General features: G+C 53.8%; 2 protein-coding genes across 2 annotated transcripts; one reads left to right on the top strand and one right to left on the bottom strand.

Annotated features, from left to right (window-relative positions):
- The first annotated feature begins 33354 nt into the window (after window positions 1–33354).
- LOC149119139 (heat shock transcription factor, Y-linked-like) lies at window positions 33355–44995 on the top strand. Its single transcript, XM_089325286.1, has 3 exons — window positions 33355–33867; window positions 34297–34795; window positions 44976–44995. The coding sequence occupies exons 1-3, from the start codon at window positions 33355–33357 to the stop codon at window positions 44993–44995; spliced, it is 1032 nt and encodes a 343-aa protein (XP_089181412.1).
- A 690-nt stretch (window positions 44996–45685) lies between these two features.
- Window positions 45686–51848, bottom strand: LOC149119140 (eukaryotic translation initiation factor 1A, X-chromosomal-like). The gene is made up of 6 exons (XM_089325288.1): window positions 51692–51848; window positions 51171–51254; window positions 49041–49144; window positions 48370–48420; window positions 47341–47422; window positions 45686–45789 (listed from the first exon to the last, which is right to left on the bottom strand). The coding sequence occupies exons 1-6, from the start codon at window positions 51705–51707 to the stop codon at window positions 45686–45688; spliced, it is 441 nt and encodes a 146-aa protein (XP_089181414.1). The 5' UTR covers window positions 51708–51848.
- Window positions 51849–70184: the final 18336 nt, after the last annotated feature.

The following is a 70184-nucleotide window of genomic DNA, read 5'->3' on the forward strand; positions in this document are numbered from 1 at the left end:
GGATGGAGCCCAGAGACCCGGATGGAGCCCAGAGATATGGATGGAGCCCAGAGACTCGAATGGTGTCCGGAGAGTGAGATAGAGCCTTATGGCTCGGATGGAGCCCAGAGACCCGGATGGAGCCCAGAGACCCGGATGGAGGCTTAGGGACTGGATGGAGCCTTAGGGACCCGGATGGAATCTTAGGGACTCGGATGGAACCCAGAGACTCGGATGGAGCCTTAGGGACCCCGATGGAGCATTAGGGACCCAGAAGGAGCCCAGAGACCAGGATGGAGCCCAGAGACCCGGATGGAGCCTTAGGGACCCTGATGGAGCCCAGAGACCTGGATGGAGCCCAGAGACCCGGATGGAGCCCAGAGACCCGGATGGAGCCCAGAGACCCGGATGGAGCCTTAGGGACCCCAATGGAGTCTTAGGGATCCGGATGGAGCCCAGAGACTCGGATGGAGCCCAGAGACCTGGATGGAGCCTTAGGAACCTGGATGGAGCCCAGAGATCCAGATGGAGCCCAGAGACTTGGATGGAGCCTTAGGAACCTGGATGGAGCCCAGAGACCCGGGTGGAGCCCAGAGACCTGGATGGAGCCCAGAGACCCAGATGGAGCCCAGAGACCTGGATGGAGCCCAGAGACCCGGATGGAGCCCAGAGACCTGGATGGAGCCTTAGGAACCTGGATGGAGCCCAGAGATCCAGATGGAGCCCAGAGACTTGGATGGAGCCCAGAGACCCGGATGGTGCCTAGAGACATGGATGGAGCCCAGAGAGTGAGATAGAGCCTTAGGGGCTTGGATGGAGCCCAGAGACCCGGATGGAGCCCAGAGATATGGATGGAGCCCAGAGACTCGAATGGTGTCCGGAGAGTGAGATAGAGCCTTATGGCTCGGATGGAGCCCAGAGACCCGGATGGAGCCCAGAGACCCGGATGGAGGCTTAGGGACTGGATGGAGCCTTAGGGACCCGGATGGAATCTTAGGGACTCGGATGGAACCCAGAGACTCGGATGGAGCCTTAGGGACCCCGATGGAGCATTAGGGACCCAGAAGGAGCCCAGAGACCAGGATGGAGCCCAGAGACCCGGATGGAGCCTTAGGGACCCTGATGGAGCCCAGAGACCTGGATGGAGCCCAGAGACCCGGATGGAGCCCAGAGACCCGGATGGAGCCCAGAGACCCGGATGGAGCCTTAGGGACCCCAATGGAGTCTTAGGGATCCGGATGGAGCCCAGAGACTCGGATGGAGCCCAGAGACCTGGATGGAGCCTTAGGAACCTGGATGGAGCCCAGAGATCCAGATGGAGCCCAGAGACTTGGATGGAGCCTTAGGAACCTGGATGGAGCCCAGAGACCCGGGTGGAGCCCAGAGACCTGGATGGAGCCCAGAGACCCAGATGGAGCCCAGAGACCTGGATGGAGCCCAGAGACCCGGATGGAGCCCAGAGACCTGGATGGAGCCTTAGGAACCTGGATGGAGCCCAGAGATCCAGATGGAGCCCAGAGACTTGGATGGAGCCCAGAGACCCGGATGGAGCCCAGAGACCCGGATGGAGCCTTAGGGACCCCGATGGAGTCTTAGGGATCCGGATGGAGCCCAGAGACTCGGATGGAGCCCAGAGACCTGGATGGAGCCTTAGGAACCTGGATGGAGCCCAGAGATCCAGATGGAGCCCAGAGACCTGGATGGAGCCCAGAGACTTGGATGGAGCCCAGAGACCCGGATGGAGCCGAGATATCTATGGAGTCCAGAGACTCGGATGGTGTCCAGAGAGTGAGATAGAGCCTTATGGCTCAGATGGAGCCCAGAGACTTGGATGGAGCCCAGAGACCCGGATGGAGCCTTAGGGACCCCGATGGAGTCTTAGGGATCCGGATGGAGCCCAGAGACTCGGATGGAGCCCAGAGACCTGGATGGAGCCTTAGGAACCTGGATGGAGCCCAGAGATCCAGATGGAGCCCAGAGACCTGGATGGAGCCCAGAGACTTGGATGGAGCCCAGAGACCCGGATGGAGCCGAGATATCTATGGAGCCCAGAGACCCGGATGGAGCCCAGAGACCCGGATGGAGGCTTAGGGACTGGATGGAGCCTTAGGGACCCGGATGGAATCTTAGGGACTCGGATGGAACCCAGAGACCCGGATGGAGCCTTAGGGACCCCGATGGAGCATTAGGGACCCGGATGGAGCACGGAGACCCGGATGGAGCCCAGAGACCCGGATGGAGCCTTAGGGACCTTGATGGAGTCTTAGGGACCTGGATGGAGCCCAGAGACTTGGATGGAGCCTTAGGAACCCGGATGGAGCCCAGAGACCTGATAGAGCCCAGATATCCGGATGGAGCCTTAGGGACCCAGATGGAGCTCAGAGACCTGATGGAGCCTTAGGAATCCGGATGGAGCCCAGAGACTTGGATGGAGCCCAGAGATTGAGATAGAGCATTAGGGGCTCGGATGGAGCCCAGAGACCTGGATGGAGTCTTAGGAACCTGGATGGAGCTCAGAGATACGGATGGAGCCCAGAGACTCTGATGGAACCCAGAGACTTGGATAAAGCCTTAGAGACCTGGATGGAGCCCTGGAGACCCGGATATGGCCCTAGGGACCTGGATGTGGCCCTGGGACCCGGGTGTGGACGTGGGGACCCGAATGTGGCCCTGGGAGAACTGGATGTGGCCCTGGGGACCTGATGTGGACCTGGATGGAGCCCTGGGAGACCCCGATGTGGCCTTGGCAACCCGGATGTGGACCTGGGGGACCCGGATGGAGCCCTGGGAGACCCAGATGTGGCCCTAGAGACCCGGGTGTGGCCCTGGAGACCCCCATGTGACTCTAAGGACCCGGATGTGGCCCTGGGAGCCCGTATGTGGCCCTGGAGATCCGGATGTGACCCCGGAGACCTGGATGGTGCCATAGAGAGCCGGATGTAGTGATGGAGACCTGGATGTGGCCCTGGAGAGAGCCCTAGAGACCCGGATGTGGCCCTGATCATGCTGATGTGGCCCTGGAGACCCAGATGTTCCTGGAGACCTGGATGGAGCCCTGGAGACCTGGATGTGGCCCTAGACCCGGATGTGGCCCTGGAGAACCGGTAATGGCCCGAGAAACCTGGATGTGGCCCTGGGGACCCCGATATGTCCCTTGGGGAACCGGATGTGGCCCTGGGTCCCGTATGTGGCCCTGGAGATCCGGATGTGACCCCGGAGACCTGGATGGTGCCATAGAGAGCCGGATGTAGTGATGGAGACCTGGATGTGGCCCTGGAGAGAGCCCTAGAGACCCGGATGTGGCCCTGATCATGCTGATGTGGCCCTGGAGACCCAGATGTTCCTGGAGACCTGGATGGAGCCCTGGAGACCTGGATGTGGCCCTAGACCCGGATGTGGCCCTGGAGAACCGGTAATGGCCCGAGAAACCTGGATGTGGCCCTGGGGACCCCGATATGTCCCTTGGGGAACCGGATGTGGCCCTGGGTCCCGTATGTGGAGCCCTGGGAGACCCGATGTGGCCCTGGAGACCCGGATGGAGCTCAGAGACCCGGATGGAGCCCAGAGACTCGGATTGAGCCAAGAGACCGGATAGAGCCTTAAGGACTCGGATGGAGCCCAGAGACCCGGATGGAGCCTTAGGGACCCCGATGGAGTCTTAGGGACCCGGATGGAGCCCAGAGATCCGGATGGAGCCATAGGAACCCAGATGGAGCCCAGAGACCCAGGTGGAGCCCAGAGACCCAGATGGAGCCCAGAGATCCGGATGGAGCCTTAGGGACCCGGATGGAGCCCAGAGACCCGGATGGAGCCCAGAGACCAGGATGGAGCCCTAGGGTCCCAGATGGAGCTCAGAGATATGAATGGAGCCCAGAGACCCGGATGGAGCCCAGAGACTCGCATTGAGCCCAAAGACCCGGATGGAGCCTTATGGACCCGGATGGAGCCTTATGGACCCAGATGGAGCCCAGAGTCTCGGAAGAGCCTTAGGGAACTGGATGGAGCCTTAGGGACCCGGATGGAGCCTTAGGAACCCGGATGGAGCCCAGAGACTTGGATGGAGCCCAGAGACCTGGATGGAGCCCAGAGACCCGGATGGATCCTTAGGGACTTGGATGGAGTCTTAGGGAATTGGATGGAGCCCAGAGACTCGGATGGAGCCAGGAGTCCCGGATGGATCCTTAGGGACCCAGATGGAGCCCAGAGATATGGATGGAGCCCAGAGACCTGGATGGAGCCCAGAGACCTGTATGGAGCCCAGAGACTTGGATGGAGCCAGGAGTCCCAGATCGATCCTTAGGGACCTGGATGGAGCCCAAAGACCCGGATGGAGCCCAGAGACTCTAATGGAGCCCAGAGACTCAGATGGAGCCTTAAGGACCTGGATGGAGCCCAGAGACCCGCATGGAGCCTTAGGGATGCGGATGGAGCCTTAGGGACCCAGATGGAGCCCAGAGACTCCGGCAGAGCCCCGAGACCAGGATGGAGCCCAGAGACCCGTATGGAGCCCAGAGACTCAGATGGAGCCAGGAGTCCCGGTTGGATCCTTAGGGACCTGGATGGAGCCCAAAGACCCGCATGGAGCCTTAGGGATGCGGATGGAGCCTTAGGGACCCGAATGGAGCCCAGAGACTCGGGCAGAGCCCCGAGACCAGGATGGAGCCCAGAGACCAGGATGGAGCCTTAGGGACCCGGATGTAGCTCAGAGACCTGGAGAGAGCCCAGAGACCCTGGGTGGAGCCCTGGGACCCAGATATGGCCCTGGAGGGAGCCCTGGAGATCCGGATGTGGCCCTGGAGACCCTGGTGTGGCCCTGGAGACCCTGGTGTGGCCCTGGAGACCCGGATGGAGCCCTGGGGAACCGGATGTGGCCCTGGAGACCCGGATGTGGCCCTGGGGACCTGGATGTGGCCCTGGAGATCGGGGTGGAGCCCAGAGACTCGGATGGAGCCCAGAGACTGGATGCAGCCTTAGGGACACGGTTGGAGCCCCGAAACCCGGATGGAGCCCAGAGACCCGGATGTGGTCCAGAGACCTGATGGAGCCCAGAGACCTGGATGGAGCCTTAAGGACTCGGAAGAAACCTTAAGGACCCGGATGTAGCCTTAGTGACCCTGAAGGAGCACAGAGACCCGGATGGAGCCTTAGGGACCAGGATGTTTCCTTAGGGACCCAGATGGAGCCCAGAGATACAGATGGAGACCAGAGACCCCGATGGAGCCCAGAGACCTGTATGGAGCCCAGAGACTCGGATGGAGCCAGGAGTCCCGGATGGAGCCCAGAGACCCGGATGGAGCCCTTAGGGACCCAGATGGAGCCCAGAGACCCGGATGGAGCACTTAGACCTGGATGTGGCCCTGGGGACCAGGATGTGCCCCTGGGGACCTGGATGTGTCACTGCGGACATGAGTGGAGCCCTGGGGAGCCGGATATTGCCCTGGAGACCCGGATGTGGCCATGGGGACCCAGATGTGGCCCTGGGATCCTGGTGGAGTGTGACTGGCTGCCAGTGGAGTCGGGGAGAACCCCCCCCAGTGTCACTCAGGGCTGATTGACAGCCACCAGATGACAGAGCCCACCCCCTTGTCAGTGAACGGTGACTGACAGTGCAGGGAGACCCGGAGGTAGCCCCTGGGTTCCTCCACCAGCTCGCTCTGTCTTTTGACGGAACAATAAAAATCGTTTAAAATAAACGACTGGGACTGTGCCTGGGATGAGTTTATTCCATGAACAGGAAGCAGAGAAAGCTGGGGACGGCCGATTCTAGAATGTTCCGAAGCTTTCTAGAAATTCTGGAACAATCCAGACCATCTTGGATCAATCCAGAATGCTCTAGAATGTTCCGGAGCATACTAGCGCGTTCGCAGGCGGGAGGAGATGGTGAGGCGATCAGGGGAGGAATCATTGTGCAGGAGGGGCGGTTCTGGAATGGTCTAGAACGTTCTGGCACCTTCTCCAAGGGAGGCGTCCTCAGGGTGGACAGGTGTCTGTTGGAGAGAGAGGAAAGCCGAGTCAGCGCCGAGTCAGCGCCGAGTCAGCCCAGAAGCCGCCGAAGCCTCACCTGTGTCGCCCACACGCCGGATGTACTTCCGCGGGATCCCATTCTGCTCCGTGAGCCTCGCGTAGTCCTCCAGCCGGTCGTCATTTATGACTCTCAATTTGACTGTGGCAAGAGTGGGTGCCGACTGAGTACGCTTGCTTTAGTGTGAGCCTACTGCATACACTCACTTTAGTGGCTGTATACACTCACCCCATCTAGCGAGCGCCAACTGTATATGCTAGCGTTAGTGGGCACCGACTGTATATGCCCACCATGTCTAGTGGGCACTGACTGTATACACTCGCTTTATCCAGTGGGCACCGACTGTATCCCCCCTTTCCCTGTATACAGTCGGGCTCAGACTCTCGGGTCGTGGTGCGTATCCCTAGCGGGCACCTGCAGTGTACATGTGTGTGTGAGGGGGGCTCACCCACAAGGAAGCTGAGGCGGCTGGTGGTGCCGCTGGACCCCATTTTATTGATGAAGACGAAGAGCCTAGCGGGATCCAATTCGTGGAACTGGAAGGAGGTCTGGCCCTCGACTGTAGGGAGAGAGGTGGGTGTTCTGGATGTGCCGGGGCATGCTGGGACATTCTAGCGCATTCTGGAACATTCTAGAACATTGAGGAACTGGAGCATTCTGGGACATTTGCAGCATCCTGGAACATTTCTGGGAACATTCTCGAACATTCTGGAACACACCGGACATTCCCTGGGGTCGTCTGGAATTGTCTGGAACTTTCCGAAATGCTCTGTACTCACAGTCAGTGGTGTAGATGCCGTCTGCGTTCTTCTGGGCCACAACCGTGTGCGGGGTGCATACCTCGTTCTTCCTGAAGGAGAGACCGGGAACATGGCCGCTCGCTGTGGGCTCAACTGCTCCTGTCTGCTCTCCCTCTGGGCTCGCCTGGTCCACCATGGCCTGCTCTTTGACTCTGGGATCGGCTGGTCCTGTCTGCTCACTCTTAGCTCCATTACTCCCCTCTAGCCCACCTGCTCTCTGACTCTGGGCTCAACTGCTCCTGTCTACTCTTTCTCTGGGCTCGGCTGGTCCACCATGGCCTGCTCTTTGACTCTGGGATCGGCTGGTCCTGTCTGCTCACTCTCAGCTCCATTACTCCCCTCTAGCCCACCTGCTCTCTGACTCTGGGCTCAACTACTCCTGTCTGCTCACTCTCCCTGGGCTCGGCTGGTCCCCCCTAGCTTGCTCTTTGTCTCTGGGCTCAACTACTCCTGTCTGCTCACTCTCAGCTCCATTACTCCCCTCTAGCCCACATGCTCTCTGACTCTGGGCTCAACTACTCCTGTCTGCTATCTCTCTCTCTGGGCTCGGCTGGTCGCCCAGGCCTGCTCTGTCTCTCTCTCTGGGATCGATTGGGCTTGGCGGCGCCTGTCTTCCCCGCTCTCTGGGCTCGATTGCTCCCCCCTGGCTCTCTGTCTCTGGCCTCGGCTTGTCTCCCCTGGCCCCGCCCCTCACTTGACATAGAAGAAGACGTTCAGGGCGTTGCAGTCCTCGTTGCACTCCATCTCGCGGAACAGCATCCGGAGTGGCCCATCCTCCAGGATCATTTCCAGGTTGTCGGAGGCCATGGCGGAGGTGCGCCAGGGCCCGGAGAGCTGGGGAGTGTAGGACCCCAAAAGCGGTGTCCTCTTGTGACGACCCCAGAAACACAGACTCCAGACCAGACGATGCAATAGAGCAGGAGGTAATTTTTATTTCATTTGCGCAAATGGGCCCCCTACTGCTGCAAGCAGCAAGCAAGCGAGAGGAGCCCCGAGCAGCTATCTCACACAGCTTTTAAGGGGCAAAACCACAAAATTAACATACCATAGGGTGGCGTAAGTTTATTGGGTAACTACAAGGGGAGGAGGTCGTCGAGGAGGAGGAGAGAACAGAAACCGGGGCTACGTGCCCTACGTGTCTAAGCTTGGACAAGGGGAGGGGGTCCTTGAAGAGCAGAAAGGGGTGGCTACGTGCCCTACGTGTCTCGCGGTTTCTTTGTTAAGCTTGAACAAGCACAGGGGAGGGGGCTTATGTGCATACCAGGATGTTCTGTCGCCCTTATCTCTGGCTAGTAGCCCTTATCTCTGGCTAGTAGCTATCTGCTTTCTCTGTGAACTTAGTTTACTCCCCATTTCCCAGGACTGTTTTATTAAGGCCATTTTATGGCGGCTCTCGGCCGCTCCTTTCAGGGAGGTGAAGAAATGACGCGCATTAATGATACGGCTGAAGAAACAACGCAAAGTAGTGATGCGAATTAGTGATGCGAAGTAATGATGTGAAGAAATGATATGAATTCATGACGAGAATTAATACTGGGAACTAATGATGCAAATTTATGATACCTGGGCAGGGTCGATGTCCGCACAGGCCACGCCCACCGTGAGGGCGAGGAGGAGAGCCTTCGTCACCGTCATCTTCATCACCATCGTCTTCGTTGTCGTCTGAGCCGGCGGGGACCCGGCGTCTATTTATTGCCAGGGCTGGGGGAGGAGTTGGCGGGGCCGAAGGTTGTGCAAACATCCTGGTGGACACCAGGGACGTTCCGGAACGGTCAGTGCTCCCAGGGAATTCTGGGAGAGTCTGTCGTGCGTTCTTGGGCCTTGGAATTTTCCAGAACCCCTGGTGGGTGTTTCCAGGATTCCAGAATGTTCTAGAATGCCCAGGGAATGTCCTTGGAATCGCGAGGAATTCTGTGGAATGTTCCAGAATGTTCCAGAACACGTCCAGAGAGCCCGGCGCACGTCCTCGGGGCCTTAGAGTATTCTAGAGCGCCTGGTCTTGGAGTGTTCCGGAATACTGGCGGATGACGTAGAATTTTCTAGAATGTTCGTAGGATGCCCTGGACCGCTTGGTGAGTGTCTTTGGGGTCTTGAAATGTTGTAGAATGTTCCAGTATGTTCCAGAGAACCCAGCGAGCGTCCTGGGGGGTCTGAGACCCTCTGCCGACGTGCTGGAAGTTTCCGCAGCCCCGGTGGGCGCGGGATGTCACGTCAATGTCCGCAGGGCCAGGCCGGCACCAGGACACCCATCACACCCAGCCGGGAAACTTCTACTCAGACCCGTATCCCAGAATCCCCCCAGACTCACTTGGTGATGTTCTGGTACATTCTAGAACACCTCGGAAAAATTCTAGGGATCCCGGAACATTCTAGAACGTCCTAGAATGTTCCAGAACCGGGATTTTTTTAGCTTTTTTCGTGCCCAGGCACCCAGACGTGACCTTGAGAGCTCCAGGGAGGTCACTCTAGTTTTTGTCTCTCGATGGGAAAAACCGACTTGACCGGTTCTGCGTTGTGTAATCCTTTAACCTGGTTTTCTGCTCCACTCACTCCATGGCTCAGGCTTGCTCTTCTCTCAGGGAGAGGAGGGTCATCAACGTGGCGTGTAGAGCACGTTGGACAAGGCAGATTCATAACTACAAAGTTTGCTCATCTTCTAATACCAAGACCCCCAATATCTCAGTTATTTTTTTTTTATTTTTTTTTTGACAGGCAGTCAGATCCATCGGAAATGCCTTGAAAACATGGTCGTGTATAGACACGTTTGCTTCTTGAAAGGGTTTGCAGCTTCGTCGTCAGTACTGTCTCCTCAGTGACTTTAGAGCAGGAGAGAACAGGACACAGCGGACACTCTGAACAGCAACTTCAGTGAGTGAGTGATGAAGTGCCCAGACGAGGGAGGCGCAGTGGGTGACACGTCGATTCAGAAACGAGAGCAACTAGCCTGGGATTACCATGAGTGTGTTGGCAGAAGAATTAAAACTTGAAATAAGACTCCCGAAACGTACGCGCGGTCTTCACCACCTTGAACGAGTCTTGGTTTTTGCTGATAGGCTCTTTTTTTTTTTTGACAGGCAGGACTGGACAGTGAGAGAGAGACAGAGAGAAAGGTCTTCCTTTGCCGTTGGTTCACCCTCCAATGGCCGCCGCGGCCGGCGCACCGCGCTGATGTAATGGCAGGGGCCAGGTACTTCTCCTGGTCTCCCATGGGGTGCAGGGACCAGGCACTTGGGCCATCCTCCACTGCACTCCCGGGCCACAGCAGAGAGCTGGCCTGGAAGAGGGGCAACCGGGACAGAATCCGGTGCCCTGACCGGGACTAAAACCCGGTGTGCTGGCGTCGCAGGTGGAGGATTAGCCTGGTGAGCCGCGGCGCCGGCTTGTATGATTATTTTCATAAACTGTGCTTTGAACAGGGACACAAGTGATTGAGCACAAGCCATGCAGTGTCCTCTGAGCCACTCAGTGATAGCTGAGGGTCTCCGTCCTTTATAGACTTCAAGTTGTGAGCCAGGTGTTAGTGTCTGAAGGCACGCTACATGAAGAGGTAGGGAGAGATCACCTGTTGTGGGCCACTTTGTAAACCATCTTGAATGTCACACACTTGCCATCTGACCAGATGTGTGCACTGTCTGTTCTTCCCTAGTTTCTGCACCCAGCTGGACTTTCACATTCAGATATGGCGGAGAAACCACTCCCTTAGGATCCACTGAGTGCCCCTGACTGGATCAGGAACTGTCACAGAGTGACAGGTTCTGGGTCAGTCAGGGGCAGGCAGGAGAGCTAAGGACTTGGGGTTCCTGCCGCAGACTGACAGGTTCCCGGTCCTGTCAGGGGCAGCCAGGGGAGCCAAAGACGGCGTTTCTGGCCCTAGACTGGCAAGCTACCAGTCCCATCAGCGGCAGGCAGGGGAGACAAGGAGGTGGGGTTCTGGCCCCAGACTGACAGGTTCCCAGTTCCATCAAGGGCCGGCAGGGGATCCAAGAGGTGGGGTTGTAGTCCTCGACTGTCAGGTTCTCAGGCCAGAAAGAGGCAGTCAGGGGAGCCAAGGAGGTGGGGTTCTGGCCGCAGAATGACAGGCTCTGGTTCCAGTCAGGGGCAGGCAGGGTAGTGTAAGAGGATGGTGTTCCTGCCACAGACATACAAGTTCCCTGTCTAGTCAGGGACAAGCCGGGGAGCTAAGCACGTGGGGTTCTGGCCACACATGGACAGGTTCCCGGTCCATATGGCCAGGCAGGGAAGCTAAGGCGTTCTGGCTAAGGTTCTGGCAGCAGCATGACAGGTTCCTGGTCCCATCGCGGGCAGTCAGGGGAGCAAAGGAGGTTGGTTCTGGCCACAGACTGACAGGTTCAGGTCTATCAGGGGCAGGCAGGGGAGCTGAGGACATGGGGATCTGGCCACAGGCTGACAGGTTCCCGTTGCTGTCAGGGCAGCCCAATGAGGTGGGGTTCTGGCTACAGAGTGACAGGTTCCTGGCCCCCTCAGGGAAAGTCAGGGGAGCCACGCAGGTTAGGCTCTGGTCGAGACTGACAGGTTCCGAGTCCCGTCACAGGTAGGCCGGGGAGCCTAAGGAAGCGGGGTTCTGGCCACTGGTGACAGTTGCAGGTCCATCAAGGGTAGGGAGGGGTGCTGATGGGGTGGGGTTCTGGCTGCAGACTCACAAGTTCCTGGTCCAGTCAGGGGCGGGCAGCGTAGCCTACGGAGGTGGGGTTCTGGCCACAAATGACGACAGGCCTCTGGTCCCATCAGGAGTAGGCAGGGAGCTAAGGACATGGGGTTCCTTCCGCAGACTGACTGACAGATTCCAGGTCCAGTCAGGGGCAGGCAGGGGAGCTAAGGGGTGGAGTTCTGGCCACAGACTGCCAGATTCCTGGTCCAGTCAGGGACAGTCAGAGGAGCCAAGGAGGTGGGGTTCTGGCCACAGACTGACAGGTTCCCAGTCCAGTCAGGGACAGTCAGAGGAGCCAAGGAGGTGGGGTTCTGGCCACAGAATGACAGGTTCCTGGTCTAGTCAGGGGCAGGCCTGGGAGCTAAGGGGTGGAGTTCTATCCGCAGACTGAAAGGATCCCAGTCCCATCAGGGGGACTCACTGGAGCCTCAAGGTTGGGGTTCTGGCTGCAGACTGACGGGTTCCCGGTCCCATCAGTGGCAGTCAGGGGAGCCAAGGAGGGTGGTTCTGGCCTCAGAGTGACACGTTTCGGTCCAGTGACGCCAGGAAGGGGAGTTAGCTACGTGTGGTTCTGGCCACAGACTGACAGATTCCTGGCCCGGTATGGTCAGGCAAGGGAGCTAAGGGGGTGGAGTTTTGGCCGCAGACTGACTGGTGCCCGGTCCTGTCAGGAGCACTCAGCAGAGACTAGAGGGTGGGGTTCTGGCTGCAGACTGACAGGTTCCTGCTCCAGTTAGGGGCAAGTCAGGGGAGCAAAGAAGTTAGGGTTCTAGTGGCAGACTGACACATTCCGGGTCCATCTGGGGCGGGAAATGAGCCCAGGAGCTGGGCTTCTAGCCGCAGACTTACAGGTACGGGGTCCAACAGAGGCAGGCAGTGGAGCTAAGGATGTGGGGTTCTGGCTGCACACTGACAGGTTCCCGGTCCAGTCAGGGGCAGGAAGGGCAGCTAGGGATATGGGGTTCTGGCCGCAACTGACAGGTTCCCAGTCCCGTCAAGGGCAGGCAGGGGAGCCAAAGTGGGTGGGGTTCTGGCCACAGACTCACGGGTTCCATTTCCAACAGGGGTAGGCAGTGGAGCTAAGGATGTGGGGTTTGGCTGCACACTGACAGGTTCCTGGTCCAGTCAGGGGCAATAAGGGGAGCGAAGGACATGAAGTCTGCATGCAGACTGACAGGCTCCTGGTCCCATCAGGGGCAGCCAAAGGAGCTAAGGATGTGGGGTTCTGGCGGCAGACTTTCAGGTTCCATGTCCGTGTGGAGTAGGACAGGGAGGCAGGGTGGTGGGGTTCTTTCTGCAGACTACAGGTTCCAGGTCTATCAAAGGCGGGCGGGCAGCTAAGGACGTGGGGTTCTGGCCACAGACTGACAGGTTCCCGGTCCTGTCAAGAGCACTCAGTGGAGCCAAGCTGGGTGGGGCTTTGGCTGCAGACTGACAGGTTCCTGGTCCAGTCAGGGGCAGGCAGGGGAGCCTAAGGAGGTGGGGGGACCGGGCCACAGACTGACAGGTTCCCAGTTCTGTTCGGGGAAGGCAGGGGAGCTAAGGACGTGGGATTCCTGCCGCAGACTGACAGGTTCCAGGTCGAGTCAGGGGCAGACAGGTGAGCCTCTGGTCGCAGACTGACATGACCCGGTGCTGTTAGGGGCAGGCAGGGGAGCCTAAGGAGTTTGGGTTCTGGAGTCAGACTGGCAGGTCCCGGTGCAGGATGTCCAGGAAGGGGAGCAGATGGAGTGGGGTTCTGCTCAGAGACTGAGAGGTTCCTGGTCCCATCAGGGAAAGGCAGGGGAGCTAAGGAGGCGGGGTTCTGGACGCAGGCTGACAGGGTTTCAGTTCTGTCAGTGGCAGTCAGGGAAGCCATGGAGGTGGGGTTCTGGTCGCAGACTGACAGGGTCCCAGTCCAGAACGGCCAGGCAGGGGAGCTAAGGGGTGGGGTTTTGGCGGCAGACTGACAGATTCCCGGTCCCATCAGGGGCAGGAAGGGGAGCCAAGGAGGTGGGGTCTGGCCAGAGGCTGAGAGGTTCTGGGTCCATTAGGGGGAAGTCAGTGGAACCGAGGATGTGGGGTTCTGGCCGCAGAGTGACGGATTCCACCTCCATCAGGGGCAGGCAGAGGAGCTAAAGCGGTTGGTTTCCGGTCACACACTGACAGGTTCCCATCCTGTCAGGGGCAGTCAGCAGAGCCAATGACGTGGGGTTCTGTCAGCAGGCCGACAGGTTCCCGGTCCCGTCAGGGCCACTCAGTGGAGACTAAGGGGGTGGGCTCTGGCTGCTGACCGACAGGTTCCTGGTCCCCTCAGGGGCAGGCAGGTGAGCCAAGGACGTGAGATTCCTGCCGCAGATGGAAAGGTTCCCAGGTTTGGCCACAGACGGAAAGGATACTGGACCAAAATGTCCAGGCATGAGAGCTAAGGGGGAGTGTCTGGTCGCAGGCTGACAGGTTCCCTGTGCACTATGGCAAGGGGTAAGGTGAAAAGGTCGTTAAGGTGAAGAGGTCCTGTCAAGATAGCCACTGAGGGAAAAAGGTCATGCCAAGATGGCCGCCGGGGAGAAAATGTCATGCCAAGATGGCCGCTGACCACAGAAATTGCCTGGCACCAGGCCGTGATTGGATGGCTTCTGAAACCACATGCCAACAGAGGAAACCAAACGACAACAGAGCCTGACTGACAGCCAGCCGGCCGTGATTGGATGCTTTCAGAAACCACATGACAACAGAGCCTGACTGATGGCGGGCCGTGACTGGATGGTTTCAGAACCTGCCTGGCACCAAGAGCCTGCCTGGCCACAGGCTGTGATTGGATGGCTTTGGAAACCGCCTGGCCACAGGCTGTGATTGGTCAGGGCCTAGACCGCCCCTTGACTGGATGGGCTGTCTTGGCCATAGAAGCAGCTGTAGCAACTGAAATAAACGAGTCAGTCTGCTGGCTGCCCGCCTCAGGACTGCTCTCACCTGCCTCCCGGCGTCCGTGCGGTGACTCCGCACCTCTTGCCCCCACCACGCTCCTCCTCTCAGAACGCATCCTCTCAGGAAGAAGTAAACGTCCACAGTTTCTTGGCTCACCCGAGTGCCCCTGACTCAACGAACGGGAACCTGTCAGTCTGTGGCCAGAACCCCACCTCCTTATCTGCTCTGCCTGCCCCTGATGGACGAGGAATCTTTCTTTCTGCAGCCTGGACCACACCTCGTCTCCTCTGCCTGCCCCGATGGGTCCCGGAACCTCCAAGTCTGCAGCCAGAACCCCACCTCCTCAGCTCCCCTCCCTACCCCAGTGGACCTGGAACCTGTCAGTCTGCCGCTCAAACCACAGCTCACTGGCTCCCCTGACTGCCACTGACGGGACCGGGAAGCTCTCAGTGTACAACCAGAAACCCACCACCTCAGCTCCTCTGCCTGCCCCTGAAGGACCCGCAACCTGTCAGTCTCCCGCCAGAACCCCACCTCCTTGGTTCCCCTTCCTGCCCCTGACCGGACCAGGAACCTGTCAGTCTGCGCCCAAACCCCAAGGCCTTAGCTCCCCTGCCGGCCCACAACTGCACCGGGAAACTGTCACTCTGCCGCCAGCACCCCACCCCCTTGGCGGTCCTGCCTGCCCCAACTGGACGGGACCCTGTCAGTCTCCCGCCAGAACCCCACCTCCATGGCTCCCCTGCCAGCTCCTGACTCGGACAAAAAACTGCCCGTCGTCAACCAGAACCCCGCATCCCTAGCTCCCCTGCAGGCCCCTGCCTGCCGGGAACCTGTCAGTCTCCCGCCTAAACCCCAGCCCCTCGGCGCTCCTTCTGCCCCTGACTGGACCAGGAACCTGTCAGTCTGCAGCCAAAGCCCCACCCAGCTTGGCTCCACTGAGTGCTCTTGACAGGACCGGGAACCTGTCAGTCTGTGGCCAGAACCCCACGTCCTTAGCTGCCCGCCCGCCTTTGATAGACCTGGAACCTGTAGTCTGCAGAAAGAACCCCACCACCCTGCCTCCCTGTCCTACTCCACACGCACATGGAACCTGAAAGTCTGCCGCCAGAACCCCACATCCTTAGCTCCTTTGGCTGCCCCTGATGGGACCAGGAGCCTGTCAGTCTGCATGCAGACTTCATGTCCTTAGCTCCCCTTATTGCCCCTGACTGGACCAGGAACCTGTCAGTGTGCAGCCAAACCCCACATCCTTAGCTCCACTGCCTACCCCTGTTGGAAATGGAACCCGTGAGTCTGTGGCCAGAACCCCACCCACTTTGGCTCCCCTGCCTGCCCTTGACGGGACTGGGAACCTGTCAGTTGCGGCCAGAACCCCATATCCCTAGCTGCCCTTCCTGCCCCTGACTGGACCGGGAACCTGTCAGTGTGCAGCCAGAACCCCACATCCTTAGCTCCACTGCCTGCCTCTGTTGGACCCCGTACCTGTAAGTCTGCGGCTAGAACCCCAGCTCCTGGGCTCATTTCCCGCCCCAGATGGACCCGGAATGTGTCAGTCTGCCACTAGAACCCTAACTTCTTTGCTCCCCTGACTTGCCCCTAACTGGAGCAGGAACCTGTCAGTCTGCAGCCAGAACCCCACCCTCTAGTCTCTGCTGAGTGCTCCTGACAGGACCGGGCACCAGTCAGTCTGCGGCCAAAACTCCACCCCCTTAGCTCCCTTGCCTGACCATACCGGGCCAGGAATCTGTCAGTCTGTGGCCAGAACCACACGTAGCTAACTCCCCTTCCTGGAGTCACTGGACCGAAACGTGTCACTCTGAGGCCAGAACCACCCTCCTTGGCTCCCCTGACTGCCACTGATGGGACCGGGAACCCGTCAGTCTGCAGCCAGAACCCCAACCTTGAGGCTCCAGTGAGTCCCCCTGATGGGACTGGGATCCTTTCAGTCTGCGGACAGAACTCCACCCCTTGGCTCCCAGGCCTGCCCCTGACTAGACCAGGAACCTGTCATTCTGTGGCCAGAACCCCACCTCCTTGGCTCCCCTGACTGCCTATTTCTGGCCTGAGAACTTGACAGTCGAGGACGACAACCCCACCTCTTGGATCCCCTGCCGGCCCTTGATGGAACTGGGAACCTGTCAATCTGGGGCCAGAACCCCACCTCCTTGTCTCCCCTGCCTGCCGCTGATGGGACTGGTAGCTTGCCAGGCTAGGGCCAGAAACGCCGTCTTTGGCTCCCCTGCCTGCCCCTGACAGGACCGGGAACCTGTCAGTCTGCGGCAGGAACCCCGAGTCCTTAGCTCTCCTGCCTGCCCCTGACTGACCCAGAACCTGTCACTCTGCAACAGTTCCTGATCCAGTCAGGGGCACTCAGTGGATCCTAAGGGAGTGGTTTCTGGCTGCTGCAGACTGAGAGGTTCCCTTCCCATCAGGGACAGGCAGGGGTCTAAGGAGGTGTGGTTCTGGTCACAGTCTGACAGGTTCCTGGTCCTGTCATGGGCAGGCGAGGGAGCTCATGGTGTGGGGTTTGGGCCGCAGACCGACAGTTTCCCTGTCCAGTCAGGGGCAGGCAGGGAACCAAGAGGTGGGTTTCTGGCCGCAGACCAACAGGTTCCCATTCTCATCAGGGGCAGGCAGGGGAGCTAAGCAGGTGCAGTTCTGGCGGCAGACTGACAGGTTCCTGTGCCAGACAGGGGCGGGCAGGGGAGCCCAGGAGGTGGGGTTCTGGCGGGAGACTGGCAGGTTCCGGGTGCCGTTAGGGGCGTCAGGAGAGCTAAGGGGCTGGGTTTTGATAGCAAACTGACAGATTTCTGGTTCAGTCAGTGGACCCGCGAGGGAGCGAAGGGTGTGGGGTTCTGGCTGCAGACTGACAGGTTCCCTGTCCAGTCAGGGGTACTCAGTGGAGCTTAAGGGGGTGGGGTTATGGTGGCAGACTGACCGGTTCCTGGTCGTGAATGGATAGGCAGGGGAGCTAAGGGGGTGGAGTTCTGAACAGACTGAGGTTTCCTGGTCCCATCAGGGGCAGGCAGGGGAGCTGAGGATGTGGGGTTCTGGCCACAGACTGACGAGATCACAGTCCTCTCAGGGGCATGCTGGGGAACTAACAAGGTGGGGTTCTATGTGCTGACTCACAGGTGTCCGGTCCTGTCAGGGGCACTCAGTGGAGCCTAAGAGGGTGGGGGTTCTGGCTGCAGACTGACAGTATGGACGGCCCAGTATGGACAGGCAGGGGAACTAAGGACCCTGGTTTCCTGCCGCAGCCTGACAGTTCCAAGTACCGTCAGGGGCATGTGGGGAGCTGGCGAGTGGGGGTTCTAGATGCTAGCTAACAGGTTCCTCATCCAGTCAGGGGCATTCAGTGGATCCTAAGGCAGTGGGTTTCTGGCTGCAGACCGAGAGGTTCCCCGTCCCATCAGGGGCAGGCAGGGGAGCTAAGGGGGTGGGGTCCTGGCGGCAGACTGACAGGTTCCCCGTCCAGTCGAGAGCAGGCAGTGGAGCCTCAGGGGGTGGGGTTCTGGGCGCAGAATGACGAGTTCACAGCCAATGGCTCCCCCCGTGTCAGACGCGGGGACCAATCAGACGCTGGGCGGGCGTGTGCTTCCTGTTTCAGCGGCTCGGGGCGGAAGTGGGGCTGAACCGCGATTCCACACAGCTCTCTTCTCTCTTTTCTTTTAAAAAAAGCTCCTTGATCTAATTTTCCTGACCGAAAATATCATTTTGCTTCTATCATCTGTGGGCCATATGTCCTGGTTTCACACCGTCCAGCCACAGTAGGCTTGGACAGGGCGGAGCGGGGAGACTACAACTCCCGGAAGCCTCGCCGCCGACCTCGCCCTCCGTCTGGGCTGGACTCACCTGGGTGACACGTCAGGCAGCCAATGGCTTCCCCCTGTCTCAGACCCGGGGGCCAATCACAGGCCGGGTTGGTGTGTGCGTCCTGTTTCTGCGACTCGGGGCGGACATGGTCTTGAACCCAGCTCACTTCTCTCTTTTCTTATTTTTATTTTATTTTATTTTTTAATTCTATTTTATTTTATTTTATTTTTTGAAGGCAGAGTGGACAGTGAGAGAGAGTCAGAGAGAAAGGTCTTCCTTTGCCGTTGGTTCACCCTCCAATGGCTGCTGCGGCCGGCGCACCTCGCTGATGCGATGGCAGGAGCCAGGTGCTTTTCCTGGACTCCCATGGGGTGCAGGGCCCAGGCACTTGGGCCATCCTCCACTGCACTCTCTGGCCACAGCAGAGAGCTGGCCTGGAAGAGGGGCAACCGGGACAGAATCCGGCGCCCCGACCGGGACTAGAACCCGGGTGCCAGCGCCGCTAGGCGGAGGATTAGCCTAGTGAGCCGCGGCGCCGCCTTTTATTTTTTTGACAGGCAGCGTGGACAGTGAGAGAGAGAGACAGAGAAAGGTCTTTCTTTTGCCGTTGGTTCACCCTCCAATGGCCGCTGCGGTGGGGCTCTGTGGCCAGTGCACAGTGCTGATGCGATGGCAGGAGCCAGGTGCTTAACCTGGTCTCCCATGGGGTGCAGGGCCCAACACTTGGGCCATCCTCCACTGCACTCCCGGGCCACAGCAGAGAGCTGGCCTGGAAGAGGGGCCACCGGGACAGAATCCGGCGCCCCGATCGGGACTAGAACCCGGTGTGCCGGCGCCGCAAGGCGGAGGATTAGCCTAGTGAGCCGCGGCGCTGGCCTTCTCTCTTTTCTTGAAAATAAAAGCTCTATGATCTAATTTTCCTGACCTAAGTTATCATTTTTCTTTTATCATCTGTGGGCCATATTCCCTGGTTTCACATTGTCCAGCCACGCTCGGCTTGCACAGAGCGGGGCGGGGAGACTACAACTCCCCGAAGCCTCAGCGGCGGCGGCGACGCTCTACGTGTGGGCTGTACTGGCCTGAGTGACAGGTATCCCACCCAATGGCTTCCCCGGTCTCAGACTCCGGACCGCTCAGACGCGGGGTGGGTGTGTGCTTCCTGTTTCGGAGGCGTCTGCTCGGGGCGGAAATTCTATATGTAAGAGCTGAGAAAGCTTTCTTTTCCTTCAAAAAAAAAAAAAAAGCTGTGAGGCCTAATTTTCCTGACCTGAGCTATCATTTTCCTTTTATCATCTGTGGGCCATATTTCCTGATTTCACATTGCCCAGCCACCCTCTGCTTGGACAGGGTGGACCGGGGAGACTACAACTCCCCAAAGCCTCAGCGGCAGGGCGCTCTGCGGCTGGGCTCGTCTGAGTGACAGGTCGGGCAAGCATTGGCTTCACGCGGTCTCAGACTCCGTTGCCAATCAGATGCTGAGTGGTTGTGTCGCCCTGTTTCTGCGGCTCGGGGCGGAAATGGTGTGGAAAGGAACCGCCTCGAGCCACGCCCCTCGCGGCTCCTGACTGGACGCGGGAAGTGACGTCTGCGCGCACCACGCGGCAGTCGTCCCGCCCATGTCCAGCTCGGACCGGACGGGGCAGCTTCGGGTCTGTGTCCCGCACGTCCCTGGCAGCCCCTGAGCGGGCGCGTACCCGCCTGTCCGTCCGCCAGAACCTCGCCCTGTAGCTTGGCCCTGCCTGCCCTTGTCTGGGAGGAGGAACGCGCAGTAGGAGCCCAGACCCTGTCTTCTGCCACGCTGCCTGCCCGCGCCCAGCACGGGCGGGACAGGCCGGACTGTTCCTCCTCATCCATCAGAGCCACTCAGGGCCGGGCAGAGGGCGAGGTTCTGAACCTAGACCTGCGCCTCACTCGTCCAGGGAGGCCAGGCAGCCACCGGCGAGGAAGGAGGTGGCGTTCTGAGCGCGCACTGGAAAAAGTCATTAGCGGCAGTGCAGAGGGCGGGAGGAGGCGCCCTCCGGCAGCTTCCGGGTCGCGTTAGGGGCAGCAGGAGCGCTAAGGGGGTGGGGTGCTGGCGGGAGACTGACAGCTTCCCGGTCCAGTCAGGGGCAGAAGGAGCGCCAAGGGGGTGGGGTTTAGGCGGGAGACTGACAGATTCCCGGTCCAGTCAGGGGCAGAAGGAGCGCCAAGGGGGTGGGGTGCTGGCGGGAGACTGACAGATTCCCGGTCCAGTCAGGGGCAGAAGGAGCGCCAAGGGGGTGGGGTGCTGGCGGGAGACTGACAGGATCCCGGTCCAGTCAGGGGCAGGCAGCACCGCCAAGGGGGTGGGGTTTAGGCGGGAGACTGACAAGTTCCCCGTCCAGTCAGGGGCAGAAGGAGCGCCAAGGGGGTGGGGTTTAGGCGGGAGACTGACAGGATCCCGGTCCAGTCAGGGGCAGGCAGCACCGCCAAGGGGGTGGGGTTTAGGCGGGAGACTGACAGGTTCCCCGTCCAGTCAGGGCAGAAATAGCGCCAAGAGGGTGGGGTTTAGGCGGGAGACTGACAGGATCCCCGTCCAGTCAGGGGCAGGCAGCACCGCCAAGGGGTGGGGTTTAGGCGGGAGACTGACAGGTTCCCCGTCCAGTCAGGGGCAGGCAGGGGAACGCTACAGGGGTGGGGTTTAGACGGGATACTGACAGGTTCCCCGTCCAGTCAGGGGCAGAAGGAGCCCCGAGGGGGTGGGGTTTACTCTCTTTTCTTGAAAATAAAAGCTCTATGATCTAATTTTCCTGACCTAAGTTATCATTTTTCTTTTATCATCTGTGGGCCATATTCCCTGGTTTCACATTGTCCAGCCACGCTCGGCTTGCACAGAGCGGGGCGGGGAGACTACAACTCCCAGAAGCCTCAGCGGCGGCGGCGACGCTCTACGTGTGGGCTGTACTGGCCTGAGTGACAGGTAGCCGACCCAATGGCTTCCCCGGTCTCAGACTCCGAACCGCTCAGACGCGGGGTGGGTGTGTGCTTCCTGTTTCGGAGGTGTCTGCTCGGGGCGGAAATTCTATATGTAAGAGCTGAGAAAGCTTTCTTTTCTTTCAAAAAAAAAAAAAAAAAGCTGTGAGGCCTAATTTTCCTGACCTGAGCTATCATTTTCCTTTTATCATCTGTGGGCCATATTTCCTGGTTTCACATTGCCCAGCCACGCTAGGCTTGAACTGGGCGGAGCGGGGAGACCACAACTCCCCAACGGTTCAGCGAGAGCGTCGCTTTGCGTCTGGGCTGGACTCTCCTGAGTGACAGGTCCACAAGCCAATGGCTTCACGCGTCTCAGACCCGGGGGCCAATCAGATGCTGGGTGGTTGCGGGCTTCCTGTTTCTGCGGCTCCCGACGGACGTGGTCTTGAAACACACCACGTTCAACCCAACTCACTTCTCTCTTTTCTTGAAAATAAAAGCTCTATGATCTAATTTTCCGGACCTAAGTTATCATTTTTCTTTTATCCTTTTTGGGCCATCTTTCCTGATTTCAAATGGTGCAGGCACACTTGCCTTGTCTGAACGCAGCCCTGAACTATAGCTGCCAGGAGCGCTAGCGGCGGCGGATGCGGCGCTCTACGACTGGGCTGGGCTCGTACGAGTGATAGGTAGCACAGCCTATGGCTTCTCCGGTCTCAGACTCGGGCACCAATCAGAGGCTGGGGGGACGTGTGCTTCCTGTTTCAGCGGCTCGGGGCGGAAGTGGTGCTGAACCGCATTTCACACAGCTCTCTCCTCTCTTTTCTTTTAAAAAAAGCTCCTTGATCTAATTTTCCTGACCGAAATTATCATTTTGCTTTTATCATCTGTGGGCCATATGTCCTGGTTTCACACCGTCCAGCCACAGTAGACTTGGACAGGGAGGAGCGGGAAGACTACAACTCCCAAACGGCTCAGCGAGAGCGTCGCTTTCCGTCTGGGCAGGACTCGCCTGGGTGACACGTCGGGCAGCCAATGGCTTCCCCCTGTCTCAGACCCGGGGGCCAATCACAGGCCGGGTTGGTGTGTGCGTCCTGTTTCTGCGACTCGGGGCAGACATGGTCTTCAAAGGACCCCGTTTCAACCCAGATCTCTCCTTTTCTTGGAAAAAAAAAAAAAAAGCTCTATGATCTAATTTTCCTGACCTAAGTTATCATTTTTCTTTTATCATCTGTGGGCCATATTCCCTGGTTTCACATTGTCCAGCCACGCTCGGCTTGCACAGAGCGGGGCGGGGAGACTTCCACCTCCCCGAAGCCTCAGCGGCGGCGGCGACGCTCTACGTGTGGGCTGTACTGGCCTGAGTGACAGGTAGCCGACCCAATGGCTTCCCCGGTCTCAGACTCCGAACCGCTCAGACGCGGGGTGGGTGTGTGCTTCCTGTTTCGGAGGCGTCTGCTCGGGACGGAAATGGTGTGGAAAGGAACCGTGTTTCAACCCAGCTGTCTTCTTTCTCTTCTTTTAAAAAAAGCTCTGAGGCCTAATTTTCCTGACCTAAATGATCATTTTTCGTCTGTCACCTGTGGGCCATGTTTCCTGATTTCACATTGTCCAGCCACCCTCTGCTTGGACAGGGTGGACCGGGGAGACTACAACTCCCCAAAGCCTCAGCGGCAGGGCGCTCTGCGGCTGGGCTCGTCTGAGTGACAGGTCGGGCAGCCATTGGCTTCACGCGGTCTCAGACTCCGTTGCCAATCAGATGCTGAGTGGTTGTGTCGCCCTGTTTCTGCGGCTCGGGGCGGAAATGGTGTGGAAAGGAACCGCCTCGAGCCACGCCCCTCGCGGCTCCTGACTGGACGCGGGAAGTGACGTCTGCGCGCACCACGCGGCAGTCGTCCCGCCCATGTCCAGCTCGGACCGGACGGGGCAGCTTCGGGTCTGTGTCCCGCACGTCCCTGGCAGCCCCTGAGCGGGCGCGTACCCGCCTGTCCGTCCGCCAGAACCTCGCCCTGTAGCTTGGCCCTGCCTGCCCTTGTCTGGGAGGAGGAACGCGCAGTAGGAGCCCAGAACCTGTCTTCTGCCACGCTGCCTGCCCGCGCCCAGCACGGGCGGGACAGGCCGGACTGTTCCTCCTCATCCATCAGAGCCAGTCAGGGCCGGGCAGAGGGCGAGGTTCTGAACCTAGACCTGCGCCTCACTCGTCCAGGGAGGCCAGGCAGCCACCGGCGAGGAAGGAGGTGGCGTTCTGAGCGCGCACTGGAAAAAGTCATTAGCGGCAGTGCAGAGGGCGGGAGGAGGCGCCCTCCGGCAGCTTCCGGGTCGCGTTAGGGGCAGCAGGAGCGCTAAGGGAGTGGGGTGCTGGCGGGAGACTGACAGGTTCCCGGTCCAGTCAGGGGCAGAAGGAGCGCCAAGGGGGTGGGGTTTAGGCGGGAGACTGACAGGTTCCCCGTCCAGTCAGGGGCCGAAGGAGCGCCAAGGGGGTGGGGTTTAGGCGGGAGACTGACAGGATCCCGGTCCAGTCAGGGGCAGGCAGCACCGCCAAGGGGGTGGGGTTTAGGCGGGAGATTGACAGGTTCCCCGTCCAGTCAGGGGCAGAAATAGCGCCAAGAGGGTGGGGTTTAGGCGGGAGACTGACAGGTTCCCCGTCCAGTCAGGGGCAGGCAGGGGAACGCTAAAGGGGTGGGGTGCTGGCGGGAGACTGACAGGTTCCCCGTCCAGTCAGGGGCAGAAGGAGCGCCGAGGGGGTGGGTTTTAAGCGGGAGACTGACAGGATCGCGGTCCAATCAGGGGCAGAAGGAGCGCCAAGGGGGTGGGCTGCTAGCTGGAGAGTGACAGGATCCCGGTCCAGTCAGGGGCAGGCAGCAGCGCCAAGGGGGTGGGGTTTAGGCGGGAGACTGACAGGTTCCCCGTCCAATGAGGGGCAGAAATAGCGCCAAGAGGGTGGGGTTTAGGCGGGAGACTGACAGGTTCCCCGTCCATTCAGGGACAGGCAGGGGAACGCTAAAGGGGTGGGGTGCTGGCGGGAGACTGACAGGTTCCCCGTCCAGTCAGGGGCAGAAGGAGCGCCGAGGGGGTGGGGTTTAGGCGGGAGACTGACAGGATCGCGGTCCAATCAGGGGCAGGCAGTGGAGCCTAAAGAGGTGGGTTTCTGCAGGAGACTGACAGGTTCCCGGTCCAGGCAGGGGCAGGCAGGGGAGCTAAGGGGGTGGGTTTCTGGTTGACGACGGGCAGTTTTTGGTCCGAGTCAGGAGCTGGCAGGGGAGCCAAGGAGGTGGGGTTCTGGCGGGAGACTGACAGGGTCCCGTCCAGTCTGGGGCAGGCAGGACCGTCAAGGGGGTGGGGTGCTGGCGGCAGAGTGACAGGTTCCCCGTCCAGTCGAGAGCAGGCAGTGGAGCCTCAGGGGGTGGGGTTCTGGGCGCAGAATGACGAGTTCACAGTCCTCTCAGGGGCATGCTGGGGAACTAACAAGGTGGGGTTCTATGTGCTGACTGACAGGTGTCCGGTCCTGTCAGGGGCACTCAGTGGAGCCTAAGAGGGTGGGGGTTCTGGCTGCAGCCTGACAGTATGGACGGCCCAGTATGGACAGGCAGGGGAACTAAGGACCCTGGTTTCCTGCCGCAGCCTGACAGTTCCAAGTACCGTCAGGGGCATGTGGGGAGCTGGCGAGTGGGGGTTCTAGATGCTAGCTAACAGGTTCCTCATCCAGTCAGGGGCATGCAGTGGATCCTAAGGCAGTGGGTTTCTGGCTGCAGACCGAGAGGTTCCCCGTCCCATCAGGGGCAGGCAGGGGAGCTAAGGGGGTGGGGTCCTGGCGGCAGACTGACAGGTTCCCCGTCCAGTCGAGAGCAGGCAGTGGAGCCTCAGGGGGTGGGGTTCTGGGCGCAGAATGACGAGTTCACAGCCAATGGCTCCCCCCGTGTCAGACGCGGGGACCAATCAGACGCTGGGCGGGCGTGTGCTTCCTGTTTCAGCGGCTCGGGGCGGAAGTGGGGCTGAACCGCGATTCCACACAGCTCTCTTCTCTCTTTTCTTTTAAAAAAAGCTCCTTGATCTAATTTTCCTGACCGAAAATATCATTTTGCTTCTATCATCTGTGGGCCATATGTCCTGGTTTCACACCGTCCAGCCACAGTAGGCTTGGACAGGGCGGAGCGGGGAGACTACAACTCCCGGAAGCCTCGCCGCCGACCTCGCCCTCCGTCTGGGCTGGACTCACCTGGGTGACACGTCAGGCAGCCAATGGCTTCCCCCTGTCTCAGACCCGGGGGCCAATCACAGGCCGGGTTGGTGTGTGCGTCCTGTTTCTGCGACTCGGGGCGGACATGGTCTTGAACCCAGCTCACTTCTCTCTTTTCTTATTTTTATTTTATTTTATTTTTTAATTCTATTTTATTTTATTTTATTTTTTGAAGGCAGAGTGGACAGTGAGAGAGAGTCAGAGAGAAAGGTCTTCCTTTGCCGTTGGTTCACCCTCCCATGGCCGCTGCGGCCGGCGCACCTCGCTGATGCGATGGCAGGAGCCAGGTGCTTTTCCTGGACTCCCATGGGGTGCAGGGCCCAGGCACTTGGGCCATCCTCCACTGCACTCTCTGGCCACAGCAGAGAGCTGGCCTGGAAGAGGGGCAACCGGGACAGAATCCGGCGCCCCGACCGGGACTAGAACCCGGTGTGCCAGCGCCGCTAGGTGGAGGATTAGCCTAGTGAGCCGCGGCGCCGCCTTTTATTTTTTTGACAGGCAGCGTGGACAGTGAGAGAGAGAGACAGAGAAAGGTCTTTCTTTTGCCGTTGGTTCACCCTCCAATGGCCGCTGCGGTGGGGCTCTGTGGCCAGTGCACAGTGCTGATGCGATGGCAGGAGCCAGGTGCTTAACCTGGTCTCCCATGGGGTGCAGGGCCCAACACTTGGGCCATCCTCCACTGCACTCCCGGGCCACAGCAGAGAGCTGGCCTGGAAGAGGGGCCACCGGGACAGAATCCGGCGCCCCGATCGGGACTAGAACCCGGTGTGCCGGCGCCGCAAGGCGGAGGATTAGCCTAGTGAGCCGCGGCGCTGGCCTTCTCTCTTTTCTTGAAAATAAAAGCTCTATGATCTAATTTTCCTGACCTAAGTTATCATTTTTCTTTTATCATCTGTGGGCCATATTCCCTGGTTTCACATTGTCCAGCCACGCTCGGCTTGCACAGAGCGGGGCGGGGAGACTACAACTCCCCGAAGCCTCAGCGGCGGCGGCGACGCTCTACGTGTGGGCTGTACTGGCCTGAGTGACAGGTATCCCACCCAATGGCTTCCCCGGTCTCAGACTCCGGACCGCTCAGACGCGGGGTGGGTGTGTGCTTCCTGTTTCGGAGGCGTCTGCTCGGGGCGGAAATTCTATATGTAAGAGCTGAGAAAGCTTTCTTTTCCTTCAAAAAAAAAAAAAAGCTGTGAGGCCTAATTTTCCTGACCTGAGCTATCATTTTCCTTTTATCATCTGTGGGCCATATTTCCTGATTTCACATTGCCCAGCCACCCTCTGCTTGGACAGGGTGGACCGGGGAGACTACAACTCCCCAAAGCCTCAGCGGCAGGGCGCTCTGCGGCTGGGCTCGTCTGAGTGACAGGTCGGGCAGCCATTGGCTTCACGCGGTCTCAGACTCCGTTGCCAATCAGATGCTGAGTGGTTGTGTCGCCCTGTTTCTGCGGCTCGGGGCGGAAATGGTGTGGAAAGGAACCGCCTCGAGCCACGCCCCTCGCGGCTCCTGACTGGACGCGGGAAGTGACGTCTGCGCGCACCACGCGGCAGTCGTCCCGCCCATGTCCAGCTCGGACCGGACGGGGCAGCTTCGGGTCTGTGTCCCGCACGTCCCTGGCAGCCCCTGAGCGGGCGCGTACCCGCCTGTCCGTCCGCCAGAACCTCGCCCTGTAGCTTGGCCCTGCCTGCCCTTGTCTGGGAGGAGGAACGCGCAGTAGGAGCCCAGACCCTGTCTTCTGCCACGCTGCCTGCCCGCGCCCAGCACGGGCGGGACAGGCCGGACTGTTCCTCCTCATCCATCAGAGCCACTCAGGGCCGGGCAGAGGGCGAGGTTCTGAACCTAGACCTGCGCCTCACTCGTCCAGGGAGGCCAGGCAGCCACCGGCGAGGAAGGAGGTGGCGTTCTGAGCGCGCACTGGAAAAAGTCATTAGCGGCAGTGCAGAGGGCGGGAGGAGGCGCCCTCCGGCAGCTTCCGGGTCGCGTTAGGGGCAGCAGGAGCGCTAAGGGGGTGGGGTGCTGGCGGGAGACTGACAGCTTCCCGGTCCAGTCAGGGGCAGAAGGAGCGCCAAGGGGGTGGGGTTTAGGCGGGAGACTGACAGATTCCCGGTCCAGTCAGGGGCAGAAGGAGCGCCAAGGGGGTGGGGTGCTGGCGGGAGACTGACAGATTCCCGGTCCAGTCAGGGGCAGAAGGAGCGCCAAGGGGGTGGGGTGCTGGCGGGAGACTGACAGGATCCCGGTCCAGTCAGGGGCAGGCAGCACCGCCAAGGGGGTGGGGTTTAGGCGGGAGACTGACAAGTTCCCCGTCCAGTCAGGGGCAGAAGGAGCGCCAAGGGGGTGGGGTTTAGGCGGGAGACTGACAGGATCCCGGTCCAGTCAGGGGCAGGCAGCACCGCCAAGGGGGTGGGGTTTAGGCGGGAGACTGACAGGTTCCCCGTCCAGTCAGGGCAGAAATAGCGCCAAGAGGGTGGGGTTTAGGCGGGAGACTGACAGGATCCCCGTCCAGTCAGGGGCAGGCAGCACCGCCAAGGGGTGGGGTTTAGGCGGGAGACTGACAGGTTCCCCGTCCAGTCAGGGGCAGGCAGGGGAACGCTACAGGGGTGGGGTTTAGACGGGATACTGACAGGTTCCCCGTCCAGTCAGGGGCAGAAGGAGCCCCGAGGGGGTGGGGTTTACTCTCTTTTCTTGAAAATAAAAGCTCTATGATCTAATTTTCCTGACCTAAGTTATCATTTTTCTTTTATCATCTGTGGGCCATATTCCCTGGTTTCACATTGTCCAGCCACGCTCGGCTTGCACAGAGCGGGGCGGGGAGACTACAACTCCCAGAAGCCTCAGCGGCGGCGGCGACGCTCTACGTGTGGGCTGTACTGGCCTGAGTGACAGGTAGCCGACCCAATGGCTTCCCCGGTCTCAGACTCCGAACCGCTCAGACGCGGGGTGGGTGTGTGCTTCCTGTTTCGGAGGTGTCTGCTCGGGGCGGAAATTCTATATGTAAGAGCTGAGAAAGCTTTCTTTTCTTTCAAAAAAAAAAAAAAAAAAGCTGTGAGGCCTAATTTTCCTGACCTGAGCTATCATTTTCCTTTTATCATCTGTGGGCCATATTTCCTGGTTTCACATTGCCCAGCCACGCTAGGCTTGAACTGGGCGGAGCGGGGAGACCACAACTCCCCAACGGTTCAGCGAGAGCGTCGCTTTGCGTCTGGGCTGGACTCTCCTGAGTGACAGGTCCACAAGCCAATGGCTTCACGCGTCTCAGACCCGGGGGCCAATCAGATGCTGGGTGGTTGCGGGCTTCCTGTTTCTGCGGCTCCCGACGGACGTGGTCTTGAAACACACCACGTTCAACCCAACTCACTTCTCTCTTTTCTTGAAAATAAAAGCTCTATGATCTAATTTTCCGGACCTAAGTTATCATTTTTCTTTTATCCTTTTTGGGCCATCTTTCCTGATTTCAAATGGTGCAGGCACACTTGCCTTGTCTGAACGCAGCCCTGAACTATAGCTGCCAGGAGCGCTAGCGGCGGCGGATGCGGCGCTCTACGACTGGGCTGGGCTCGTACGAGTGATAGGTAGCACAGCCTATGGCTTCTCCGGTCTCAGACTCGGGCACCAATCAGAGGCTGGGGGGACGTGTGCTTCCTGTTTCAGCGGCTCGGGGCGGAAGTGGTGCTGAACCGCATTTCACACAGCTCTCTCCTCTCTTTTCTTTTAAAAAAAGCTCCTTGATCTAATTTTCCTGACCGAAATTATCATTTTGCTTTTATCATCTGTGGGCCATATGTCCTGGTTTCACACCGTCCAGCCACAGTAGACTTGGACAGGGAGGAGCGGGAAGACTACAACTCCCAAACGGCTCAGCGAGAGCGTCGCTTTCCGTCTGGGCAGGACTCGCCTGGGTGACACGTCGGGCAGCCAATGGCTTCCCCCTGTCTCAGACCCGGGGGCCAATCACAGGCCGGGTTGGTGTGTGCGTCCTGTTTCTGCGACTCGGGGCAGACATGGTCTTCAAAGGACCCCGTTTCAACCCAGATCTCTCCTTTTCTTGGAAAAAAAAAAAAAAAGCTCTATGATCTAATTTTCCTGACCTAAGTTATCATTTTTCTTTTATCATCTGTGGGCCATATTCCCTGGTTTCACATTGTCCAGCCACGCTCGGCTTGCACAGAGCGGGGCGGGGAGACTTCCACCTCCCCGAAGCCTCAGCGGCGGCGGCGACGCTCTACGTGTGGGCTGTACTGGCCTGAGTGACAGGTAGCCAACCCAATGGCTTCCCCGGTCTCAGACTCCGAACCGCTCAGACGCGGGGTGGGTGTGTGCTTCCTGTTTCGGAGGCGTCTGCTCGGGACGGAAATGGTGTGGAAAGGAACCGTGTTTCAACCCAGCTGTCTTCTTTCTCTTCTTTTAAAAAAAGCTCTGAGGCCTAATTTTCCTGACCTAAATGATCATTTTTCGTCTGTCACCTGTGGGCCATATTTCCTGATTTCACATTGTCCAGCCACCCTCTGCTTGGACAGGGTGGACCGGGGAGACTACAACTCCCCAAAGCCTCAGCGGCAGGGCGCTCTGCGGCTGGGCTCGTCTGAGTGACAGGTCGGGCAGCCATTGGCTTCACGCGGTCTCAGACTCCGTTGCCAATCAGATGCTGAGTGGTTGTGTCGCCCTGTTTCTGCGGCTCGGGGCGGAAATGGTGTGGAAAGCAACCGCCTCGAGCCACGCCCCTCGCGGCTCCTGACTGGACGCGGGAAGTGACGTCTGCGCGCACCACGCGGCAGTCGTCCCGCCCATGTCCAGCTCGGACCGGACGGGGCAGCTTCGGGTCTGTGTCCCGCACGTCCCTGGCAGCCCCTGAGCGGGCGCGTACCCGCCTGTCCGTCCGCCAGAACCTCGCCCTGTAGCTTGGCCCTGCCTGCCCTTGTCTGGGAGGAGGAACGCGCAGTAGGAGCCCAGAACCTGTCTTCTGCCACGCTGCCTGCCCGCGCCCAGCACGGGCGGGACAGGCCACACTGTTCCTCCTCATCCATCAGAGCCAGTCAGGGCCGGGCAGAGGGCGAGGTTCTGAACCTAGACCTGCGCCTCACTCGTCCAGGGAGGCCAGGCAGCCACCGGCGAGGAAGGAGGTGGCGTTCTGAGCGCGCACTGGAAAAAGTCATTAGCGGCAGTGCAGAGGGCGGGAGGAGGCGCCCTCCGGCAGCTTCCGGGTCGCGTTAGGGGCAGCAGGAGCGCTAAGGGGGTGGGGTGCTGGCGGGAGACTGACAGGTTCCCGGTCCAGTCAGGGGCAGAAGGAGCGCCAAGGGGGTGGGGTGCTGGCGGGAGAGTGACAGGATCCCCGTCCAGTCAGGGGCAGAAGGAGAGCCAAGGGGGTGGGGTTTAGGCGGGAGACTGACAGGATCCCGGTCCAGTCAGGGGCAGGCAGCACCGCCAAGGGGGTGGGGTTTAGGAGGGAGACACACAGGATCCCCGTCCAGTCAGGGGCAGAAGGAGCGCCGAGGGGGTGGGGTTCAGGCGGGAGACTGACAGGTTCCCCGTCCAGTCAGGGACAGAAGGAGCGCCAAGGGGGTGGGGTGCTGGCGGGAGACTACAGGATCCCGGTCCACTCAGGTGCAGCAGGAGCGCCGAGGGGGTGGGGTTTAGGAGGGAGACTGACAGGTTCCCTTCCAGTCAGGGGCAGAAGAAGCGACGAGGGGGTGGGGTTGAGGCGGGAGACTGACAGGATTGGGGTCCAATCAGGGGCAGGCAGTAGAGCCTAAAGGGGTGGGTTTCTGGCGGGAGACTGACAGGTTCCCGGTCCAGGCAGGGGCAGGCAGGGGAGCTAAGGGGGTGGGGTTCTGGCGGGAGACTGACAGGTTCCCCGTCCAATCAGGGGCAGAAGGAGCGCCAAGGGGGTGGGGTTTAGGCGGGAGACTGACAGGTTCCCCGTCCAGTCAGGGGCAGAAGGAGCGCCAAGGGGGTGGGGTTTAGGCGGGAGACTGACAGGTTTCCCGTCCGGTCAGGGGCAGAAATAGCGCCAAGAGGTTGCGGTTTCTGGCGGGAGACTGACAGGTTCCCCGTCCACTCAGGGGCAGAAGGAGCGCCGAGGGGCTGGGGTTTAGGCGGGAGACTGACATGATCCCGGTCCAATCAGGGGCAGGCAGGGGAGCTAAGGGGGTGGGTTCTGGCGGGAGACTGACAGGTTCCCGGTCCAGGCAGGGGCAGCAGGGGAGCTAGGGATGCGGGGTTCTGGTTGACGACGGGCAGCTTTTGGTCCGAGTCAGGAGCTGGCAGGGGAGCCAAGGAGGTGGGGTTCTGGCGGGAGACTGACAGGGTCCCGTCCAGTCTGGGGCAGGCAGGACCGCCAAGGGGGTGGGGTTCTGGCGGCAGAGTGACAGTTTCCCGGTCCAGTTGTGGGCCGGCAGGGGAGCTAAGGCCTTGGGGTTTGGGCGCAGACTGACAGGTTCCTAGTCCAGTCAGGGGCAGGAAGGGGAACCAAGGAGGTGGGGTTCTGGCGGGAGACTGACAGGTTGCGGGTCCATCAGGGGCAGGCAAGGGAGCTAAGAACATGGGGTTATGACTGAAGATTGACAGGGTCCGGTCTAGTAAGGCCAGGCAGGGGAACAAAGGAGATATGGTTCTGACTGCAGACTTACATGTTCCTGGTCCTTATGGCCTGGCAGGGAGGCTAAGAGTGTGGGGTTCTGGCCTCAGACTCACAGGTTCCTGATCCACTCATGGGCAGGCAGGGGAGCAAAAAGTTGGTGTGATGGCCACAGACAGACAGGTTTCCAGTCCCATCAGGAGCAGTCTGCGGACCTAAGGATGTGGGGTTCCTGTTACAGATTGACATGTACAGTCAATGCTACTCAGCACAGCCACAGGAAGTTGGGTTCTGGGCACAGGCTGTCAGGTCTAGGTACCATCAGGGCCACACAGGGCAGCCTCAGGGAGTGAGGTCCTGGCAGCAGACTGACAGGTTCCCGGTGAAGTCAAGGAAGTGGATTCTGGCTTCAGTACAGTAGAGATTGCTGAACAAAGTAACTCCCTGCATCCAAAGCTTCTGTGCTGTAAGCCCCCCTGTGACTCCCTGTATCCAAAGCTTCCATGTTGTATGTAACTCCGTTTTCCTGCTGATGTAGCCCTTTTTCCCTTTAAAAACTCTCCCTAAGAAAGATCGGGGCCTCACTCCTTCCTCTGCTGTGCTGGTTGGTTGGATGGGGTCCCTGTCGCGGCTTGTACTCCTGAATAAACCTTGCTTTTGCAGTTCGGTGTGATCGACACTCTGGGGGTCTCTGCAGGGATCTAATGATCTGGGCACAGCATACTTTTTGGTACCCAGCAGTTGAATTATTAATAAAGACCCTCCACGACATTGAGAAACTGAGGACTGGATGTCTTCAATGCTGAACATGATCCAAAGAAAAATTGATTCCAATTGTTCTCAAGCTTTTGAAAACATGGATATTATCCCAGACTCCTTTTATGAGGCCAGCATCACCTAATTCTAAAACCAGAAAAAGATACAATAAGGAAAGATAATTATAGAGCAATGTCTGATGAATATAGATGCAAAAGTCCTCAACAAAGTACGATATAATTAAATCCAACAATGTATCAGCAAGAATGTGCATCAGGACCAAGTCAAATTTATTCCTGGCATGCAGGAATCATTCAACTTATGAAAGTTTAGTAGAGAATGTAGCTAGAAAGAAGGGAAAACTTCTAATTTAGGCATTTTATCCATTTTATTTAACCAAAATATTTGCTGCGACAAGACTTTGCAACATGTGTATTGTGTAAATTATCTGTGAATGTTTTATTTTAACTTGTTTTGCAGGGAGGAAAACCAACATTAGGCAGAAAGTCATATTTGCATTGCTAAGAGACAAGTCCTCTTATGATGTCACAGTAACTCAGGACCATGGTGATGGTTGACATCAGCTAGTCTTGTGTAAGTCTACTAAAGCAACATTTGAGGCCTCAGTTCTCAAAACCAGGCAGAAGCCAAAGAAAAATTTATTTGAGATGGCCCAGGTTCCCTCAGAAGTTCAAGGTGTCTCTCCTCAGAGTGGAACAACTGATTCAGAAAACACCACTGAAGCTCCAGGCTGGTATCCCACAATTGATAATGACTTGGATTTAAGGTCTGTAGTTGAAGAAAATGCCTTTCAAGCTTTATCTGAAGGACCCTTGATAAAAAGACCACGCTATACACTTTGTATGTCTGACACCCCAGAAGGGAATGATTTTGTTTCTCTGACCTTTCCTGTAAAACTTTGGAAGATAGTTGAAAGTGATCAATTTAAGTCAATTTGGTGGGACGAAAATGGGACTTCTATTGTGATAAATGAAGAATACTTTAAGAAAGAAGTGTTGGAAAGAAAGACCCCTTTTAAGATATTTGAAGCAGACAGCATGAAAAGTTTAGTTCGACAGCTTAACCTTTATGGATTTAGAAAAATACGACAAGATTTCCAAAGATCTGCATCCCTGACTGACTTTCTGGAAGAAGAAAACAACATACCTGTTTTTAGCAAGGTATTCAACATATTCACTTACAACTAATGTAGGCATCACAACTAAGTTTAGTTTGTACCTCACTTAATATATTTATTTATGGAGTAAGACACAAAGTTTAAAATTAGCTGGATCAACATTAAATTTTTATGAGAAGAAAGTTTGAAATTCAAAAATATAAGCAATGTTACTAGTTATTTTGAATCTTATCAATGAGCTCCACACAAAGAAGTTAAGGTCAGTTTAGTGGAACGGTTATCATATTTAAATGTTTGCTAACTTTTACATTTAGGAATAATCAAGTTTTATTTGTTGTAATTATGTTGAACCTGATATTTTAGATTTAATAATTTTATCTATTCATTTATTCATAGATTGCATATATTCATATATATTAATTTGTGACTCTTGGTTTGAAGTATCACTAAATGCTTTCTCCTTTGGTTTCAGTTACAGTTCTATCAGAATCCAAATTTTAAGCGAGGATGTCCCCAACTTCTAGTAAGAATGAAGCGCAGAGTTGGGATTAAACACACATCTCCACCATCTGCTTCTTTAGTTCACAATCTTGACAAGACATACCACAGTGCAGGCGAGTATGTGCATACTCAAAATCCTAGCTCATCTACAGAAACTAATGAAGAAAGGTTACTTTCAACTTCTACAAATTTAAATGTGCCTCCTACTAGCCACAGAATTGCTAATTCAAATGATCCAGTGACAAGTAATATTTTGACTCCATCATCAACTTTAATTGCACCATCAGTACAATTTGTAACAAATCAACATGCTCTTTTAAATCAAATGACCACTTCTCATAGGCATTCATATAGTACCTACTCTCAAGCACATGGCCATATCCTGAATGTTGTGACAACTACAACTTCTATTTCCCAATTTCAAATATTGTCTCCTGTACAGAATAATTATTTTGGACTGATGGCAAACCGTCCTGTTTTTTCACCTAGACATCCTTCTTTAGCAACAATTGTGGGTCCTTTTTCTAGCACGTTAACAGCAAGCAATCCATGGTTCACTATGCCAATGATAGCTAGTAGAACTGCTGCCTCCCCGCCAATGTCAACTAATCAACCATCCTCAATATACCAATATCCTAATTTTAACTGACCTTCGACTAAATGAAAATTAGACACGGAAAGGTGTTATGTTCATCAGTTCTGAAAAAATAACTGAAATTCTATTACTTGAACAATAAAATGACATGTTCAACTTTATGATTTTTTTTCTTTTCAAAATATAGTTTTATAGTAAATATTTTATATTGACAGGAGGCTAGTCTGCTATTAGTTGTATAGTTTATGAAGTTCCAGTCATTTGATATGAAACTTCACATTGAATATTTGAAAGTTAACTTTATTTCATTTTATATTTTATAAAGAAATGTATTAATACATTGCATTCTCAGGGTCAAAGCAAATGCATTAATAATTGCTAGAACATAATTCTATTCAATTTTTTTAAGTTAGTCTGTTTTTTTTTTGTAGCTTTTATTTAATCAATATAAATTTCCCAAGTACAGCGTATGGATTACAATGGCTTCCCCCCCATAACATCCCTCCCACCCGCAACCCTCCCCTTTCTCTCTCCCTCTCCCCTTCCATTCACATCAAGATTCATTTTCGATTCTCTTTATATACAGAAGATCAGTTTAGCATACATTAAGTAAAGATTTCAGGCCAGCGCCGCGGCTCACTAGGCTAATCCTCCGCCTAGCAGCGCCGGCACACCGGGTTCTAGTCCCGGTCGGGGCGCCGGATTCTGTCCCGGTTGCCCCTCTTCCAGGCCAGCTCTCTGCTGTGGCCAGGGAGTGCAGTGGAGGATGGCCCAGGTGCTTGGGCCCTGCACCCCATGGGAGACCAGGAAAAGTACCTGGCTCCTGGCTCCTGCCATCGGATCAGCGCGGTGCGCCGGCCGCAGCGCGCCGGCCGCGGCGGCCATTGGAGGGTGAACCAACGGCAAAGGAAGACCTTTCTCTCTATCTCTCTCTCTCACTGTCCACTCTGCCTGTCAAAAAAAAAAAAATTAAAAAAAAAAGATTTCAATAGTTTGCTCCCACACAGAAACATAAAGTGAAAAATACTGTTTGAGTATTAGTTATAGCATTAAATCTCAATGTACAGCACACCAAGGACAGAGATCCTACATGAGGAGTAAGTGCACAGTGACTCCTGTTGTTGACTTAACAAATTGACACTCCTATTTATGGTATCAGTAATCACCCTAGGCTCTAGTCATGAGTCGCCAAGGCTATGGAAGCCTTTTGAGTTTGCCGACTTCGATCTTGTTCGGACAGGGTCATAGTCAAAGTGGAAGTTCTCTCCTCCCTTCAGAGAAAGGTACCTCCTTCTTTGATGGCCCATTCTTTCCACTGGGATCTCACTCACAGAGATCTTTCATTTAGGTGTTTTTTTTTTTTTTCCAGAGTGTCTTGGCTTTCCATGCCTGAAATACTCTCATGGGCTCTTCAGCCAGATCTGAATGCCTTAAGGGCTGATTCTGAGGCCAGAGTGCTGTTAGGACATCTGCCATTCTATGAGTCTGCTGTGTATCCCGCTCCCCACATTGGATGGTTCTCTCCCTTTTTGATTATATCAGTTAGTATTAGCAGAAACTAGTCTTGTTTGTGTGATCCCTTTGACTCTTAGACCTATCAGTGTGATCAATTGTGAACTGAAATTGATCACCGGGACTAGTGAGATGGCATTGGTACATGCCACCTTGATGGGATTGAATTGGAATCCCCTGGTATGTTTCTAACTCTACCGTTTGAGGTAAGTCAGCTTGAGCATGTCCCGAATTGCACATCTCTTCCCTCTCTTATTCCCACTCTTATGTTTAACAGGGATCACTTTTCAGTTAAGTTTCAGCACTTAAGAAGAATTGTGTGTTAATTACAGAATTCAACCAATAGTAATAGAACAAGAAAAGAAAAAATACTAAAATGGATAAAGTATTACATTGTACATCAACAGTCAGGACAAGAGCTGATCAAGTCACCGTTTCTCACAGTGTCCATTTCACTTCAACAGGTTTCCTCTTTGGTGCTCAGTCAGTTGTCACCGATCAGGGAGAACATATGATATTTGTCCCTTTGGGACTGGCCTATTTCACTCAGCATGATGTTTTCAAGGTTTCTCCATCTTGTTGCAAATGACTGGGTTTCATTGTTTTTGACTGCTGTATAGTATTCTATAGAGTACATGTCCCATAATTTCTTTATCCAGTCTACTGTTGATGGGCATTTGGGTTGGTTCCAGGTCTTAGCTATTGTGAATTGAGCTGCACTAAACATTAATGTGCAGACAGCTTGTTTGTTTGCCAATTTAATTTCCTTTGGGTAAATTCCAAGGAGTGGGATGGCTGGGTTGTATGGTAAGGTTATATTCAGGTTTCTGAGGAATCTCCAGACTGACTTCCATAGTGGCTTGACCAGTTTGCATTCCCACCAACAGTGGGTTAGTGTCCCTTTTTCCCCACATCCTCGCCAGCATCTGTTGTTGGTAGATTTCTGAATGTGAGCCATTCTAACTGGGGTGAGGTGAAACCTCATTGTGGTTTTGATTTGCATTTCCCTGAGTGCTAGTGATCCTGAACATTTAGGTTTTCTGTCTTCCTGGTTCAATTTAGGTAGATTGTATGTGTCCAGGAATCTCTCCATTTCTGATAGATTTCCCTGTTTGCTGGCATACAAGTCTGTGAGTCTAATTGGAGATCCTCTGAGAGTAATCTGACGTTTCTCTCTTGCACATTTTAGGATCTTTTCTTTATGTTTCACTGTGGTGAGTTTAATTACCACGTGTCGTGGTGAGGATCTCTTTTGGTCATGTTTATTGGGGGTTCTATGAGCTTCCTGTACTAGGATATCTTTGTCCTTCTCCACACCCATAAAGTTCTCTGCTAGTATCTCACTAAAAAGGCCTTCTAACCCTTTCTCTCTCTCCATGCCTTCAGGAACTCCTAGAACTCGAATGTTGGTTTTTTCAATAGTATCCTGTAGATTCCCAACAATATTTTTTAGATTTCTAATTTCCTCTTCTTTTCTTTGGTTTGACTGTGTGTTTTCCTGTGCTCTGTCTTCTAAGTCCGATATTCTCTCTTCTGCTTCACCCATTCTGTTTTTAAGGCTTTCTAATGTGTTTGTCATTTGATCTATTGAGCTCTTCATTTCATTTTGGTTTCGCCTCACTATCACACTTTCCTGTTCTACTAGTTTCTGTGTTTCATTTTGATTCTTCCTTAAAATTTCATTTTCATGAGAGAGATTTTCAATCCTGTCCAGTAAGGATTTCTGTAGTTCAAGGATTTGCTTTTGAAAACTTCTAAATGTTCTTATCATAAATTTTTTGAAATCTCTATCTTTCATTTCTTCTATCTCATCATCTTCATAATCTTGAATTGGGGTGTCTTGTTCATTTTGGGGGTGCCATAATGTCTTCCTTGATCTTGTTTCCTCGGTTTCTGCATTTGTTGCTTGGCATTGTGGATACTCTTTGGATGCTTCTTCCCTTGCTGTGGTGTTTTTTTCTTGTTATACTATGACTGTATTAAGTGGACTGTCTGCTTTTGATGGAGCCTTAGAGGCTTGAGATGGGTGTGGCCTGAGAGCCTGTTTGGTTCCTCAGGGTTAAGGGTATGCCAAAGGTGACACTCCCAGGTTAGGCATGGTAAATCTATCTCTTTTTTTATTTATTATTTTTTTATTCAGAAGGGAAGTAATGCTGCACAGCTAAGCAGAATTGAAGGTAGTCAGCGTCCAATCTCTGGCTCCTGTGGGTATAACATTCATCTGCTCTTTCCCAAGGACCACACAGGTAATCAGTAGAGGGATTTGTCTATGGAGAAAATCCTGAACAATCATACAACATTGAGTGGGAGAGAGGACCATCAGTACACACAGGTTGGGAGTAGAGCCACTGATGTTAGAGTAGAGGCTGTGATTACAAAGGAATGAGGCCCCAAGTGGGCTAGACAGGGTCTAGAAGAGTTACTAGTGGAGGACCTAAGGAAGCTGCTGTCTAAGCCACAAATAAGTTCTCTGATTGAGAGGCAAATAGAACCTGACAGAAGGGGCTTGATAATCTGCTGGGCTTTATGGTCCTGTCAGTTATGAGGCCCAGACTCATCTATCTCTTTACATGGGGTACATTTTAAGAGAGGTGTGAACCTCCTTGGGGAAGGCACCCTGTTGACTTCCATTACCAGCTGGCCTGGGAGGAGAGTTGGCCAGGTAAAGGCAGATGGCATCTCCAACAGGAAATTTACAGTTCTGCCTGTAATGTTGCAGACCCTGCTTGGCCACCCCTTCAGCAGCAGTGGTCACCTTGGAAGCTGGGCTGAGTGAAAGACTTTTCAGCTTAGAGCCAATAAGATCCATGACTCTCACCTGGGTATCCTTCAACTCCAGGGCAGGTCCATTTCCAGTGATCCAACTCTTGGCTGGCAGAGCTGCCAGGGCTCTTAATGAGCTGATTTCTATTAAAGTCCAGGCTTACCTCATTGAAAGCCACTGTGGTGGGCCGGCGCCGCGGCTCACTAGGCTAATCCTTCGCCTTGCAGCACTGGAACACCGGGTTCTAGTCCTGGTCGGGGCGCCGGATTCTGTCCCGGTTGCTCCTCTTCCAGGCCAGCTCTCTGCTGTGGCCCGGGAGTGCAGTGGAGGATGGCCCAGGTGCCTGGGCCCTGCACCCCATGGGAGACCAGGTTAAGCACCTGGCTCCTGCCATCGGATCAGCGTGGTGCGCTGGCCGCAGCGCGCCAACCGTGGCGGCCATTGGAGGCAAAAGGAAAACCTTTCTCTCTGTCTCTCTCACTGTCCACTCTGCCTGTCCAAAAATTAAATAAATAAAAAAAATAACTTATAAAGTGTTACTCAGGTTCTATGTCAATTTCTCCAGGTTTAACTCGTCAACTAATTTTCTACTGCCAAATTTTATGTGCCTGGAGAGCAGGCACTGGGTCTGCTTCTACACCAAAAGACAGTGTATGACATTAGAAAGATAGATCATTAATTAATGTTCAAAAATACACAAGGGTCAATGAACTCATGGGATAGTAGGACTGATGGATAGTTGGACTAGTGGGTGGATGGAAGGATAGTTGTGTGGATGAATGGGTGGTTGTATGTGAGTGGATGAATGGGTGGATAGGTAGGTGACTGGTTGTGGATGGATGGGTAGTTGTTATGTTTGGATGAGTTGGTATGTTCATGAGTGTATGAATGGGTGGATAGGTAGGTGACTGGATTCTTGGATGACTTGATCAGATGGACTGAGAAGAAGCCAAGAAGTCTAGGAGGCTTAGGATTTCATGGAGATGCTTGACAGGATTCTGTGAGAATTTTTCCTCAAGTGGCTAAATGCAGATTTTCTAATCATCACTTAATATATGAAGAGCATATGTATAGAGGGTATTATCATGATCTAAAAGGACTAGAGTAGAAATGGAAGCTTCTAGTACATGTCATAATATGACTGTATTGTAACTTCAAATGATGATCAGAGGGCCCTGGAACAACCTGTCATAAAATAGGCACATCAGATGGCTTCTGGATCTTTAAAGTGGCTTGTTGTAGAGGCACTCTCCAATTGTCAGTCATATACAAAAGTCATACCATGGAATTATATTGAAATACCCTAGAGACCCCAACAATTATCAAGCTGAATAATCTCACATTAACATAGTACTTAAAGAGTTGGAAATGTCTTTCTATATGTATTTACTCATTTAATTTTCCCACCTTTTTGTGAGGCATGCACTAATCTCATTTTACAATGAAAATCGAGCATCAGATAGGTTGAGAGATATGCTTTAATAATGGATAAAACTGTTTACATGAATGAAGTCAAGGGCCATTTGTGTCTTTTCATCCTATATTGAGTGCCTTTTCTCTTTCCTGATACCTGTGGGTAGAGGAAATGTATAGTACAAAGTGCACACTGCAAAATCAATCCATGCAGGACTGATAAGTCAATGGGCAACACTGGGAACTTAAGTTTTTTGTCATACATTGTCTCATGTACAACACATCCCTATTTTTTTCCAGAGAACACACAGGAATGGAGAACAAAGTGTTCCATCCCAACCTCATTATTCTTTTGGCAAACCCAATAAAATTCTCTCCTCCTACAGAATCTGACAGGCACACAGATGAATGCACCAGTTCCTAAAGAAATTCTTTCTTTACTGTTCTGACATACTGAGTGTCCAGGCTTGCAAAATACCAGAGTGGAATGTACCCTGGCCCTTGCCTATACTGCTGCTGGCTCCTGACTTCAGAGCAGCACAGCACCGGCTGTTGTGACCATCTGGGGAGTGAACAAATGGTTCTCTGTCTCTCTCTCTAACTCTGCTTCTCAAATAAATAAAATCTATAAATTAAAAAAAAAAAAAGAAAGAAAGAAACCTGACAGAGTACTACAACCAAACCCACAGTCAGTCACAGGCAGGCATGGTCAATCAAAACTTAGACACAGAAAGCTAGAATTAATCAAACCCATACACACATAGCCACTCGAACCTGAGACAGACAAGTCAGAACAAATCTAAAGGAGAGAAAACAGCTCTGAGAGGCAGTAACACAGATGCAGCCATGGGCAATAAAACCTGAAACAGAGAGAAGGTAGAATCAGTTGAACCCACAGACTAACAGACGGGGGTAAGGCCAATGAAACCTCAGACAGACATACAGAAGTCAGAAAGTGGCACAGAGGCAGCCATGAGCAATCAAACTTGAGACAGTTACAGAGAGAGGTAGAGACAGAGAGAGAGGTCTTCCATCCACTGGTTCACTCCCTAGATGGCCACAACAGCCACAGCTGAGCAGATCTGAAGCCACGAGCCAGGAGATTCCTCCGGGTCTCCCATGCGGGTGCAGGGGCCCAAGCACTTGGGCCATCTTCTACTGCTTTCCCAGGCCACAGCAGAGAGCTGGATCAGAAGAAGAGCAGCTGGGACTAGAACCAGCACCCATATGGGATGCCGGCACTGCAGCGGCGGCTTTACCCACTATGCCACAGCACTGGCACCATAAATTTATATTTTTCATTTCATTTCTTATTAATGTTGTGAAGTACACTGCCATTCTGCTGGGTATTTCAATTCAGAATAGTGTTACAATCCCAAGAGAGGCTCTCAGGGAAGTTTCCTGCTCACCCATCCATTCATTAAGCTGCTCAAGCTGCAACCATAGCAAGTTCCTGGGGACACTACAGGACCTTGTGCACTTGCTGCAACCACCTGGGAGACACACAAACCACATGGCTGAATCATATTTGTTTGCCAATCAATGGCAGAAAACTTTAAACAGTAAAATAACATGAGAGAAAACTGTTTATAAAGTTTTTCTCAGAGAAAATGCCTATGACAACTTGTAACCATGCATCTTCCAAATATTCCAAATGAGAACCGGTATGTTCTGAAGACTGTTTGAACTGTGAACACGTGATCTTTTTTGTATATCATGGGAGAAAACTTCCTGTAGCAAACGGATAAATGGTACACAGATGATAGAAAAATATCCATGAATGAAAGATATTTGCACTACTATGAGTATGACAGCTCAATTTATGATACCTCACATATAGAATCAATCAACTTATCCATCAACTCATGCTGAATTTTAAAATTCTGTTAAATATACACTATGGAATACTACTCATGCATAAAAAGGAATGAAAGCCTGTCTTTTTAACAAAATGGATGTGACTTGAGATCATGTTGCGTAATGAAATAAGGCAGTTCCTAAAAGACAAATATGTTTTCTCTGATATACAGTACTCAGTGCAAAAACAATGCATAAAAATGAAACTTACATGTTTTTCATTGCTTTTTGAAGCAATAAGGAAATGTCCATCTCAAGCTCACCTTTTAGCTTTGGGTGGTTTGGGAATGGAATACAGGTGAATTCTATAGCAGTATATTATCATTTCAAATCCTTTCTTCTCAGCACCTGCAATCCTCAACTATTTTCTCCTCTCTCCTTGTCTCCTTTACTTCTGCATGTTTCCAACCATGGAGTCCCTCACCTTATTAACAATTCTGTCATCACACCCTGCCTTCTGGGGTTGGGCAGTTCCCTTGCCCTCTGGGAAAAGTGATGCCTTACTGCATTCTGAGATAATAAAGCTCCATTGTGTTCTTGGAAAATGAGGTTCCAGTCTTCTTGTGAAGACAGATGTCCCATTACATTGAAAATGACAGGAAGTTTTGTGTACACAGGAAGAATACCATACTCCAAGTTCAGGAAAAGATTTACAATTTTTTGGTTTAAAAAATTTACTAAGAAGTTAGTTTTCCACTTAAATACTGAATTCATCTGTTTATGAAGCTTAAAACTGGATTACAATGGATGACTGTTATAAATAAAATTTCACCTTTTAACATACTTTTCATAGAGTAAAAAATACTTGATGTACCTTACCATCTTGACAATTTTTCCATGCATGCTAAAGAAAATGGCATCAATTACTATGCTACTTCTTCCAGTTTCAATATACTATTTCTGGAGCCACAAGTCTTATAAATTCAAAACTGTAACATACATCCTTATTTTGAAAACTGCATTTTACAAATGGACTTACAAGGATGAAAACAAATAGTTACAAAAATATAAAAGGTAACAAACTCAGTATAAAAATACTTAAGCTGACACCATTCCAAAGTATATTTTGATCATTCTTAAATGTTATAGAGACCATAAATATATTTCTGAAAGATACAGAACAAGTCCATAGACTATAGAAATTAGTTAAATACTATTCCAGACAAATCTATGACTTTCAATTTTGATTTTCAATTCTGATTAAACATCAATTTCTTGCAACTGTGACTGTCAATGGTAGAAAAGGCATTTCTTTCTCTTTTTTAAAAATGTTTTATTTCTAAGTCTCATTATATAAAAAATAAAGAATTAATATGTCACCTAAGATGGTTCAACATCAATTTTTAAAGAAATATAGTATAGTAAATACATTAAAAAAAAAAAAAACGGAATTAAGACAATTTGTTTTAATAAACAATACTCATGGTAAATAAAGTTCTATTCTTCTTAAGTTGATGGTCAAAATTCCCAGTTAATGTCTTCAGAAAATGAAAACTGAATTCAATTTAGATCTGTAAATGAAAAGAAAGAGACCCATGAAGAAATAATTATTGTAACATAGGAATCTCTTCAGGATTACATGTCAAATTCCTTTTAAATGAAATAGATTATACATTAGATTTTCTCAATTCCTATCTACTATTAGTAAAATCTTTCTGTTTCAGATGTTCTACTATGGGAAATATCCTTAAAAGTTCAGTATACCCTTCTGTCCTTTAACAATTAGATGAGGCACAGTCCTACCCAAATCTGTTCTCTGAGTGATTAGTCACAGGAGCAAAATTATATAACCTATAAACCTCCCAGAAAAATGATCCAGAAGTTGTTAGGATTTTAGGTAATGAAGGAAAAGTAAAATCTTATAAAAATGCACAAATCTACCCTGAATCCATGATAGTTACACTTTTGATGCTTGACAAAGAAATTAACTGTTAATACTTTCTACCCTTGGGAATCCATCGTATCTAGGATCTGCAAAGGAAGTTCTGTATGTTTTAAGATAGATTAAGATATATAGTATAAACTATATATTAAACTTATATAAAACCAGCAGATTACTTTGTGTTTAAAATTTTTTAATGCACATACACAAAGATACTAGCCTTCATAATTTTTGGAAACTCTGGTTATTATATTGCATGAACTTGGTCAAAAACAACTGCAAAAAATCATTTTGTGTTTTTCTATGTGTGCATTGTTTGTGTGTGCAACTATGCAGATTTTTTTTCTGAACTATTTTTGTTGCACTGTGGTAAGAAAAAATCTAGATTGAAATGTAAGCTATATAGTTATTTTAATAGATAAACAGAAAATCAGGATGTTTCATTTAAATTGAGTTAACAACAGAACAGTAGCAAGGCATTCAGTTCTGTGTCCTCATCACTTTTTTAAGTTTGCACAAAATAAGCATGCAACAAGACCAAACCAAGGATCTGGGCAATAACAATGCCTCACAAAGAAATTAGTATTTTCCTATTACATGCTCCATAATATCTGTCTCCACAATCAGGCTTTAAGAGTCTGCAGTAGGGCCAGCACACTGTGGAATAGTGGGCTAAGCTTCTGCCTTGAAGAGCAGTATCCATGCTGCTCCGTATCTGATCCAGCTACCTGCTAATGGCCTGTGAAATCCAGCTAAAGATGGCCCAAGCAGAAGGCCCTGCCACCCATATGGGAGATCCAAATGAAGCTACCTAGACCAGCACTGGCTGCTGCAGCTATCTGCAAATGGAAGATCCTGTCTCTCTCTGTCTCTCTTCACATCTCTTTCAAAATAAGTAAATTAGCCCCTGCACCACATGGAAAAAGCTCCTGGCTCCTGGCTTCAGCTCAGCACAGATGCAGCCATTGCAGACGTTTGGGGAGTGAACCAGAAGATGGAAGACCTCTGTCTCTCTCTCTCATACCTCTCTGTAACTCTGCATCTCAAATAAACCTTTAAAAAAATGCAGCAATTTCAGTATCACTAAGTTAGTTCAAACAAAAATCTTCTACTATTTTATTTAACAGAAATATCTATTTAGATACTCTGCTTATACAAACTGTAACCATGCAATATCCACTGGGAAAGTTAATAATTACTTTTCAGAAAGTGCTTGTCCAAGTATAAACACGTAGATTGGCTAGATTGTTTCTAATAATATATTCAAATTCACAGCATTTCCATTATGCATTAAGCACTAAACATTATTAGCAAACACACCCCCTCAACTTTTAGGGTCATGTACTTACATCATCAATGTCTTCATCATCATCTCCAATATCATCAAACTGGATTTCATCATCATCTCCAGGACCAAATGTATCGGTTTCATTGATTTTAGCTAAATAAATAATAAATGCATAAAAAACATTCATTACACAATTAAAATGTTATTAAAATGAGTAACCGCAAGAGTCTTATTATAGGCCAACCTTCCATTCAACCAAAGTTCTGCTATTAGGAGCAAAATATATTGCTTTATGAAGCTATATAAAGCAATCTAACAACAAAATCCCCCAGAAATTCATCTATTCCTAAGTCATTACAACAGAGAATATATGTGCTGCACTTTTGTTCAGTGCAACATAATTTTAATAACATTTTAAAAATTTAACAATTTTAAAAACATCAAATGAGTATGACTAAACAACATGTAGTCACATGAAGTATAAAACATCATGAGATTAAAACAACTAGTTCTACAACTACTGGAGAAACTTAGCAAACCAGAGCAAGATTTAGTCAAATCATGTTTATCATTTAAGAAATAACAGTGACGCACAGCTGGTGCTGTGGCATACTGGGCTAAGCATCTGCCTGCAGCGACACCATCCCATATGGGCACCAGTTCGAGTCCTGGCTACTCCATTTCTGATCTAGCTCTCTGCTCTGGCCTGGGAAAGCAGTTGGAGATGGCTCAAGTCCTTGGGCCCCTGCACCCACATGGGAGACCCAGAGGAAGCTCCTGGCTCCTGGCTTCAGATCAGCACAGCTCTGGCCATTGCGGCCAATTGGAGAGTGAACGAGTGGGTGGAGGACCTCTCTCTCTCTGTCTCATCTCTATGTCTCTCTGTAATTTTGTCTTTCAAATAAATAAATAAATCTTTTTAAAATAAATACATAATAAAAGAGAAAAGGAGGTGCTAGACTAATTCACAGACATCGGCACTTCCTCAAATGCAAAGAATTTCAATTGATTTTCAGATCTTTCTCTGTGTCTCTCCCTCTCACTGTCTGCAACTCTACCTCTCAGATAAATAAATAAAATCTTTTTAAGAAAATGAAAACTATGAGTCGGCTGAGAAATGTTAAATGGAAAAATGCTAATAATGTGTTACTTTGACAGACGTTTATACAAATCCAGGTTTCAAAGTTTTGCAAACTTACAAACTCACCAGAAAGTGTATATATTTAATGTCACAGACAACTCCATGAAAATTCCTTCAACTAAACACAAAGAATGAAAATATCTATGACATAGCCGGCACCGCGGCTCAGTAGACTAATCCTCCGCCTTGCGGCGCCGGCACACCGGGTTCTAGTCCCGGTCTGGGTGCCGGATTCTGTCCCGGTTGCCCCTCTTCCAGGCCAGCTCTCTGCTGTGGCCAGGAGTGCAGTGGAGGATGGCCCAGGTGCTTGGGCCCTGCACCCCATGGGAGACCAGGAAAAGCACCTGGCTCCTGCCATCCCATCAGCGCGGTGCGCTGGCCGCAGCGGCCATTGGAGGGTGAACCAACGGCAAAGGAAGACCTTTCTCTCTGTCTCTCTCTCACTGTCCACTCTGCCTGCCAAAATAAATAAATAAATAAATAAATAAATAAATAAATAAATAAAATAAAAATAAAAAAAGAAAATATCTATGACAGAGTAGATTAATAATAATAGACATTACCATGTTCAGGAAGCTCGCCATATGCCTTCAGACTTCTAGCTTCATCTGCATTGTATTTTAAAATTACGTCTGCTTTGTTATCCTTAGAAATAAACAAACTTGTAAAACTCATAACACTGCACTGCTTTTCTTCCTTTACCCACCCGTACTCTATTAAAAAATTCTAAAACAAATAGAAAAAAATATATAATTTTAAATAATTAAAAATATAGGTCATCTGTAATTTCATCTGAATAAAGTAGGACAGGGAAACAATCTTCTATTTTTCATAAATCACTAAAAACAAGCAGTAGTAACAAAACATCATAATGACATACAAAATATTCAGTTTCAAAAAACAACAAATTATGACTTAAGAACAGGTTTTTGGAAAACTAAAGAGGCTGGGACAACCCTCAAATCCTATAAGAAAACTAGATTGAGTTTCAGGTTCCTGGCTTTGGCTTATTCCAGCTTTGACTGCTCTGTGCATTCTGCGAAGTTTTTTTTCTTTTTTTTAAAGATTTATTTTATTTATTTGAAAGACAGATATACAGAGAAAGAGGAGGAGACAGAGACGTCTTCCAACGTTGGTTCACTCTCCAGTTGGCTGCAACAGCCAGAGCTGCACCTGGCTCCTGGATCGTGGAGCTCTGGCTGTTGCAGCCAACTGGACAGTGAACCAACGGATGGAAGATGTCTCTTTCTCTGCTTCTCTCTGTAAATCTTTCAAATAAAGGCCTTTCTTTCTCACTCACTGCTTCTGTCTCGGGCTCTCTGTAACTCTGCCTTTCAAATAAATAAATAAATATTTAAAATAAATACATATATAAATAGAAACTGTATTGACCAAGTCTTCTTACAAAAAATAAAAACAAATACACGATTAATAAATTGTAGTAAAAACACTATAGTGTTAAACAAAATGCAAACAGCAGAATGGTTAAAAACACACTGGCCTAGAATTGCCCAACAATGTTAATTCTGTGTTTCCTAACAATTAATGACTTGCTATGGAGGCTGCAACATAAATTTAAACTTAGTTTTTACCTGATACTCTCGGAGACCAATCAAAATAATGTCTGAGGTATTTATCCAAACCTATGAAACAGATTTTACAGCATATTATTTTCATTTGAAGATGATTTTAATGTTAAATGAATCTTTCCACAAAACACATACTACAAAGGGTTTTCCAACAGTTCATAAAGAAATTAAAAAAGAAATTCTGGTACCCAAAATATGAAATCCACACATAGGAAGTCTCTTCAAAAGTGTTCAAGTGAAATGGATACTATCATTAAACAATGTATACATTTCAAAAGGAATCTATAGGACTTCACATTCAAATTTCTCATACCATTTGCAGTTCTATTTAACTAAAATGTAACACATAAACTGAATGAATTACCCATCTCTTTTGTCACTTTTAAAACTAAAAAATTGTTTTTTTCACATTAACATTTAGTTGAATGTAGTACTGTAGAAATCATTTATCATTTCTATATTAACTATCCAGTAAACATTTACAGCTACAATATATAATTCTTTATACAAATAGAATCTTTTGAGAAGTTTAATTTGTGTTCTCAAATAAATAACTGTTTCGTTTTAAGTCTTTGGCAATTTACAAAATTGAACTGCTTGGCAAACAGTTGTATACCTGAAGTAAAGTAATTCTTTGCAGCAAATTTTATAATAAAAGAAATCTATACACCTACCTTCTTTCTCAATTTTCCTCTAATATGGCATAATCGCTTTACACCATCAAAGCACATTGCTTCTAATCGTCCATTTCCCAGCATTTTGATTACTTGTGCATACTCTGAGGAGAATAAAAGAGTTGCAAAAAATGTTCTTTGTTCTCATAAAAATCTCAGTGATTTTTTTCAAGATTTATTTATTGAAAAGTCAGACTTACAGAGACAGAGAGAAACAGAGCCAGACAGAAATACAGAGAGATTGCGCTTTTGTTGCTTTATTTCCCCAAGGGCCACAAAAAACTCTAGGCTGAGTCATTTTCTACTGCTTCTCTCAACCAACAACATCGGGCCCAATTTCAGTAGAAACAAGCCTAGGAATAAGCAATCTGATACAGTGGGCTGGGTTGCCTATATCACATGCCAAAGTCATCACCGCTCCAGTTCTGATGCAGCTTCCTGTTAATGTACCTGATGACCACACAGGAGAGCTAAATGGTGTTCTTGGCTGCAGGCTTCCACCTACCCAAGCCCTGGCTGTTATAACCACTTGTTGAAAGAAGTGGTGGTGGAAGATGTCGTTCTCCATGTCACCCTCTCTCTTTCTCTCTGTGTTTCAAAGAAATCTTTAAGAACATGAGTGCAACAACAAATGGTAGCTCTTTCTCTTTTTCTCAAACAAAAGCCATTCTTTAAAAAAATCTGAGCCTGATTTAATTATTGCACATTTGTATATATGAATCTATTACCATACTATACCACAAAAATATGGGCAATTAAAACAATAATTTTAAAATAAAGAAAAAATAAAAATATGAATGATAGCACACAGCAATCTTCTAGAAATAATCAATAAACAAATAGAAGGGAAACAGATTACAAAATCCTCACAAGAGTAAAATTTCAGAACTCTATGACACAATATTGATGAATTTATAATTATATTTTCATTAATTTGAAAACCTAAATTGTGAAGTTTTCACATGTTAGCTGGTCACTTTTCCTGATTTCTGAGTTAACTGTCCAATGTGCATTTTTTTTAAAGATTTTATTTATGGGGCCAGCTCTGTGGTGCAGTGGTTTAACACCCTGGCCTACAATGCTAACATCCCATTTGAGCACCGGATTCTGTCCCGGTTGCCCCTCTTCCAGGCCAGCCCTCTGCTGTGGCCAGGGAGTGCAGTGGAGGATGGCCCAGGTGCTTGGGCCCTGCACCCCATGGGAGACCAGGAAAAGCACCTGGCTCCTGGCTCCTGCCATCGGATCAGCGCGGCGCGCCGGCCGCAGCAGCCATTGGAGGGTGAACCAACGGCAAAGGAAGACCTTTCTCTCTGTCTCTCTCTCTCTCACTGTCCACTCTGCCTGTCAAAAAAAAACAAAAAACAAAAAAAAAACTTAAAGATTATACATTAGCTCATGGCTTCTTGTGAATAAAAACTTCTGTGTAACCCTTTCAAATACATAAATCTTTAAAAAAAAAGATTACATTTATCTGAGAGGCAGAGTTATAGACCATGAGAGAGACACAGAGAGAAAGGTCTTTTCCGTTGGTTCACCCTCCAGTGGCCAAAGCGGCCAGTGCAGCGCGCTGATCCGATGGCAGGAGCCAGGATCCAGGTGCTTTTTCCTGGTCTCCCATGGGGTGCAGGGCCCAAGCACCTGGGCCATCCTCCACTGCACTCCCTGGCCATAGCAGAGAGCTGGCCTGGAAGAGGGGCAACCGGGACAGAATCCGGCGCCCCGACCGGGACTAGAACCTGGTGTGCCGGCACCGCTAGGCGGAGGATTAGCCTAGTGAGCCGCGGCACCGGCCGTATTTAAGATTATTTACTGCTATAAAAATTATTCAGTGTTAGTATTCTGCTTTTATTTCGTTTACATGGTAGAAAATGGTGAAGTTACTTGTTATTGTATCATCTTGATTCTACCCATATAATCCTGAAAAAAAGCTATGCTGTTAAATATGTCACAAATAAGTCTTCACAGGAGAGTCAATACACTAAGTAATTTAGTGAATAAATTATGAACAGGTGTTGACTATAAAAATAGAGAAACAACAGTGGTGACATGAGATACAAATGCAGAAGTTTAAGATGGTAATGTTTACTAATGATATGGTAAATCAAAGAAATATAACTCTAAAATTCTTACCTTGTCCTTCTTCTTTGAACACCAATTCTCTTTTTTCGGATTCATTCTCATTCTTACCTCTGCGCCTGTTTTTACCTCCTTTACCTAATGAAGTTTAAGCAGTTAAGATCAGTGATCTGTATAATATTTTCAAGTATTAAACGGAGTTCGTTTAAACTTTGACGAAAATGCAAAATACATGAATTTTGAGCACTGGAAAATTAACAGAATTCGAAAAGTTGTTAAATGAAGTATTTACAAAATAAATAAGCAATCGTAGTTGTCAATTTTCAAATATTAATATCCAAAAAAACGACTGTTTATTTTGAGGCCGCGTTTAAGTGTAGCGGGAAACCAGTATGAAAAGCCCATCTTTTCCGGCAGAAAACACAAAGATACACAAATCAAATATAACGTTAATCCCTTTCAGTGGGACTAAATTGGAAAATGGGCGAACTTTTCAAGACAGAAAAACGGTCAGAACGGCCTAGACTCGTGGACACGGTTAAGGACGGCGATTTGTTGGAACCCACTACGGTTACCTTTATTTTTCGGCATAGTGGAACACCAACTTCACTAAGCTTTTTCTTTGTACAATTACCAGCGAGGCTCTACAGTAGCTTATAACACAGACGGTTCAACTCACGGCAAAGCCGCGCACGCCTCGATCCGACAGCCAAGTTTTACCGGAAAACGAACGCTTTACGGTCAGCATCGGAAATGGAATCACGACAGTTTACGACGTCGCATCCCTTAGCGCCGCAGCATTTTATGACCGGAAACGCAGCCCATGGTACAACACCAGCTGCAACACTGAAGGCACTGCGTATTCAGTTAAAAGGAAACACTCTGCGTCAGTAACACCGAAATCGCCTATCGCAATGTACTACAAAAGGATAAAGAACATTCCCAGGCCATTCAGGACTCGGCCCGCGCGTCCACAACGGTGGAATTATTAATAGAAACGGGCAGCTCCGCCGGCCAACACGACGAACAGCACTAGGACAGACAGCGGCAGGAAAGGAGGCGGGATTATGGGAAAAGCGGCGTAGGAGCTGCGTCCAGTCAGGATCCGACGGCGGTCACAGCAGCAGGGACAGAGAATGAGTTCTGGGTTCAGACTCACAGTGCCTCCAGCTGGCTAGAAGCAGGGTCGGGAAAGGGGACTGAAAAATATATTATTATTTATTATTTCAATAGCAAGGGACTGAGAGGGACAGGCTGAAATAGGGCTCTGAGTGTAGACTAGCATTTCATACGCCCGTCAGACGCACAGGCGGGGAACGCAGTGAGCCTCTGTGCACCGATCAGTATATTCTTCGTTTAGTAAGCGGTAGGCAGGGCCGAAGGCGAAACCGTGCTATGTGCCTTTCTAAGGCAGGCAGAACGCGACACGGAGACAGAGTTATGAGCGTGGCTGGACGATGTGAAACCAGGGAATACGGCAAACAGATGATAAAAGAAAAATGATAACTTAGGTCAGGAAAATTAGATCATAGAGCTTTTATTTTATTTTTTTTCCAAGAAAAGGAGAGATCTGGGTTCAAACGCGGTTCCTTTCAAGACCATGTCCGCCCCGAGTCGCAGAAACAGGACGCACACACCAACCCGGCCTGTGATTGGCCCCCGGGTCTGAGACAGGGGGAAGCCATTGGCTGCCCGACGTGTCACCCAGGCGAGTCCAGCCCAGACGCAAAGCGACGCTCTCGCTGAGCCATTTGGGAGTTGTAGTCTTCCCGCTCCTCCCTGTCCAAGCCTACTGTGGCTGGACGGTGTGAAACCAGCACATATGGCCCACAGATGATAAAAGCAAAATGATAATTTAGGTCAGGAAAATTACATCAAGGAGCTTTTTTTTTTTAAAAGAAAAGAGAGGAGAGAGCTGTGTGAAATGCGGTTCAGCACCACTTCCGCCCCAAGCCGCTGACACAGGAAGCACACGCCCGCCCAGCCTCTGATTGGTCCCCGAGTCTGAGACCGGAGAAGCCATAGGCTGTGCTACCTGTCACTCGTACGAGCCCAGCCCAGTCGTAGAACGCCGCATCCGCCGCCGCTAGGGCTCCTGGCAGCTGTAGTTCAGGGCTGCGTTCAGACAAGGCAAGTGTGCCTGCACCATTTGAAATCAGGAAAGATGGCCCAAAAAGGATAAAACAAAAATGATAACTTAGGTCCGGAAAATTAGATCATAGAGCTTTTATTTTCAAGAAAAGAGAGAAGTGAGCTGGGTTGAACGTGGTTTGTTTCAAGACCACCTCCGTCGGGAGCCGCAGAAACAGGAAGCCCGCAACCACCCAGCATCTGATTGCCCCCCCCCCCCCCCGTGTCTGAGCCGCGTGAAGCCATTGGCTAGCGGACCTGTCACTCAGGCGAGACCAGCCCAGACGCAAAGCGACGCTCTCGCTGAGCCGTTAGGGAGTTGTGGTCTCCGCGCTCCGCCCAGTTCAAGCCTAGCGTGGCTGGGCAATGTGAAACCAGGAAATATGGCCCACAGATGATAAAAGGAAAATGATAGCTCAGGTCAGGAAAATTAGGCCTCACAGCTTTTTTTTTTTTTTTTTTTTAAAGAAAAGAGAGGAGAGAGCTGTGTGAAATGCGGTTCAGCACCACTTCCGCCCCGAGCTGCTGAAACAGGAAGCACACGCCCGCCCAGCGTCTGATTGGTCCCCGCGTCTGAGACGGGGGGAGCCATTGGCTGTGAATTCGTCATTCTGCGCCCAGGACCCCACCCCCTGAGGCTCCACTGCCTACCCCTGACTGGACGGGGAACCTGTCAGTCTCCCGCCAGAAACCCACCCCCTTAGCTCCCCTGCCTGCCCCTGATGGGACGGGGAACCTCTCGGTCTGCAGCCAGAAACCCACTGCCTTAGGATCCACTGAATGCCCCTGACTGGATGAGGAACCTGTTAGCTAGCATCTAGAACCCCCACTCGCCAGCTCCCCACATGCCCCTGACGGTACTTGGAACTGTCAGGCTGTGGCAGGAAACCAGGGTCCTTAGTTCCCCTGCCTGTCCATACTGGGCCGTCCATACTGTCAGTCTGCAGCCAGAACCCCCACCCTCTTAGGCTCCACTGAGTGCCCCTGACAGGACCGGACACCTGTCAGTCAGCACATAGAACCCCACCTTGTTAGTTCCCCAGCATGCCCCTGAGAGGACTGTGAACTCGTCAGTCTGTGGCCAGAACCCCACATCCTCAGCTCCCCTGCCTGCCCCTGATGGGACCAGGAAACCTCAGTCTGTTCAGAACTCCACCCCCTTAGCTCCCCTGCCTATCCATTCACGACCAGGAACCTGTCAGTCTGCCACCATAACCCCACCCCCTTAAGCTCCACTGAGTACCCCTGACTGGACAGGGAACCTGTCAGTCTGCAGCCAGAACCCCACACCCTTCGCTCCCTCGCGGGTCCACTGACTGAACCAGGAATCTGTCAGTTTGCTATCAAAACCCAGCCCCTTAGCTCTCCTGACGCCCCTAACGGCACCCGGAACCTGCCAGTCTCCCGCCAGAACCCCACCTCCTGGGCTCCCCTGCCCGCCCCTGATTGGCACAGGAACCTGTCAGTCTGCCGCCAGAACTGCACCTGCTTAGCTCCCCTGCCTGCCCACGATGAGAATGGGAACCTGTTGGTCTGCGGCCAGAAACCCACCTCTTGGTTCCCTGCCTGCCCCTGACTGGACAGGGAAACTGTCAGTCTGCGGCCCAAACCCCACACCATCAGCTCCCTCGCCTGCCCATGACAGGACCAGGAATCTGTCAGACTGTGACCAGAACCACACCTCTTTAGACCCCTGCCTGTCCCTGATGGGAAGGGAACCTCTCAGTCTGCAGCAGCCAGAAACCACTCCCTTAGGATCCACTGAGTGCCCCTGACTGGATCAGGAACTGTCGCAGAGTGACAGGTTCTGGGTCAGTCAGGGGCAGGCAGGAGAGCTAAGGACTTGGGGTTCCTGCCGCAGACTGACAGGTTCCCGGTCCTGTCAGGGGCAGGCAGGGGAGCCAAAGTGGGTGGGGTTCTGGCCACAGACTCACGGGTTCCATTTCCAACAGGGGTAGGCAGTGGAGCTAAGGATGTGGGGTTTGGCTGCACACTGACAGGTTCCTGGTCTAGTCAGGGGCAATAAGGGGAGCTAAGGACATGAAGTCTGCATGCAGACTGACAGGCTCCTGGTCCCATCAGGGGCAGCCAAAGGAGCTAAGGATGTGGGGTTCTGGCGGCAGACTTTCAGGTTCCATGTCCGTGTGGAGTAGGACAGGGAGGCAGGGTGGTGGGGTTCTTTTTGCAGACTACAGGTTCCAGGTCTATCAAAGGCGGGCGGGCAGCTAAGGACGTGGGGTTCTGGCCACAGACTGACAGGTTCCCGGTCCTGTCAAGAGCACTCAGTGGAGCCAAGCTGGGTGTGGCTTTGGCTGCAGACTGACAGGTTCCTGGTCCAGTCAGGGGCAGGCAGGGGAGCCTAAGGAGGTGGGGTTCTGGCCACAGACTGACAGGTTCCCAGTTCTGTTCGGGGCAGGCAGCGGAGCTAAGGACGTGGGATTCCTGCCGCAGACTGACAGGTTCCAGGTCGAGTCAGGGGCAGACAGGTGAGCCTCTGGTCGCAGACTGACATGACCCGGTGCTGTTAGGGGCAGGCAGGGGAGCCTAAGGAGTTTGGGTTCTGGAGTCAGACTGGCAGGTCCCGGTGCAGGATGTCCAGGAAGGGGAGCAGATGGAGTGGGGTTCTGCTCAGAGACTGAGAGGTTCCTGGTCCCATCAGGGAAAGGCAGGGGAGCTAAGGAGGCGGGGTTCTGGACGCAGACTGACAGGGTTTCAGTTCTGTCAGTGGCAGTCAGGGAAGCCATGGAGGTGGGGTTCTGGTCGCAGACTGACAGGTTCCCAGTCCAGAACGGCCAGGCAGGGGAGCTAAGGGGTGGGGTTTTGGCGGCAGACTGACAGATTCCCGGTCCCATCAGGGGCAGGAAGGGGAGCCAAGGAGGTGGGGTCTGGCCAGAGGCCGAGAGGTTCTGGGTCCATTAGGGGGAAGTCAGTGGAACCAAGGATGTGGGGTTCTGGCCGCAGAGTGACGGATTCCACCTCCATCAGGGGCAGGCAGAGGAGCTAAAGCGGTTGGTTTCCGGTCACACACGGACAGGTTCCCATCCTGTCAGGGGCAGTCAGCGGAGCCAATGACGTGGGGTTCTGTCAGCAGGCCGACAGGTTCCCGGTCCCGTCAGGGCCACTCAGTGGAGACTAAGGGGGTGGGCTCTGGCTGCTGACCGACAGGTTCCTGGTCCCCTCAGGGGCAGGCAGGTGAGCCAAGGACGTGAGATTCCTGCCACAGATGGAAAGGTTCCCAGGTTTGGCCACAGACGGAAAGGATCCTGGACCAAAATGTCCAGGCATGAGAGCTAAGGGGGAGTGTCTGGTCGCAGGCTGACAGGTTCCCTGTGCACTATGGCAAGGGGTAAGGTGAAAAGGTCGTTAAGGTGAAGAGGTCATGTCAAGATAGCCACTGAGGGAAAAAGGTCATGCCAAGATGGCCGCCGAGGAGAAAAGGTCATGCCAAGATGGCCGCTGACCACAGAAATTGCCTGGCACCAGGCCGTGATTGGATGGCTTCTGAAACCACATGACAACAGAGGAAACCACATGACAACAGAGCCTGACTGACAGCCAGCCGGCCGTGATTGGATGCTTTCAGAAACCACATGACAACAGAGCCTGACTGATGGCGGGCCGTGACTGGATGGTTTCAGAACCTGCCTGGCACCAAGAGCCTGCCTGGCCACAGGCTGTGATTGGATGGCTTTGGAAACCGCCTGGCCACAGCCTGTGATTGGTCAGGGCCTAGACCGCCCCTTGACTGGATGGGCTGTCTTGGCCATAGAAGCAGCTGTAGCAACTGAAATAAACGAGTCAGTCTGCTGGCTGCCCGCCTCAGGACTGCTCTCACCCGCCTCCCGGCGTCCATGCGGTGACTCCGCACCTCTTGCCCCCACCACGCTCCTCCTCTCAGACCGCATCCTCTCAGGAAGAAGTAAACGTCCACAGTTTCTTGGCTCACCCGAGTGCCCCTGACTCGACGAACGGGAACCTGTCAGTCTGTGGCCAGAACCCCACCTCCTTATCTGCTCTGCCTGCCCCTGCTGGACGAGGAATCTTTCTTTCTGCAGCCTGGACCCCACCTCGTCTCCTCTGCCTGCCCCGATGGGACCCGGAACCTCCAAGTCTGCAGCCAGAACCCCACCTCCTCAGCTCCCCTCCCTACCCCAGTGGACCTGGAACCTGTCAGTCTGCCGCTCAAACCACAGCTCACTGGCTCCCCTGCCTGCCCCTGACTGGACCGCGATCCTGTCAGTCTCCCGCCTAAACCTCACCCTCTTGGAGCGATTTCTGTCCCTGACTGGACGGGGAACCTGTCTGTCTCCCGCCTTAACCCCACCCCCTTAGCGGTGCTGCCTGCGCCTGACTGGACCGTGATCCTATCAGTTTCCCGCCTAAACCCCACACCTTTGGCGCTCCTTCTGCCCCTGACTGGATGGGGAACCTGTCAGTCTCCCGCCTAAACCCCACCCCCTGGGCGGTGCTGCCTGCCCCTGACTGGACCGGGATCCTGTCAGTCTCCCGCCAGCACCCCACCTCCTTGGCGCTCCTTCTGCCCCTGACTGGACGGGGAACCTGTCAGTCTCCCGCCTAAACCCCACCCCCTTGGCGGTGCTGCCTGCCCCTGACTGGACCGGGATCCTGTCAGTCTCCCGCCAGCACACCACCCCCTTGGCGCTCCTTCTGCCCCTGACTGGACCGGGAACCTGTCAGTCTCCCGCCAGCACCCCACCCCCTTAGCGCTCCTGCTACCCCTAACGCGACCCGGAAGCTGTCGGAGGGCGCCTCCTCCCGCCCTCTGCACTGCCGCTAATGACTTTTTCCAGTGCGCGCTCAGAACGCCACCTCCTTCCTCGCCGGTGGCTGCCTGGCCTCCCTGGACGAGTGAGGCGCAGGTCTAGGTTCAGAACCTCGCCCTCTGCCCGGCCCTGAGTGGCTCTGCTGGATGAGGAGGAACAGTGCGGCCTGTCCCGCCCGTGCTGGGCGCGGGCAGGCAGCGTGGCAGAAGACAGGTTCTGGGCTCCTACTGCGCGTTCCTCCTCCCAGACAAGGGCAGGCAGGGCCAAGCTACAGGGCGAGGTTCTGGCGGACGGACAGGCGGGTACGCGCCCGCTCAGGGGCTGCCAGGGACGTGCGCGGGACACAGACCCGAAGCTGCCCCGTCCGGTCCGAGCTGGACATGGGCGGGACGACTGCCGCGTGGTGCGCGCAGACGTCACTTCCCGCGTCCAGTCAGGAGCCGCGAGGGGCGTGGCTCGAGGCGGTTCCTTTCCACACCATTTCCGCCCCGAGCCGCAGAAACAGGGCGACACAACCACTCAGCATCTGATTGGCAACGGAGTCTGAGACCGCGTGAAGCCAATGGCTGCCCGACCTGTCACTCAGACGAGCCCAGCCGCAGAGCGCCCTGCCGCTGAGGCTTTGGGGAGTTGTAGTCTCCCCGGTCCACCCTGTCCAAGCAGAGGGTGGCTGGGCAATGTGAAATCAGGAAATATGGCCTACAGGTGACAGACGAAACATGATCATTTACCTCAGGAAAATTAGGCCTCAGAGCTTTTTTTAAAAGAAGAGAAAGAAGACAGCTGTGTTGAAACACGGTTCCTTTCCACACCATTTCCGCCCCGAGCAGACGCCTCCGAAACAGGAAGTACACACCCACCCGACGTGTGAGCGGTCCGGAGTCTGAGACCGGGGAAGCTATTGGGTCGGCTACCTGTCACTCAGGCCAGTACAGCCCACACGTAGAGCGCCGCAGCCGCCGCTGAGGCTTCTGGGAGTTGTAGTCTCCCCGCCCCGCTCTGTGCAAGCCGAGCGTCGCTGCACAATGTGAAACCAGGGAATATGGCCCACAGATGATAAAAGAAAAATGATAACTTAGGTCAGGAAAATTATATCATAGATCTTTTTTTTTTTCCAAGAAAAGGAGAGATCTGGGTTGAAACGGGGTTCCTTTCAAGACTTTCTCCGCCCCGAGTCGCAGAAACAGGACGCACACAACTACCCGGCCTGTGATTGGCCCCCGGGTCTGAGACAGGGGGAGGCCATTGGCTGCCTGACGTGTCACCCAGGCGAGTCCAGCCCAGATGCAAAGCGACGCTCTCGCTGAGCCGTTTGGGATTTGTAGTCTCCCCGCTCCGCCCTGTCCAAGCCTACTGTGGCTGGACGGTGTGAAACCAGGACATATGGCCCACAGATGATAAAAGCAAAATGATAATTTAGGTCAGGAAAATTAGATCAAGGAGCTTTGTTTAAAAGAAAAGAGAGAAGAGAGCTGTGTGGAATCGCGGTTCAGCACCACTTCCGCCCCGAGCCGCTCAAACAGGAAGCACACGCCCGCCCAGCCTCTGAATGGTCCCCGCGTCTGAGACCGGAGAAGCCATAGGCTGTTCGATCTGTCACTCGTACGAGCCCAGCCCAGTCGTAGAGCGCCGCATCCGCCGCCGCTAGGGCTCCTGGCAGCTGTAGTTCAGGGCTGCGTTCAGACAAGGCAAGTGTGCCTGCACCATTTGAAATCAGGAAAGATGGCCCAAAAAGGATAAAACAAAAATGATAACTTAGGTCCGGAAAATTAGATCATAGAGCTTTTATTTTCAAGAAAAGAGAGAAGTGAGCTGGGTTGAACGTGGTTTTTTCAAGACCACGTCCGTCCGGAGCTGCAGAAACAGGAAGCCCGCAACCACTCAGCATCTGATTGGCCCCCGGGTCTGAGGCGCGTGAAGCCATTGGCTTGCGGACCTGTCACTCAGGCGAGTCCAGCCCAGACGCTAACGGACGCTCTCGCTGAGCCGTTGGGGAGTTGTGGTCTCCCCGCTCCGCCCAATTCAAGCCTAGCGTGGCTGGGCAATGTGAAACCAGGAAATATGGCCCACAGATGATAAAAGGAAAATGATAGCTCAGGTGGAAAATTAGGCCTCACAGCTTTTTTTTTTTTTTTTTTGAAAGAAAAGAAAGCTTTCTCAGCTCTTACATATAGAATTTCCGCCCCGAGCAGACGCCTCCGAAACAGGAAGCACACACCCACCCCGCGTCTGAGCGGTCCGGAGTCTGAGACCGGGAAAGCCATTGGGTCGGCTACCTGTCACTCAGGGCAGTAGAGCCCACACGTAGAGCGTCGCCTCCGCCGCTGAGGCTTCTGGGAGTTGTAGTCTCCCCGCCCCGCTCTGTGCAAGCCGAGCGTGGCTGGACAATGTGAAACCAGGGAATATGGCCCACAGATGATAAAAGAAAAATGATAACTTAGGTAAGGAACATTAGATCAAAGATCTTTTATTTTCAAGAAAAGAGAGTAAACCCCACCCCCTCGGCGCTCCTTCTGCCCCTGACTGGACGGGCAACCTGTCAGTCTCCCGCCTAAACCCCACCCCTGTAGCGTTCCCCTGCCTGCCTCTGACTGGACGGGGAACCTGTCAGTCTCCCGCCTAAACCCCACCCTCTTGGCGCTATTTCTGCCCCTGACTGGACGAGGAACCTGTCAGTCTCCCGCATAAACCTCACCCCCTTTGCGGTGCTGCCTGCCCCTGACTGGAACGTGATCCTGTCAGTCTCCCGCCAGCACCCCACCCCCTTGGCGCTCCTTCTGCCCCTGACTGGACGGGGAACCTGTCTGTCTGCCGCCGGGACCCCACCCCCTTAGCTCCCCTGCCTGCCCCTGATGGGACGGGGAACCTGTCAGTCTCCAGCCTAAACCCCACCCCCTTGGCGGTGCTGCCTGCCCCTGACTGGACCGGGATCCTGTCAGTCTCCCGCCTAAACCCCACCCCCTTGGCGCTCCTTCTGCCCCTGACTGGACGGGGAACCTGTCAGTCTCCCGCCAGCACCCCACCCCCTTGGCGGTGCTGCCTGCCCCTGACTGGACCGGGATCCTGTCAGTCTCCCGCCAGCACCCCACCCCCTTGGCGCTCCTTTTGCCCCTGACTGGACCGGGAACCTGTCAGTCTCCCGCCAGCACCCCACCCCCTTAGCGCTCCTGCTGCCCCTAACGCGACCCGGAAGCTGCCGGAGTGCGCCTCCTCCCGCCCTCTGCACTGCCGCTAATGACTTTTTCCAGTGCGCGCTCAGAACGCCACCTCCTTCCTCGCCGGTGGCTGCCTGGCCTCCCTGGATGAGTGAGGCGCAGGTCTAGGTCCAGAACCTCGCCCTCTGGCCGGCCCTGAGTGGCTCTGCTGGATGAGGAGGAACAGTCCGGCCTGTCCCGCCCGTGCTGGGCGCGGGCAGGCAGCGTGGCAGAAGACAGGTTCTGGGCTCCTACTGCGCGTTCCTCCTCCCAGACAAGGGCAGGCAGGGCCAAGCTACAGGGCGAGGTTCTGGCGGACGGACAGGCGGGTACGCGCCCGCTCAGGGGCTGCCAGGGACGTGCGGGACACAGACCCGAAGCTGCCCGGTCCGGTCCGAGCTGGACATGGGCGGGACGACTGCCGCGTGGTGCGCGCAGACGTCACTTCCCGCGTCCAGTCAGGAGCCGCGAGGGGCGTGGCTCGAGGCGGTTCCTTTCCACACCATTTCCGCCCCGAGCCGCAGAAACAGGGCGACACAACCACTCAGCATCTGATTGGCAACGGAGTCTGAGACCGCGTGAAGCCAATGGCTGCCCGACCTGTCACTCAGACGAGCCCAGCCGCAGAGCGCCCTGCCGCTGAGGCTTTGGGGAGTTGTAGTCTCCCCGGTCCACCCTGTCCAAGCAGAGGGTGGCGGGGCAATGTGAAACCAGGAAATATGGCCCACAGATGATAAAAGGAAAATGATAGCTCAGGTGGAAAATTAGGCCCCACAGCTTTTTTTTTTTTTTTTGAAAGAAAAGAAAGCTTTCTCAGCTCTTACATATAGAATTTCCGCCCCGAGCAGACGCCTCCGAAACAGGAAGCACACACCCACCCCGCGTCTGAGCGGTCCGGAGTCTGAGACCGGGGAAGCCATTGGGTCGGCTACCTGTCACTCAGGCCAGTACAGCCCACACGTAGAGCGTCGCCGCCGCCGCTGAGGCTTTGGGGAGTTGTAGTCTCCCCGCCCCGCTCTGTGCAAGCCGAGCGTGGCTGGACAATGTGAAACCAGGGAATATGGCCCACAGATGATAAAAGAAAAATGATAACTTAGGTCAGGAAAATTAGATCATAGAGCTTTTATTTTCAAGAAAAGAGAGAAGGCCAGCGCCGCGGCTCACTAGGCTAATCCTCCGCCTTGCGGCGCCGGCACACCGGGTTCTAGTCCCGATGGGGCGCCGGATTCTGTCCCAGTTGCCCCTCTTCAGGCCAGCTCTCTGCTGTGGCCCGGGAGTGCAGTGGAGGATGGCCCAAGTGCTTGGGCCCTGCACCCCATGGGAGACCAGGAAAAGCACCTGGCTCCTGCCATCGCATCAGCACGGTGCGCTGGCCACAGCGCACTGACCGCAGCGGCCATTGGAGGGTGAACCAACGGCAAAAGGAAGACCTTTCTCTCTGTCTCTCTCTCACTGTCCACTCTGCCTTCAAAAAATAAAATAAAATAAAATAAAAATAAGAAAAGAGAGAAGTGAGCTGGGTTCAAGACCATGTCCGCCCCGAGTCGCAGAAACAGGACGCACACACCTACCCGGCCTGTGATTGGCCCCCGGGTCTGAGACAGGGGGAAGCCATTGGCTGCCCGACGTGTCACCCAGGCGAGTCCAGCCCAGACGGAGGGCGAGGTCGGCGGCGAGGCTTCCGGGAGTTGTAGTCTCCCCGCTCCGCCCTGTCCAAGCCTACTGTGGCTGGACGGTGTGAAACCAGGACATATGGCCCACAGATGATAAAAGCAAAATGATAATTTAGGTCAGGAAAACTAGATGAAGGAGCTTTTTTTTAAAAAGAAAAGAGAGGAGAGAGCTGTGTGGAATCGCGGTTCAACACCACTTCCGCCCCGAGCCGCTGAAACAGGAAGCACTTGCCCACCCAGCGTCTGATTGGTCCCCGTGTCTGAGACGGGGGGAGCCATTGGCTGTGAACTCGTCATTCTGCGCCCAGAACCCCACCCCCTGAGGCTCCACTGGCTGCTCTCGACTGGACGGGGAACCTGTCAGTCTCCCGCCAGAAACCCACTCCCTTAGGATCCACTGCATGCCCCTGACTGGATGAGGAACCTGTTAGCTAGCATCTAGAACCCCCACTCGCCAGCTCCCCACATGCCCCTGACGGTACTTGGAACTGTCAGGCTGCGGCAGGAAACCAGGGTCCTTAGTTCCCCTGCCTGTCCATACTGGGCCGTCCATACTGTCAGGCTGCAGCCAGAACCCCCACCCTCATTGGCTCCACTGAGTGTCCCTGACAGGACCGGACACCTGTCAGTCAGCACATAGAACCCCACCTTGTTAGTTCCCCAGCATGCCCCTGAGAGGACTGTGAACTCGTCAGTCTGTGGCCAGAACCCCACATCCTCAGCTCCCCTGCCTGCCCCTGATGGGACCAGGAAACCTCAGTCTGTTCAGAACTCCACCCCCTTAGCTCCCCTGCCTATCCATTCACGACCAGGAACCTGTCAGTCTGCCACCATAACCCCACCCCCTTAAGCTCCACTGAGTACCCCTGACTGGACAGGGAACCTGTCAGTCTGCAGCCAGAACCCCACACCCTTCGCTCCCTCGCGGGTCCACTGACTGAACCAGAAATCTGTCAGTTTGCTATCAAAACCCAGCCCCTTAGCTCTCCTGACGCCCCTAACGGCACCCGGAACCTGCCAGTCTCCCGCCAGAACCCCACCTCCTGGGCTCCCCTGCCCGCCCCTGACTGGCACAGGAACCTGTCAGTCTGCCGCCAGAACTGCACCTGCTTAGCTCCCCTGCCTGCCCCCGAGGAGAATGGGAACCTGTTGGTCTGCGGCCAGAAACCCACGTCTTGGTTCCCTGCCTGCCCCTGACTGGACAGGGAAACTGTCAGTCTGCGGCCCAAACCCCACACCATGAGCTCCCTCGCCTGCCCATGACAGGACCAGGAACCTGTCAGACTGTGACCAGAACCACACCTCCTTAGACCCCTGCCTGTCCCTGATGGGAAGGGAACCTCTCAGTCTGCAGCAGCCTGAAACCACTCCCTTAGGATCCACTGAGTGCCCCTGACTGGATCAGGAACTGTCGCAGAGTGACAGGTTCTGGGTCAGTCAGGGGCAGGCAGGAGAGCTAAGGACTCGGGGTTCCTGCCGCAGACTGACAGGTTCCCGGTCCTGTCAGGGGCAGGCAGGGGAGCCAAAGACGGCGTTTCTGGCCCTAGACTGGCAAGCTACCAGTCCCAGCAGCGGCAGGCAGGGGAGCCAAGGAGGTGGGGTTCTGGCCCCAGACGGACAGGTTCCCAGTTCCATCAAGGGCCGGCAGGGGATCCAAGAGGTGGGGTTGTAGTCCTAGACTTTCATGCCAGAAAGAGGCAGTCAGGGGAGCCAAGGAGGTGGGGTTCTGGCCGCAGAATGACAGGCTCTGGTCCAGTCAGGGGCAGGCAGGGTAGTGTAAGAGGATGGTGTTCCTGCCACAGACATACAAGTTCCCTGTCTAGTCAGGGACAAGCCGGGGAGCTAAGCATGTGGGGTTCTGGCCGCACATGGACAGGTTCCCGGTCCATATGGCCAGGCAGGGAAGCTAAGGCGTTCTGGCTAAGGTTCTGGCAGCAGCATGACAGGTTCCTGGTCCCATCGCGGGCAGTCAGGGGAGCCAAGGAGGTTGGTTCTGGCCACAGACTGACAGGTTCAGGTCTATCAGGGGCAGGCAGGGGAGCTGAGGACATGGGGATCTGGCCACAGGCTGACAGGTTCCCGTTGCTGTCAGGGCAGCCTAATGAGGTGGGGTTCTGGCTACAGAGTGACAGGTTCCTGGCCCCCTCAGGAAAGTCAGGGGAGCCACGCAGGTTAGGCTCTGGTCGAGACTGACAGGTTCCGAGTCCCGTCACAGGTAGGCAGGGGAGCCTAAGGAGGCGGGGTTCTGGCCACAGGTGACAGTTGCGGGTCCATAGAGGGTAGGTAGGGGTCCTGATGGGGTGGGGTTCTGGCTGCAGACTCACAAGTTCCTGGTCCAGTCAGGGGCGGGCAGCGTAGCCTACGGAGGTGGGGTTCTGGCCACAGAATGACGACAGGTCTCTGGTCCCATCAGGAGTAGGCAGGGAGCTAAGGACATGGGGTTCCTTCCGCAGGCTGACTGACAGATTCCAGGTCCAGTCAGGGGCAGGCAGGGGAGCTAAGGGGTGGAGTTCTGGCCACAGACTGCCAGGTTCCTGGTCCAGTCAGGGACAGTCAGAGGAGCCAAGGAGGTGGGGTTCTGGCCACAGACTGACAGGTTCCTGGTCTAGTCAGGGGCAGGCCTGGGAGCTAAGGGGTGGAGTTCTGTCCGCAGACTGAAAGGATCCCAGTCCCATCAGGGGGACTCACTGGAGCCTCAAGGGTTGGGGTTCTGGCTGCAGACTGACGGGTTCCCGGTCCCATCAGTGGCAGTCAGGGGAGCCAAGGAGGGTGGTTCTGGCCTCAGAGTGACACGTTTCGGTCCAGTGACGCCAGGAAGGGGAGTTAGCTACGTGTGGTTCTGGCCACAGACTGACGGATTCCTGGCCCGGTAGGTAAGGCAAGGGAGCTAAGGGGGTGGAGTTTTGGCCGCAGACTGACTGGTGCCCGGTCCTGTCAGGAGCACTCAGCAGAGACTAGAGGGTGGGGGTTCTGGCTGCAGACTGACAGGTTCCTACTCCAGTTAGGGGCAAGTCAGGGGAGCAAAGAAGTTAGGGTTCTAGTGGCAGACTGACACATTCCGGGTCCATCTGGGGCGGGAAATGAGCCCAGGAGCTGGGCTTCTAGCCGCAGACTTACAGGTACTGGGTCCAACAGAGGCAGGCAGTGGAGCTAAGGATGTAGGGTTCTGGCTGCACACTGACAGGTTCCCGGTCCAGTCAGGGGCAGGAAGGGCAGCTAAGGACATGGGGTTCTGGCCGCAACTGACAGGTTCCCAGTCCCGTCAAGGGCAGGCAGGGGAGCCAAAGTGGGTGGGGTTCTGGCCACAGACTCACGGGTTCCATTTCCAACAGGGGTAGGCAGTGGAGCTAAGGATGTGGGGTTTGGCTGCACACTGACAGGTTCCTGGTCCAGTCAGGGGCAATAAGGGGAGCTAAGGACAGGAAGTCTGCATGCAGACTGACAGGCTCCTGGTCCCATCAGGGGCAGCCAAAGGAGCTAAGGATGTGGGGTTCTGGCGGCAGACTTTCAGGTTCCATGTCCGTGTGGAGTAGGACAGGGAGGCAGGGTGGTGAGGTTCTTTCTGCAGACTCCAGGTTCCAGGTCTATCAAAGGCAGGCGGGCAGCTAAGGACGTGGGGTTCTGGCCACAGACTGACAGGTTCCTGGTCGAGTCAGGGGCAGACAGGTGAGCCTCTGGTCGCAGACTGACATGACCCGGTGCTGTTAGGGGCAGGCAGGGGAGCCTAAGGAGTTTGGGTTCTGGAGTCAGACTGGCAGGTCCCGGTGCAGGATGTCCAGGAAGGGGAGCAGATGGAGTAGGGTTCTGCTCAGAGACTGAGAGGTTCCTGGTCCCATCAGGGAAAGGCAGGGGAGCTAAGGAGGCGGGGTTCTGGACGCAGACTGACAGGGTTTCAGTTCTGTCAGTGGCAGTCAGGGAAGCCATGGAGGTGGGGTTCTGGTCGCAGACTGACAGGTTCCCAGTCCAGAACGGCCAGGCAGGGGAGCTAAGGGGTGGGGTTTTGGCGGCAGACTGACAGATTCCCGGTCCCATCAGGGGCAGGAAGGGGAGCCAAGGAGGTGGGGTCTGGCCAGAGGCTGAGAGGTTCTGGGTCCATTAGGGGGAAGTCAGTGGAACCAAGGATGTGGGGTTCTGGCCGCAGAGTGACGGATTCCACCTCCATCAGGGGCAGGCAGAGGAGCTAAAGCGGTTGGTTTCCGGTCACACACTGACAGGTTCCCATGCTGTCAGGGGCAGTCAGCGGAGCCAATGACGTGGGGTTCCGTCAGCAGGCCGACAGGTTCCCGGTCCCGTCAGGGCCACTCAGTGGAGACTAAGAGGGTGGGCTCTGGCTGCTGACCGACAGGTTCCTGGTCCCCTCAGGGGCAGGCAGGTGAGCCAAGGACGTGAGATTCCTGCCGCAGATGGAAAGGTTCCCAGGTTTGGCCACAGACGGAAAGGATCCTGGACCAAAATGTCCAGGCATGAGAGCTAAGGGGGAGTGTCTGGTCGCAGGCTGACAGGTTCCCTGTGCACTATGGCAAGGGGTAAGGTGAAAAGGTCGTTAAGGTGAAGAGGTCCTGTCAAGATAGCCACTGAGGGAAAAAGGTCATGCCAAGATGGCCGCCGAGGAGAAAAGGTCATGCCAAGATGGCCGCTGACCACAGAAATTGCCTGGCACCAGGCCCTGATTGGATGGCTTCTGAAACCACATGACAACAGAGGAAACCACATGACAACAGAGCCTGACTGACAGCCAGCCGGCCGTGATTGGATGCTTTCAGAAACCACATGACAACAGAGGAAACCACATGACAACAGATCCTGACTGATGGCAGGCCGTGACTGGATGGTTTCAGAACCTGCCTGGCACCAAGAGCCTGCCTGGCCACAGGCTGTGATTGGATGGCTTTGGAAACCGCCTGGCCACAGGCTGTGATTGGTCAGGGCCTAGACCGCCCCTTGACTGGATGGGCTGTCTTGGCCATAGAAGCAGCTGTAGCAACTGAAATAAACGAGTCAGTCTGCTGGCTGCCCGCCTCAGGACTGCTCTCACCCGCCTCCCGGCGTCCATGCGGTGACTCCGCACCTCTTGCCCCCACCACGCTCCTCCTCTCAGACCGCATCCTCTCAGGAAGAAGTAAACGTCCACAGTTTCTTGGCTCACCCGAGTGCCCCTGACTCGCCGAACGGGAACCTGTCAGTCTGTGGCCAGAACCCCACCTCCTTATCTGCTCTGCCTGCCCCTGCTGGACGAGGAATCTTTCTTTCTGCAGCCTGGACCCCACCTCGTCTCCTCTGCCTGCCCCGATGGGCCCCGGAACCTCCAAGCTGGTGCCCAGAGACTCGGTTGGAGCCCAGACTCGGATGGAGCCTTATGGACACGGATGTAGCTCAGAGACCTGAAGAGAGCCCAGAGACTCGGAGAGAGCCCAGACACCCAGATGTTGCCCAGAGACCCGGATGGAGCCCAGAGACTCGGATGGAGCCCAGAGAACCCGATGTAGCCCGGAGACCTGTTGGTGGCCCTGGGGACTCAGATGTGGCCCTTGGGACCCGGGTGGAGCCCTGGGACCCAGATGTAGCCTTGGAGGGAGCCCTGGAGACCCGGATGTGGCCCTGGAGACCTGGATGTGGCCCTGGACCCGGATGGAGCCCTGGAGACCCCAATGTGGGCCTGGAGACCCAGATGTGACCCTAGAGATCCTGATGTAGCCCTAGAGACCCGAATGTAGCCCTGGACACCTGAATGTGGCCCTGAGGATCCGGATGTGGTGTGGAGATACGAATGTTGCCCTGGAGACAGGGGTGGAGCCCTAGAGACCCGGATAGAGCCCTTGAAACCCGAATGTGGCCCTGGAGGGAGCCCTGGAGACCCGGATGTGGCCCTGGAGACCCCTATGTGGCCCTGAGGAACCGAATGTGGCCCTGGAGACCCGGGTGGAGCCCTGGGACCCAGATGTGGCCCTGGAGGGAGCCCTGGAGATAATGGATGTGGCCCTGGAGACTCGGATATGGCCCTAGAGACCCGGATGTAGCCTTAGGGACCCGGATGGAGCCCAGAGACTCGGATGGAGCATCAGGAACCCAGATGGAGCCCAGAGACCCAGATGGAACCTTAGGGACCCGGATGGAACCCAGAGACTCGAATGGAGCCCAGAGACACAGATAGAGTCCAGAGACCCGGATGGAGCCCAGGGACCACGATGGAGCCCAGAGACCCGAATGGAGCCTTAGGGACCCTGATGGAGCCCAGAGACTTGGATGGAGCCCAGAGACCCAAATGGAGCCTTAGGGACTGGATGGAACCTTAGGGACCCGGATGTGGCCCAGAGACCCGGATGTGGCCCAGAGACCCGGATGGAGCCCAGAGACCCAGATGTAGCCCAGAGAACTGGATGTGGTCCTGAAGACCCAGATGTGGCCCTGGGGACCCGGAAGTGGCCCTGGAGAACCGGAAAGTGGCTATGGGGACTCGGATGTGGCCCTTGGGCCCCGGGTGGAGCCCTGGGACCCAGATATGGCCCTGGAGGGAGCCCTGGAGATCCGGATGTGGCCCTGGACGCTGGTGTGGTCCTGGAGACCCGGGTGTGGCCCTGGGGACCCAGATGTGGTCACGGAGACCCGGAGGTTGCCATAGACACCACGATGTGGCCCTGGGGGACCCGGATGTGGCCTGGAGGCCCGGATGGAGCCCTGGGGAACCGGATGTGGCCCTGGAGACCCGGATGTGGCCCTGGACACCTGTATGTGGCCCTGGAGACCTGATTGTGGCCCTGGGATACCCAGATGTGGCCCTGGAGACCCGGATGTGGCCCTGCGGACCCGGATGGAGCCTTAGGGATCAGGATGGAGCCCAGAGACCCGGATGGAGCCCAGAGACCTGGATGGAGTCCAGAGACTCGGATGGAGCCCAGAGACCCGGATGGAACCCTAGGGACCCGGATGGAGCCCAGAGACCTGGATGGAGACCAGAGATTTGGATGGAGCCCTGGGACCCAGTTTTAGCGCTGGAGGGAGCCCTGGAGACCTGGATGTGGCTGTGGAGAGCCGGGTGGAGCCCTGGGGAGCCGGATGTGGCACTGGAGACCCGGATGTGGCCCTGGGAAACCCGGATGCGGTCCTGGAGACCCAGATGTGGCCCTGGAGACCCAGGTGTAGCCCTGGGATTCACATGTGGCCCTGGAGACCCGGATTTTTACATGGGGACCAGGATGTGGCCCTGGAAACCTGGATGGAGCCGTGGGGACCTGCTATGACGGTGGAGACCCGGATGTGGCCCTGGAGATCCGGATGTGGCCATGGGGG

This window comes from Oryctolagus cuniculus, chromosome Y (assembly GCF_051225735.1).
Source record: "Oryctolagus cuniculus isolate XC-2025 breed Fujian yellow rabbit chromosome Y, ASM5122573v1, whole genome shotgun sequence".
Taxonomy (NCBI): domain Eukaryota; kingdom Metazoa; phylum Chordata; class Mammalia; order Lagomorpha; family Leporidae; genus Oryctolagus; species Oryctolagus cuniculus.

Coding starts and splice junctions, on each gene's coding strand:
- LOC149119139 (XM_089325286.1), top strand. CDS start 33,355: ATGGCCCAGGTTCCCTCAGAAGTTCAAGGTGTCTCTCCTCAGAGTGGA. Junction 33,868..34,296: donor ACATACCTGTTTTTAGCAAG/GTATTCAACATA, acceptor CTTTGGTTTCAG/TTACAGTTCTATCAGAATCC. Junction 34,796..44,975: donor TTTTGGACTGATGGCAAACC/GTCCTGTTTTTT, acceptor CTCCACAATCAG/GCTTTAAGAGTCTGCAGTAG.
- LOC149119140 (XM_089325288.1), bottom strand. Junction 47,423..48,369: donor TTGGTCTCCGAGAGTATCAG/GTAAAAACTAAG, acceptor TTTATTTCTAAG/GATAACAAAGCAGACGTAAT. Junction 45,790..47,340: donor TGGCGAGCTTCCTGAACATG/GTAATGTCTATT, acceptor TTATTTATTTAG/CTAAAATCAATGAAACCGAT.